The following is a 72,089-nucleotide window of genomic DNA, read 5'->3' as shown; positions in this document are numbered from 1 at the left end:
CCCACCACTCATTCGAGTATAAAAGTAGAAAAAAAAAAAAGAAAACACTAGTTATCATATCACTACTTTGTCTTGAATAATCAATAAATCTGTCAGTGCCAATGTAACTAAGGAAATGCAACTATACATGTACCAAACATGAAATTAAATGAAAAAGAACATGGTATTCATTAAAAATAATCAATACCTTATTAACCCTCTCCCCAATTTCACGGACACTCGACCTACACTGCCTCTGGATGGCTAACAGTAAAACTGGGATCAGCTGAGCCCTGTCCATACAGGTCTAGGGTATTTTAAGAGCGAGATAGAGAAAGAGAAAGCTAATCTAAAGAGATGGACGGAGAAAGATATAGATAGATAGAGACAAGGTTCCTTTTTGGTTACCATGGCTTGGCCTTTTATTAATGACCCTGCAGAGGGCGTAAGCTTAATTCAAAGGGCATTCAGGCCACCAGTACCACAGGTTTTCAGGAGGAGGACCCCATCAGTAGCAGTGGCCTCTGACGTTGTCTTGGTATCTACAGTGCAACATATTTACAGCTCAACATGTTTCAAAGGCTACCTCCACTCTGAAATATGTTCTTGTACTTTATTTCCACCTGCTGCAGGTATGCTTTGACTGTTAAGATTGCTTCTGTTGAGATGTAACAGTGCAGAATTAATGTAAGTCGCACATATGCACACACACACACAAAATAAGATGATGCATACTGATTATTGGGTTATTACTAAACTGAGCAGGGCCAGTACATCTTATACAGCAGTGACGTGCGGTCAGGAGAGGCGGGTGAGGCAGGCAGTACTCTGCCTCACCTCAAGGGGGCATAGTTGCATGCTGTTGGATGAAAAGTGAAATAAGATGCTCTTTTCAGTTCTTACAAGTGTAAATCTGACTCCAGAGGAGTCAGTGCCTCATCAGCTATGAACCTCACTGCACATCACTGATCTCTATCAGCATTTTTTGTTCAGCTTCTGACAAAATGACAGCTCTCGGCTCGCTCTCGTTTTCTGCCAGCTTCTCTCGTCAGGGCTTTCTACATTCCTCAGGAGCTCTCACGTAGCCAGGCTATGTAAACCTCGCTTGAATTAGCTTCAGTCAGATGCAGCTGACGTGTTAGTGGATCGGCTTGAGCCTTAATTCAGAGATGGGGTTAGATCAAGCGAGGCTTTTCCAATACAGCCTGGCTTTCTTTAGCTATGTTCATGGAATACCCCCCTGCTGGTCTACAGTCAGATTGAAAACAATCTGTTCTTAGTTCAAACAGCAGCTTCTCATTTAGTTAGCTACGAATGTTATACAAAAGGCTAATAATTGCTGCCGTTTTATCATTCAGTTCACTTCAGGTTTACTTGTACAGGACCAATTTATAACAAAGTCATCCCAAGGCACCTTTACAGACACAGTCCAATTCTATGCAATTCATTGTACTCCAAATATAATCAAAGTAAAACAAATCCATCATATGAGCCACATAATAATAACTTAGGTCACCAATTAATTCAAATTTAAATAATAGCCTAGCTGAGGAAACCCTAGGAACCACAAGAAAACCTGCAGTCTGAGAACAAAGTGCTCTGCTGGGAAAATATAAAACTATGTGATGGAGCTTGGTCAAGAAGACCTTCACTTGTAAGCAAAACAAAATTAATTCTGAACTGGATTTTACAGAAAGCAAATGAAAAGCTGAAATATGACCTCTTCCTTTAATTCTCATCAGAACCTCAGAGTATTTTTGAGAAAGCTCAATAGTAAATATTCCTGTTCTTAAATCTTATTTTCGGAGACCACAAAGTCAGTGCAGATGCAACAGCAGTTTTATTTCAATAGTCTGTTTCATTTAAACCCCTCTATTGTATACACAATCTACATTTGAGGCAGACTCCAGAAAATTAGTGTCCAAATAGTGTTTGGTAGATGAATTTTTAATATTTGAATCAAACATGCATGGTTTGTGCAAATGCTTTGATTTATTTTTTTATACTCAAGGGCTCAGGTGAAATTAATAAATTGTTTAAGAAGAATTAAACAGGTGTTATACATAACATAAAAGGTTTTATATAAAAGGTTAGATGTATAAACTCATTTGTTTTCTAGCAGTTGTATCACTAACTGCATTGGTTATTTTATTAGCTACAATTAAAGCTTATTAGGCTTGAAATTTTTAGAATGTCAAAGTTATAGCACTGCTACTTGGCTATTTTAGTTCTAAAACTGTGTAACTGAGGAGTGTATTACCATAAGCACCTCTTCTCTTACATCGTCTTACAACAGAAAGAAGAGGCAGATGGAAAGAATTAAAGGACTAGGAGAATCCCCAAGGAGACCCATAGAGTGATCTGAGAACACAGTGGAAGATGAATTCATTTTTTCCTAATTAAAGCAAATGATTCCTTATCATGATCACTAATTGTCACCACTCACAGACCACAAACCTAATGAGCTATTATAACTGCACGTGCCAGTCATTACAGGATGGTAGCAGCTTTATTTGTTTGTTCCATGGTGTGCTCTCCAATGACGATGCATTTTTTTTTAGATCCCACCCCCAAGAGTGAGAGATGCTCTGAGCATAATTGGAAACCAACATGTAAACTGCATTAAAAAAAATTAAAGAGAATGACTAATCAGTTTATAGAGTAGCCAAGAGAAGGAGAGATCTCCAGGCTTTGCTGGTTGTGTTCATTATTAACATCCTGGCACTTCTCTATCCAGACCTTCACATGAAAAACAGACATCAAGGTCTTGAAGACTCTTTTCTATAAATTCCTTTGCCTAGGGATGGCCTGGTTATAGAGAGACTGAACTGTGATATAATGGGGTGTACTCTCCCTTTCTGCTGTTTGATGTTATAAAACTCTAATCATGATACCAAAGCCTAGAAAAATGTCAGTTTTTGAGAAAACAAACAAGGCATGGAGCTTGAACAGACTGGAATAACATAGAACATGAAATAAATAAATAAATAAATAACATGCTTTGCAGTACTTTTAACCATTGACATGTTTCTTTTCTTTGGTGCTTCAAAAAGGCCTGAGTCAAACAGAAATATTTATGCTGAGCAACATAGTGTTGCAGCCAGTTGATGCTCTTTATTTCACCTGTTGTAGAAAAGCATGTCACTGAAAATACAAAGATCTCTTATTAGTTACTGTTAGGTTTGTCTGCTTTGAGTTACCTCAGAAATGCAGTTCAGCAACATGGTAGATTCCACTGAAGAGGACCAACTGCGTCTACTGACTCTGCTCTTTATAAGCCATTAAGACTGAAAAACATATAGAACAAATGTTTTCCAACATATCCCCACAAAACATTTGTTGCGTATTTAAATGTAATTTATTTCTTATGAGAACTGATTTTTATTCTGTCTTTTTTTTTCTCAGAAAAACAAAAAGTAGAAAAATCCTAATAACAACTCTGCTGAGTTTAAACACTTGCATGTAGAAAAATAGAGAAGACAGCTGGTTAAGCTTTGCATGCTGAATGAAATCAGTCTTTTACTGATTTATAATTACATACATCAGTTTTAATAATGTACTCAGAGTTCCTGGAGGGACTTTGATAGAAACATTAATAGACAACAATCTGCCTTGTTTTCTTGAGAAAATGGAGACAGTATATTATAATTTAGTGCTGTTTTGTAAAATAATTGCACTTTTACTAAGGTTTTTGTCTGAAACCCTACTACAACATTAAAATTTCCCTCTGGGATAATTAAATTATTTTTCATTCCTTCTTTCATTCCATAGCACTGTCTACTCTGATGGAGCATGCAGCAGAGCAACACAAATACTGACGCACACACTCGGCAGTGGTGTAATACTAAATAGATTTGCAACTGGTTACTCTTACTCTGTGTTAATAAGCTTCCTTTTGTCCTCTTTAAACTCTATCTGAAAATAATATATGGCATGGTTTTCTTCCCTTCCTGCAGGTGCTCTGTAAAACTGTGTTTTAATGGGCCACCTGCACTGAGGTTTCATCATCACGTTCTGTTCTGCTTCCTCACAAACACAGTGGCATATTAACATGCCACACCACTCCGAAGTAGGACTCACTCTAGCGCTTTTATATCAGACTGCCAGGCAGCAACGATTATGATCTTAGTCATTTTTTTCTCTTCACTCAATGTAACATCTCTCCAGACCTCTCCCACTCTCTTGCTCACTGACCTGACACTGAAGTTGATTTCACAAAACACCTTTTCATCACTGTAGACGGCGTCCACTTGAACCAAAACAGGAGGCATGCTGTCAGTCCAGAAAAAGGACTGGACTGATGGAACTGCTGTTTGCTTGAGCAACTCAAAAGCTCACATTTACTTGTAAAAAATCCGGTTAGTGTTGTATTTAAAGTCAAACCAAATAAATTACAAAAATAACAGACTTGGTTTGTATTCATAGATTTGCATGTTTTAATAAAAAATAAATAAATAAAATATGAAAGCTTATGTGGCAAGCAGGCCTAGAAAACCTAGGCCACTAGAGGCCTTTAATGCCACCTTGAGACTTTCAGCCAAGGAAAACCATTTACCACTACTGGAATAGACACAGGTTTGTTATACTAATGAGAGTAAGAGACCCGTTGCATCCAAATACAAGTACAATTTATTAGTAAATTTAAAATCAGTAAACAAGATTAAACATAGCAGCTGGGTCTTCTTGGTTGAGGCAAGGCGGGTCAGCCGAGGGGGCACTTCAGATCACCGACAGATGCAGTAAAAGAAACAAAATTAACAGAACATAAAACCCTTATAGCTGCTCAATAAAGTTGCATCCAAAAATCACTGGAGATCGAAAGCTTTACTAAAAAGGCCCCCCACCAGTTATAAAACAAACAGCTGAAAATACAATACACCCTGGTGGATGTAAGTCTAAAATAAGAAAAAAAAACAAATAATCTTGCTGCAATTCATGAAGCACAGAAAAGCTTAAAATTATTAAAACTAAAAAGAAATTTATTAATGAAGTAAAAGAAATTTAAACACACACACACTGGACAGAACAGGTTCCAGACTCTGAACAGGAATGTTCCTGTAGCCTACACCAAGGTAGAAGCAGTAGAAGCAGCATTAACTAACCACCTTTTTTTTTTTTTTTTACTTATTAAGTCATTTAACACTGCTGCTTGAATCATTCAGGGATAAAAAAAAGGCACCTAACACAAGGAATAACCCAGTGTTGTGTTTTAAACATAACAGATGACTTAGGAAATCATTTTTATTAAATCTTTGTCACATACAGACATGATGTATTTGCATTTCTTTATTTTGATATTAAAATTAATTTATCGCTCTAAATTCTCTCCATGAGAGAGTGTGAGTGGCTGTCCAGTGACCTGTCCAGGTGTACCCGGCCTCTCACCTGCTAATTGCTGGGATTGGCTCCAGCTTCCCCGGGACCCTGAGTTGGACTAAGCAGTATAGAAAATGAATGAAAGAAAAGAATAAGTGGCCAGAAATAGGGAATTAATTCAGCACAAATAATGCAAGAACTGGACTCAAAATCAGTGGCAACAGGTCTTATCTAGGGATGAGCCTTCCCTAGAGATCAAACCTCAACATTATTGAAGGATTGTGGGATCATCTTCACATAATGTCATGATATGTGGATTTTGATTCAGGTTTTTTGTTGCCCTGTCAGGTTTAGTTCTGTCTTTCTGTTTTAATTTTGTAGTTCCTTTCCTTGTTTATTCTGTTTCACTTTCGGTTTCCTGTTCATTAGTTCACCTGGTTTGATTTGTTCAGTAGGTGATTTGTTGCAAATAATTGCAATTAACCGCATTGTTAGTAATTGTTAGTTAGTATTGCAGTTAATTCTGGTTTACAAACACAAAATCAGGGGTCTGCAACCTGTTGCTTCAAAGCAGCAAGTAGCTCTCTGGACCTCTCACAATGGATCTTAATACATGGCTAAACATGCTAAAGAACTAACTAATGTTTTTAAATATAGATATAATAACAAATGCAGGTTTTTAGCAGTTTTTCAGTTTTTTTCAAGGAATAATTGCATTGAATTTCCACAACATAATGACACTAAAGTACCAGTAAAACAGAGGAGTTCTGCTAAAGACATTCAGCTGATACTTTAAGGGGGATCCCTGAAAATAGTCCACTTTCACATTACATAAAGTTTTTCCATGAGGTTCTGGAGTTAATTTTTTATTTTTATTTTTTTAGAATAGCATTAATTTTTTGGCGTTGTGTGTTTAATCATTTATTAAATTTAATTAATTTAATCCTCCAAACGACAGATTATCCTTTCTGTTTCCTTCAGCACTGGACAGCAGCATTATTTGTTTGTTTTTGTACAGTGAGCATCTATAAAAACACCTCATAAGCTTCTTTTTGTGGTTGTTAAAGAACTTTCTGTCTCTGTGTCTGACTAAAAAAGCATCATGTTGTAGTAGCAGAAGGCTTTTTGACTATATTTTTGACCATGTTACGTGCACTAATATGCACGCATGTGCACATGATTTGTGAACTTCGAACCACGACTTACAGTCATTGTCTGAACTGTGTAAGTTGTTAAATTTTTACCTGCTTGGCAAATAAAACTTTTTGTGTGGGAGATGGCAGATGCACATATGGTTAATCCATTCTCCACTTAGTGGGCTGCCTTTAAACTTGAGGAAACACGTTCATGTATTTGCCCCATTTTCTGTTAATATTCCTGATTTTATATTCATCCGAAAACACTTAAAATTTAGAATTGGAAGAAAATCACTCCACCTTATTTATATGAATTTAAGAAGCATCAGAAAAATGCCTCCTCTTTGAGTTTTGTGGACCCAGTGGTCTTTGTTGCTCACAGAGAAACCTCTTGTAGTTTCATATTCATTATAACTTAAGTTTTATAGTCTCCCCTGGAGCACAATAGAGAAACACACTCATTTTTCATGTTTTTGTTTTTTTGTTTTTTTGTTTTTTTTTTGCCAAAACCAAGTTTGGGCTTCCAGCACTGCTACAAGCCTTCCTCCAGACAGCATTTTGGATCTGACACAGGTAGAGAGAAGGTTTTATGGTGAAGGGATGGATGAGTTGATGGATGGATTCGTATGATGTGATGACTGTTTCTCTTAAACCTCTCTGACAATAGGAGTATGATATCACCCTGAAGCACTAAGGTGAGGCAGATATGACTCCTTCAACTTTTAGCTCTGTCTCACCAAAAATCACCCCACATAAGTCGTCCTTTGTTTTAAAAAAAAAAAGGGCAAATTGATGCACTTTCTTGTGATCAAAAGTCCACTGACAAGAATTCAGCTTTATAGACTCCCTGCTCTGCTGAACTCATGATCCTCTCTATGTTATGTTCGATTTTGACTTTGAAGGGACACCTACATAAGATCCAATGGGCTGATACTTGGTGAAATACAGCTGCAATAAAAACTCGCGATCCACCTCAGACCAACACTGAGCAACAGCTTTGACATGAGGAGGTGTGAGGATAAATGGACACACATTAAAAGTTTAAGAAATCTCTTTTTTATTTTTGATTGAGGGAACTAAATCTTTTTTATTGAATATCAGGATCAGGACTTCACTCATGGGAAATAAAAGAGAAATAACTTCAAGAGATTCTGTTTGAACCCTATGTGTATAAAAGATTATGGGGCAGAGGCAGGGTGCTCATGTGGTGAGTCTGGAGGTGTGACGTTCAGCCGATGGAGACAGAGGCAAACTGGGTCAGAGAACAAAGGGAAAAAAGGAGGTGTTAGGCTTTATGAGAGTTGCACATGTAGCTAATATCCTGAGAGTGTTTTAAGATACTGAAGACCTGGCAATCCCTGCTCTGTTCTAACGCCTCTCATTAAAAAGACTTTCAGGACATAATCTTTGGCTTGCAAAGCTGTAAAGATACTTAACACACTGCCAGAAAACAATTCTGTTCCCATCGCATATTATTTTCCACACTGTGAATCATTTTTTTTACTGTAAAAGATCAAAAGAGATCACACTGTATCCAAGCCTATGCCCTATTTTTCAGTCTTGTGCCTCAAGCTTGATATTCTGCCGCTTTTAGAATAGAGATGAGTAGGGACAACTCAACAAATTTGAGAACTTGAAGGCTTCTAATGATCCATTACAGTCCCTGTTTTCTGTTACTATGTGCTTTGTTTTCAATCAATTCATGTAATATATATTTCACACTGAAAATAAATGAGAGAATGGTAAGAAGAGAAGAATTCAGAAAGAAAAATAGTGAGACCACATAAAAAAGTTCAGGTACAATCAGTTTAGAGTTTGTTCAGCACACTGCTGAGGCTTCTGAATTATTTACTGGATGCCTAAATAGCTGCTTGCTTCAGGTGCAGCTTGGGCTGTGAGGCTTGCTGATTGGGCACCGACAGACAGACAGCTGGGAGTTGGTTTAATTGGCTGAATAAACTCAAATGAGATTCATAAACTTCATTTTGTCTCAGTTTTTCAGTTCTTTTGTTTTTTTTTCCAAATTAAGCCTGTTTTTCTTAATTTCTTAGGTTTCCCTTGTCTTTTTTTTAATTTATGTTTTATTTTGGATTTTATTCATCTCACCTTCTAGATTTGCATTTTTTTCCATTCTGCCTTGTCTACTCTCACTGCCTTCTCTGCTTTCTTACTCTCCTCTTCTTCACCCTACACACTACCACTATCTGGTCTCTGTGCAACCATTAATAATGCAACAAAGCTTGGCTGCTTTTGAGCTCATTTTTAAGTGTTTGTTTTTGCACTGACGTCCAAATTTTGAATCTTCTGCAGAAACAATCCAGTAACAGTGTGCCACTGTTGATAGTATTCAAAAATGTCTTGCATACTACTTACCTTAAGCTTCTTACCTTCCTATTAAAGATCCTTCCTATTAAAACTACCCTTTTCATTTAATTGGTGAAATTCAAAAGTTTTTTTCCCTCCCATTTTCTTTTGGTATAATATTTGCATATGTGTTTTTAAAACAGTAAAGCAGGAAAGCTTTGGGGTCTGCAGCTGCAGGCTCTCACCATACAACCATTATTTACAAGGAGGGGTGGGGAGTCGTGCTTCTAAATTTGAGCATGAGAGTATTTCACTCCATGGCATCATGACATGTTTTTATACAGAGACCTAATTTATCAAGCTGATTATCCTTCTACAGACACTTGAAATACATTGAGGCTTGCAAGGCTTTCTTAATCCTACTTAATTACTGTGGATCTGCATAATTTGACTTCGACCAGTGAGATCACTCAGTCTCTTTGCTCCTAACTTTCCCTAAACACTATTTGATTTGTACATTGCATGTCACATTGACCAACCATATTACTCACAGTAACCTTATAGTCACTGTTTTTGTTCAGTGCAGTGATCAAACTTATGCCAGATGTTCTGTCATGGCTCTATTTAACAAACACCACTCATTTCAAACACTCATAATGGCCTTGATAGTTATTGAAAGACACACTTTTTGTTTAATAATTACTGACATAACTGATATATTCAACAATAAAACCACAAACTGGGGCATCTGGTAATCAGTTTGTGGTTAACTTTACTTTTGGCATGTGGTTAAAATAGTAAATGTCTATGCAACATGAGTGCAGTACACAGTACACACCTTGGCAAGTATCATAGCTTTTGAATACTTTTTAAGCCAGAAAAGAGTCCTGCGACTCTCGTTTGGAGGATTTTTATCTTGTTAAATGCAAAATGTTTCCAGTTGTGTGAGATTGTTGCATATACTTTTACTTACGATGTTAAGGTCAGCAGGGTAAAGGCCATGACAAAACCACCAGCTCGCACCTAATATGGTGCAATGGTGCAGATTTTCAAATTTGCTGAAGAAGATTATTCTTAGTTATTTTCATGTTTTTTCCACCTCATGTTTAACAATCAGAGACTTTTGCTCTTGAAACAGAATTTTGCTCACTGAGGTCAAATGTTTCTGTATAACTTCATCAGTACAAAGGATGTGTTTCTGAAATGCATGAGGATTCTTTTATATGTTCGTTTCAAAACTTCGGGCTCTGAAGTTTGCAAGTGAGATTTCCATCTGACGCTTCTTTCATGACAGTCATATGTGTGCAGTTGTGACTGCACAGTACAAAGATGTACCATCTCAGTGTCTGATCAATCATTTGCAAGGATTTCTGATAGCATGGGGTTTTTATTTGTCTTACTAACAATCTCTGATGAATCTTTTTATTTCTCTTACAGACCTCGGCTTGACCTCTACTGTTACTGTTAGCGAGTTGTGTCACTAACTGAAGTAATAGCAAGCTAAAATATTGTTTAGTAGGAGTGAGGCACCACTGCAGAGCCATGTTAGGGCAGACAATGATCTATACCCATGCCCTGAGCTGAAAAGAGAAGTAGTAAGAGAGGTGAAACGAGCTTACTTCTGTGTTTGCTATCCACATCAAACCAGGCTGCACAGTTACAAGTTTACTGATATAAATGCCAGGCTGATTAATTGGACACCATAATGAAACATTACTCAGAAACAAAACCACTTTATTAGTAATTACTCTTTCTTTTTTACCTCTAAACCAGGTTTAAGTAAATGCTTCACCACAAATGCAAATCTCTCAGCTGCCTAAACTTTTTTTTTTATCCCACTTTTCTTTCAATCTACAACTGTATAAAGTGAAACCATTACACCGATCTTGTATGAAAGTGTTGATTTCTCATGCTTTGGGAACCATTTAATCTATCACTTAACAGTGACAGAAGTTCTGACTGAACCTGTTCATGCCACCCTACAGCTAATTCAATAGACGTTGCCAAGTGATATGGTTGACGATGGAGGATCAAATGCAGGACTCGTAGCAAAGAGAAATGAAAAAGATGTACAAAAATGGATTTTAATCAACTTAGTAACAACTGAACGAAAAGCACTGCTCTAAAAATTAGCCATGACAAATGACTTATGTAGTGACAATAACCACACTCTAGCAGAAAACAAAGGAAACTGGGCAGTTTTAAGAAAAATGAACAAAAGTTAGAGATAATCTGTAACAAAAACCTGGTGTTACAATGACAGGACACTAACTGGAAACTGACTTAATCAGATAAAACAGGAAGTTAAATCATTACAAAAACATGAAAACAGGGCAAAGCGCAATAAAACGCTGGATTAAGCAACACTAATAACAAAACACCAGTAACTGAAGGTGTTCACGAAATATCCACTTTGTCTACCTTCATCATCGAACACAGGGTGACAAGGAGGCTGTAGCTTATCCCAGCTGCTATCAGACAATGAGCAGAGGTTGGACAGGTTGACAGTGCATCACAGGCCAACACAGATGCTTAAAAACATGTAATTAGAAACATCAAGAAAAAGTCAAACAGCCAAAATACTATAACTTATGCACCTCCAACCCCATAGCTACCTCATTTTCAGCCTGTTGGTTCACTACACTCTCACACTTGCTGGTGCTGGAGATTTGAATAAAACAAAAGTTTAGCTCATCTTTTTATTAACTATGACTTAACATGACAAGTAAAAATGTTTGCAGTAAAGAATCACTGTGGCACAAAGGCACACAATGAATTTCAATTTAATTTTACATATATTGTGGGAAACCTTTGCAGGCAAAAGAGCTTCAGCTTCTTCTTCATCACACTGAGGACATTTGCATCTTTGCATTTCTTCCCCCGTCTTTGAAGAACTGTGTTACTTTGCCACATTATTTTTTCCTTTTATTGGGGTTTCGGTAGCAGTTGGGTAACATTGTTGTGGTCATCTGCTCCTCCTCCATCTTTAAATTTGTATAGTATATTCTCAATAACAGTTGCATGTAGAGATGAATTTTAAAGGATATTTTCACATACAATACAAAAAAATCATAAATCACAGTGGCTCCAAAAAAAAAAAAAGACAGTCCGCTGTAACTCTTCCCTAATTCTCACTTGGTCTTTGATGCCTGGCTGCACACACACAGAGTGAGAGACAGAGAGAGCAGAGAGTGTCCTCTTAGATCATCCAGACATCAGTGACCTGTCATACATTAGTCCCTCCTGTCAGTCCACAGTGGATGGGGATAAATCTTTCGAGCAGCAGTCGAAGACAATGATACGCAGCCGCCCTCTAAGAGAGCAAGAACACCAAATACACACAAGCACAGTTACTCACTGTGAAGTTAAAGGAGAACTTTTCCCTTTAAGTTCACATGTCAAACTACTAGATATGCACCACCACATCCAGTTGGGAAAACTGGAATAACACACACCGAAGACAAAATAACAGGCTGAAGAGAAAGGAAGCTAAGGCAGCTACTGTGGCAGGGAGATTTTACAAAACCCTTCTCACTGTTATTTATTGATCAGATTTCTTTCCATTGATGGTTAATTTTATCCAATAAATTTTAAGAGTGGAACATACTTCAGTGTGAGTCTTTGTGAGTGAAGATAATGCAATGATACACACATATTTATGTTTTTTATTCAGCTGAAATTCAACTAGTATAAAATGTACATTCACATTCAGGTTTTCCATTCACTAAGAATATTTCTGATAAAATAAAAAATAAAAAATAGGAATATAAACAGGCTGCTTAAGACAGCATTGTTGAGGTTTGTTTTTTTTTTTTAATGTGTGTGTGTGTGTGTCCTTCCGTCTAGTTTGATTGGTGTAAAGGCTGAATGAATAAGCAAAGCTGTTATGACTATGAGCTGAAGTGGAAGCAGTTACAGAAATTAAGACGTCACAAAGCTGAATGACGTCTGACAGCGTCACAAGGCAAAGATGATTAACAGGTGACCGGTGCAGGCACTGACTGGAGGACACTTCACTCCTGCACAGTAAGCCTTTTTTTTTTATTTGTAGTTGGTTGTGGCAGTGAGTCAATTCTGGATGCTCCTCATTTACACAACTTAGCTTAGAGGAAGTTGTCATGCTGAAGAATGCATTTTAACCGAACATGACTGGGTCAGCAGGAAATGACAGATAGAATGAAAATATTCTACCTTGTCCTTTCAATAAAATCAGACCAATTGAAAACCTGGAACAAAATTTACTGATTTACAAAGTTCACATAATATTTTGCATTTGATGGAGTGTAGTCTTGGAGCATGAAGTAAATGAAATTGAAGTACAGAAACTGTTGGTGGATGAACTGAGTTAAGTGGAGGTGTGGCAGGGACTTGTGGAGAAGCTCCTCAGGAATCAGGAACAGCTGGACATAAGTTGGAGTTTTAAAGAGCAAATATCAGACCAGTCCACATAAATAAAAGTTAATAGGACTAGAGTGGTGGCATCAAAATTACATAAACAGAACGAAGTGAGTGACAGGTGGAAGAAAAGAAAGAGGAGAGAGACGCAGAAAAGGTTCCCAAACACCTAGCTATGAGGGCAGAAATAATGGAGAAGATCTCGCTCATTGAACTTGAGCTAAAATTCAGCTACATGACCGGTGGGTCATTTTAGTACTATGTGCTGCAAACCTGGTATTATGAAGGCTGTCAACTTGTACAACACGCAGTGTCCAAAAATCAGTTATATATTATTAGTGTGATAGCAGTACAAGGTTTAATTATTTTGATTACCTGGATTATTAGCACATGGGAAGCTGTTCTTCTGTCAAGTATCATAGAACCTGTTGTTGTGTTGGCTGCAGCTGCTGTCATACATAATATCAGTCACACTCTGTCAGGCTACAAGGTGTCAAAAAAAATTAACATAAACTGACCTCATGCCGTAGCAGCTGGTGCTGGTATGCGTGTGCATGCAGTCTACTTTCTTATAAACTTAAGGCAGAATCAAATAATGATAATGGACCTAAGTAACGTTCAAAGCAACATTGCTTAATTCTGACCGACAGCTTAGCACAAGTATCATCTGGCCTCAGCAGCTTAAACAGACCATTGTCAATGAAAGCCTGAAGCATCTTACAAACAACACACTGTTCACTAGTGATGTGTAATATCACTGCTTTTCCAGTATGATACCAAGTAAAATTAAAGCCAGTATCGCCGATACCGATACTGATATTTTGTACAAAACTTCAAGTGGAGACGCAGGGAGAAAGGAAATGGCATTTTTAGAGAACACTTTGTGAGTCAAACAGAAGTTGCCGGTAAAATACAAAAATTAATATAGAAATGCCGCAATAACTGCCTATGTTTGTCAACACCTAAATATTAAAACATTCAGTTAACCGTCACTATCTATATTTTTTATTAAATATTTTTCAGACATATTAGGTCTCCAGCATAATAATGTGAGAAAGCTGTTAATACTGACAACCTACTTCTGTTTAACTTTAGTTATTTTAGAAAAAAAATGTATACAAGTTTCAAAGTCTGGTAATATCCTTCAATATTATAATAAAAATATTTAAAAATCATCACAACATCAGCAAGTCACTCAGGTTGTAATATTACTGGTGGGACTATGGACCCATCCAGATTAACAAGTGAACCATTCTTGACAGTAGTTATGTTAATATGGACATAATTCCTTAAATGGGGTTACAGTTCTGATCACACCTGTTTACATGGGCTTGAAAAAGTCATTTTGATCATGTGTGTTTACATGCATCAAGTTTAAATGGAAATAATAATACATGGACAGAGTTGTACAACTGTCTGGGTTTCTGGAAACAGCAGCAGAAGAAGAAGCAGTGATTTTTGGATGTAAATACCTTTGTGTCCACTCTTAATCATTTTAAATTCTTTTAGAATGTCAAGCAATGTATTTGTTCAGTTCTGTTTTGGTTCTACCTTGTCACAAGCTCTGTTTAGTGACAATAAAGTTTATTTTACAAAAATAAAGCAAGCAGTGCAATACAGGCCTCAATGTAAAGTGTGGGATTAACCTAATGTAGGGTGCAGTAAGGATCATTTCCCCTTGACAGTCGGAGTATGTGTTAGTCAGAACAACAATTAAGATAACCCTACCCCTTTCAATGGGAAAAAAAATGTTGATCCCAATGAGTGTGATCGAATAACTTCCGATTGGAATGTTTACAAAAAGCATTTTATTCCACTCAGTTTGTTAACCTGAATACTTGTGTCCATGTAAACATGGACAGTGTGTGTTTTCTCAGAGAAAGATGTGTAAGCTTTTTAGATGAAATTTGGATGTGATCCAAAGGACAGCTCTTTTTTTTGCATTTTTATGCATTCCTGACAGGCAATGATGCAAATAAAAAAACCCAGCCTGCAGTACGATGATCAGGCTCAGTCATAAGAAATAAATAGCGGATTCACATTCTGAGGTTCAAACAGGTGAGTGAGACAAAGAAAAGCAGCTCTGTGGTCTGTTGTGTGATGAATACCTCGGTGAATAAAAAAAGCAGCGACAGGCAGGGTGCGTTAATGCTTTGAGCAACATGTGCGTGTATATATAAAACTGTAGGTAAAATAAGGAATTAGAGCAGAGTAGAGAGGAGAGTGTCTGTGCATTCAGTGTGGGTCAGGGCTCTGTTCGCAGCCTCCTTCCCAGTTTCCCTCCGAGACTGCTATAAAAGAATATCTGATGGTGATGCAGAGCGTAAGGGAGAAGCTGAGAGGACAAAAAGAATGCTATATCACTGTGGCGTTCAGAGCCAGTGGGTGTTATTTAATGCCAACAATCTCCATAAATTCTATTTAAAACATTTGGTTGCATGTAAAACTAAAAGGGGTGAAAGAAGTAGGCAGTGAGTGTGAGCAGGAAAGTTTTTATATATATTAAGCTAGAAATATTGTTGGAATTAATGCAAAATCGGTTGCAGTTTGTGCCGACAAGAAGATCTTTGATTCTGAATAATTCAGGCTCTGCTTACGCAGATGTAGACTTTAGATTTGATGAGTTTCAGCAGCTGACATTACCACAAGTGAGGGTAACACAAAGGTGTTTTCTATTTGAAAAAGATCACAAAAGAACAGAAGGGTGAAAGAGACAGACTAAAGGTTAGAGAACTTAGAAATATATCTTTAAAAGAAAACAGTAGAAATGCTACAATTTTAACAGAAAAGTTTACCTGAAAGCAAGTCTATACAAGCGTGAAGTGATGACTGTTTATTGACAGGCTGTTCCTCATTCTTATTCTAAAGTGTAGCCAGAAGAGGTGCTCAAGAAGCTCAAACTATCTTCTGACTCATAAGTGATTAATATCCCTTTAATGTCTGTAGGCACAAACTTTAAAATCCATCATCTAAATGCTGAAATAAATTTAGGGGCAGGTAATATGCAACACTACAAATTAAACATGAAATCATGATTAGTCACATTAGAAACAATACTGCATCCATCCATTTTCTTCCGCTTATCCGGAGTCGTGTCGCGGGGGCAGCTGCCTAAGCAGGGAAACCCATACTTCCCTCTCTCCGGCCACATTCACCAGCTCATCCGAAGGGATCCCGAGGTGTTCCCAGGCCAGCTGAGAGATGTAGTCTGTCCAGCGTGTCCTGGGTCTGCCCCGGGGCCTCCTTTCGGTGGGAAGTGCCCGGAACACCTCACCACGGAGGCGTCCAGGAGGCATTCTAACATTCTGACCAGATACCCGAGCCACCTCATCTGGCTCCTCTCGATGTGGAGGAGAAGCGGCTCTACTCTGAGCCCCTCCCGGATCACCGAGCTTCTCACCCTATCTCTAAGGGAGAGACCGGCCACCCTGCGGAGGAAACTCATTTCGGCTGCTTGTATTCAAGATCTCGTTCTTTCGGTCATTACCCACAGCTCATGACCATAGGTGAGGGTAGGAACGTAGATCGACCGGTAAATCGAGAGCTTTGCCTTTTGGCTCAGCTCTCTCTTCACCACGACAGACCGATGCAGAGCCCGCATCCCTGCGGACGCCGCACCGATCCGCCTGTCGATCTCCCGCTACATCCTTCCCTCACTCGTGAACAAGACCCCGAGATTTGTAAACTCCTCCACTTGGGGCAGGACCCCATCGCAGACCCGGAGAGAGCACTCCACCCTTTTCCGGCTGAGGACCATGGTCTCGGATTTGGAGGTGCTGATTCTCATCCCAGCCGCTTCACACTCGGCTGCGAATCGCTCCAGTGAGAGCTGAAGATCACGTCCCGATGAAGCCAACAGAACCACGTCATCCGCAAAGAGCAGAGACCCAATCCTGAGGCCACCGAACCGGATCCCCTCCACACCTCGGCTGCACCTAGAAATTCTGTCCATAAAAGTTATGAACAGAATCCGTGACAGAGGACAGCCTTGGCGGAGTCCAACCCACACTGGAAACGATTCTGATTTACTGCCGGCAATGCGGACCAAGCTCTGACACCGGTCGTACAGGGACCGGAGAGCTCTTACAAGCGATTCCGGCACTCCATACTCCCGGAGTACCCCCCACAGGAGTCCCCGGGGAACACGGTCAAATGCCTTCTCCAAATCCACAAAACACATGTAGATTGGTTGGGCAAACTCCCATGCCCCCTCAAAGACCCCAAAGAGGGTGTAGAGCTGGTCCACTGTTCCACAACCGGGACGAAAACCACACTGCTCCTCCTCAATCCGAGGTTCGACTATCCGACGGACCCTCCTCTGCAGCACCCCTGAATAGACCTTACTGGGGAGGCTGAGGAGTGTGATCCCCCTGTAGTTGGAGCACACCCTTTTTGAAGAGGGGGACCACCACCCCAGTCTGCCAGTCCAGGGGGACTGTCCCCGATGTCCACGCGATGCTGCAGAGGCGTGTCAACCAAGACAGCCCTACAGCATCCAGAGCCTTAAGGAACTCCGGGTGGACCTCATCCACCCCCGGGGCCTTGCCACCAAGGAGATTTTTAACCACCTCAGCGACCTCAGCCCCAGAGATAGGCGAGCCAGCACCAGCTACCCCAGACTCTCCTTCCTCATCAGAAGACGTGTTGGTGGGATTGAGGAGGTCTTCGAAGTATTCTCTCCACAGCCTCACAACGTCTCGAGTCGAGGTCAGCAGCCCCCCATCCCCACTGTACACAGTGTTGACGGAGCACTGCTTTCCCCTCCTGAGCTGCCGGATGGTGGACCAGAATCTCCTCGAAGCCATCCGGACGTCATTCTCCATGGCCTCTCCAAACTCCTCCCACGCCCGAGCTTTTGCCTTAGCGACCGCCGAAGCCGCGCTCCGCTTAGCCCGCCGATACCCATCAGCTGCCTCTGGAGTCCCAGAGGCCAAAAAGGCCCGATAGGACTCTTTCTTCAGCTTGACGGCATCCCTTACTGCCGGTGTCCACCAACGAGTTGGGGGATTACCGCCACGACAGGCACCGATGACCTTACAACCACAGCTGCGGCTGGCCGCCTCGACAATAGAGGCACGGAACACAGCCCATTCAGACTCAATGTCCCCCGCCTCACCCAGGACATGGTTGAAGCTCTGCCGGAGATGGGAGTTGAAACTCTTTCTGACAGGGGACTCTGCCAGACGTTCCCAGCAGACCCTCACAACACGCTTGGGCCTGCCAGGCCTGACCGGCATCCTCCCCCACCATCTGAGCCAACTCACCACCAGGTCGTGATCAGTTAACAGCTCCGCCCCTCTCTTCACCCGAGTGTCCAGGACATGCGGCCGCAAGTCCGACGACACGACTACAAAGTCGATCATCGAACTGCGGCCTAGAGTGTCCTGGTGCCAAGTGCACATGTGGACACTCTTATGTCTGAACAAGGTGTTCGTTATGGACAATCCATGACGAGCACAGAAGCATGGTAAATAATTTACTTGATGAAGTTTAGTATGCATTTATGTTTAATGAATGTATGATTTTGATGAGTCAGTTTAAATAATTTTCCTGATCCAAAATGGCATAGTGATATAAAAAATACAGTTTCGAAATCTTGGTTAATATGTTTAGGTTTAACAGATTATTTTTAATCTACTGTTGTATATAACGCTGAAAAATGGCCCAGATTCAAACAGGTTATAAAGAGCAGAGTTTATGAATATCACAAAGCATACACTGGGATATTCTTGGACAAAAAGCAAACTAAAGAAAAATACTTTGCATTGTTAAAACTGCACTGAACAAATTGTGAAAGACTAATTAAATGTGGCACATGGCCATCAGTGTTTAAGTGGACACTGAAAATGGCATGGTTTTTATTCAATTTTAAATGTATTAATAATTTTAAAACGGCAAAGAGCATATGTTGATTTAGTCATTCCTTGAACATGATTTTAAAAGTAGTTGTACTTCAAACAAAATAATTCACTTTTCCAGACAAGGACCTCTTTAAATAACCATCATCATTTAAAAAGGAAAGTTAATGCCACCTCAACACAATGGCTTCCTGGACATCTGACATTTTCATACTGGCTGTAACAATAACTTCACACAGGTTTTGGCTCAAACATACTCAGACAGATTAACAAGTTGATGAGCATCTGTGTCACAGCATTTTTATACGATTTCTGGGATCCATTCCGCTCTAATTGTCTCACAGCTGTCTTAAATCTGGTTGTTGCCAAATCCTCTGCCAGACAGCAAAAACCTTTGTGTATGGGATGAAGAGAGAGAGAGACAGTGTGTGTGTGTGTGTGTGTGTGTGTGTGTGTGTCTAAAGGGAATGGGGGACAGGAAGGGAAGAGCTTGAATTAGCATTGAGGGCAGCAGGTAAGAGGCCTTCAGGGGACAGATGTGTCCTGGACAACATTGAGAGCAGGATGACACTAATGATGGGCACTCAGTAAGATGCAGAGGGACATTCTGGTTATTCTGAGGTTAAATGCCTTAAAAAAGAAAGAAAGAAAAAACACAGCTAATTCAATTGTGTTAAATTTTTTGTGACATCAAACGGGGCTCATGTTGGAGTTTGTATCTATCTGAGGTATCTGAGCTGTCATCTAAGCACTGACAAGTTCAGAATCTGGAACGGCCACAGGGTGACTTGTGTATTTTGAGGGAATGGGAAAGTGTAAAACAGTCAGTGTAAAAAAAAAACGTACAAAAACGCAACTTCTTAGACTATCATAAAGGTTCTTTAATAATGACACCTGTTTGCTGATTTTTCAGTGTGGTACAAAAGTCTTGAGCTATTCCTCATTTCTTCATATATAGCCATTAAAACTGGAAATAGGTGCAGTGATTTACTGAAATGTGCAAACATATGGAAATACAGTATCTAGGGCAAAGTCAGAATGATTCTAAAAACCCTGTTGATAATTGGTATTGCCAACTTTATTCTTTTACACAGCCTGAGCCATGTAGTGGATCTATTAACAATCCATATGTGCAGAGCATATGCCATCTCCCACACAGAAACTTTTACTCATCACGTTGGAAAAATTGGTACAACTTGTACAGACTATGGCTATAAATAGCTTAAAGCTGCAGGCAGCATGACACGGGAGAAATAAAGTTGAAAAGTATACAAAGTTTTTAATTTGATTTTGTAAACTGAAATATTAAAATTTATGTCAGAATTTTTTTGAATTACTTTTTATTTTACCAAAATAATTCATTATCACTCTTTTATTCACCAATTATAATGCGTATATAGTAACGTGCAAACTCTGGAGGCATCCCTCATTTCTTCATGTATGGCAGGAGAACATATGGGTTTTTGCAACAGGCTGCTAGGAGCAAAATGCATCAAGATGCAATTTCAATTTCAAAAGTGGTTCTCTATCAGGTTGTCTGTTGATCACTAGTTTATCAATTAATCTAATTGCCTTTTTGATACTTGAATGATTTACAGTTCTGGTTTCAATAAATTGATCCTTATGATGACTGCAACTATACCTCAGCTTCTGGAATCATAGAGTACCCCAACATTGGAATTAGGGGGCATTTTCAGACTTCCAATGCATAAGAATTAATCTCTGTGCCATCAGAGTCAGAAAAGCTATGGCATTTGACTGTGGAGTTGCAAAATAGTCCCATGAGAATGTTGTTCCAAAGGTAGCAATTACTGGGTTGGGATCAACCCTGACACCCCGTATATGGGATGAAACTTCAAAGATTTTTGTCCAGAAGCTGTTCAGTAACCTGCATAACCAAATCATATGAGCCAGTGTAGCCGGGTTATTGCTGCATCTGGGACAACGATCACAGTAACATCAGGGTATACTTTGGCCAGTTTCCTATTTGAATAGTGCAAACAATGCACAACTTTAAACTGAATGAGACCTTGTTTTATGAAAAGAGATGTTGTATGTATGCATTTTAGATACCTCCGCAGAATTATTAAACTTTTGACAGTTGTTATATTTTCAGTTGCTGGGCAACAGTGGGTTGGAGCACGGTGGTATGGTTAGGTAGGCTGTCTCATTTCACGAACAGTAAGCAAGCAAAGAGACCAGACAGAAAGACAAGGAAAATAAATGGTTTGTGTTGTAGATGAACACTCCTGTGAGCGCAGTGTTATGTTCATATAACAATTCTCTCTCTCTCACTCTCTCTCTCTCTCTCTCTCTCTCTCACTCTCACTCTTTCTCTCTCTCTCTCTCTCTCTCTCTCTCTCTCTCGCTCTCGCTCTCTCTCTCTCTATATATATGTATATACAAATATTCAGCAGTTTTTCATGTCCTTTTAAACTCAAACAGAGCTTGAGGATTTTATAAACACAAACAGAATGAAGAAAACACTAATTTATTACACAAGAATTGAGCCCTATTACGTTTCTTAAGAAAATATACAAGAAAATTAAATGACTTAGTGCGCTCATACTTTGAAAATCTTCAGACTATCCTTGAAGCATGAACAAGTGTACAGTCTTACAACTATTCAGTTTAAACTAAGTTTGTGGACACATTTAGTTTCACATTAAGGAATGCAGTAAACACATCCACAGAAAGTGTGCCATCACCCACAACACCACAGAATAATTAGTAAAGGTAGCTTAATGAAATTCAATCTGTACGTTGCCAAAAACACTTTGTAGTTGTTGCATATGAGTTCATGTCCAAAGTTATATAAAAGAATATTCTGATAATTAATAGTATTTCTGTTGACATTCATCAGTCTGCCGCTTTATTTACATTTATAATCCACACCTATTAACATACTGACACTACAGGTTTGTGGCTTGATTTTTTTTTTTTTTAATAGCATGAAAAGGGGTATATTTATTCCAACATGGTAGACCAGTACCTTAAAGAGCCCATGGCATGATTGTCCATGTTTTCTGGGTTATCTGCTGTTACAGTTTTTCTCCATTGGTTTTCCTCATTTCTTGAAACAGAAATGACTTTCTCAAAATAACATGGACTCCAAAACCACCTTACAATTGTTCACAACTTAATGTAATTTCTCATTGATTTCATCAGATTTCAAATGCCTTAGTACATGTCTCAAGTGTCTCAGTGCATCTTTGCAAATAGTTATGTACAAGTAGCCTACAGTTAGCACAATGAGCGCACATTTAACACATTTTCCTAATAAATTGATCTTGCTGATCTAAACTGATTAGCTGATTCTCAGTCTAATGCTTGTTCTTTCCAAAACATGTAAGCATGATTTCAATGTGTAAAGTCATCATATGCACAATAGTATAGACTGGACTACTGCAACTCCCTTTATTCTGGGATTGATCAATCTCTTCTGCACCGTCTCCAGCTGATTCAGAACTCAGCTGCCCGCTTACTAACGGGTACTAGACGGCGGGAGCACATTACGCCAGTGCTGCGATCCCTTCACTGGCTGCCTGTTGCTTTTAGAATTTCTTTTAAACTCTTACTCTTGACTTTTAAATGTTTACATGGTCTAGCACCTCCTTATCTGTCCGAGTTGCTACACCACCATCGTCCTGGTAGGGCACTGAGGTCAGAAAATCAATTCTGCCTCCTACCTCAGGTTAGTAGTCCCGAGGACTCGGTTAGTCAAGTTCTCCGTGGTGGCTCCAAAACTTTGGAATGGACTCCCTCTCTCTGTGAGGTCTGCCAAAGATTTGAATAATTTTAAATGTCTTTTGAAAACTTATCTCTTTACTTTGGCTTTTAACTCTAGAGAGCAGGATCATTAGGCTAGGTCTTTTAATTTAATTATATTTTTATCTGTCTGTTTTACTGTTTTAAACTGCTTGTTTTATTGTGATTTGATGTTTTATTTGTTGTCATTTTATCTGTACAGCACTTTGGGTACCCTGGGGTATGAGAAGGTGCTAGAGAAATAAAGGTTGATTGATTGAATAGTCTGTTGAATTGTCAAAATTAGTCAAGAACATAATACCATGAACACCATATATGAATGTGATGTGGACGAAAATCTATGGCCAAACAGAGAGCTGCGCGTGGATGGCCAGGAGGATGAGGATGGTGGTCAGGAGAGGGAGGGTGACGACAGCAATCAGTGAAAGTGTTACTTTATGTGAAAGTGAAACTTTATTTACAGCACTGTAGGCTAGATATGATTTTTCCTATTTCTTTTTTTTTTTTTGTTTTTTTTTTGTTTGTGGTATTATTTTGTATTTTGAACAGAATACTGTATACATTTTCTTTTTATATACTCTAATGTATGGAAGTTACTTTATGTGTGAATAAAAATGGTTACAATTTCCTTGGCAATATGAGTGCAGTGTGTGTGATGTCAAACTTTGGAGGCTTCTCTAACTGTAAAATCCTTTTTTTTTTCAGTTTTATACATAATTGTTTTCTGTTAGCTAGACCTCTGCCATAATCACAACACATCTAGCCATTTTTACTTGCTGTAATGTTGCACAGAACTGTAAGACTATTTGGCCAAATGATCTTATAGTTTTAACAATGTCATTTCTGTTTCAAGAAATGAGCCAACCCAACGGAGAAAAACTGTAAAACAATTAATTATAAACTTTAACATCACTCAAAAATGAAAAGAGACCAGGTATAGGCATTTTTTTGTATTTTTATGCAGAAGGAACTTGTTAAACCTAGTAGTTTTGAACTCTTGCAAGATGTCTTTGCCACCAACCCAACCAATATCGTGTCATAGTTCTCAGCCTTGTATAGTCAATTTCTCCAGGCAGTGTGCCCTAGCTAGAGCGTGCACGTTATCCCTCATGGCTGTTCTAAAAGCAGAAGTTTTTGCATTCTAAAGAACAGTTATCCAAAACTATTTATCAGGGCACACTACTTTGTTGTGTTTCAGAGATGTCTCAAAAACAAAAAAAAAAGGATAAGTTGACCCATTTCAGCTTCCATCTTGGATCAGTAGATGCAGTTTGTTGTTGTTTATTTTTCCATGGCCAGCAAAAAGTATGGGTTTGTCCAACACTAAAATGACATCAAAAGCTTAAGCTGTAAGTAAAACTGTTAAGACGGATTTATGCTTGGGATTTATGCTTGGGATTTATGCTTGGGCGGCGTCTGCATGCGGTTGGCCACAGCGTAGCTGACGAAGGTGGGTTTGCTCCCGCACTTGAGCGCAGGGGGTGCACATCGTTTTGGTGTTGTTTTGCAGTTTCTCCCCCTAAACTGAAGGTAGCAGCAGGGGTGGTATCAGCCGGTAAATTCACCACGTCGGAGTTCTTTTGATAGTTAACTTCAGTTCAGTTGTTGCTTAGATAGATAGATAGATAGATAGATAGATAGATAGATAGATAGATAGATAGATAGATAGATAGATAGATAGGTAGGTAGGTAGGTAGGTAGGTAGGTAGGTAGGTAGGTAGGTAGGTAGGTAGGTAGGTAGATAGATAGATAGATAGATAGATAGATAGATAGATAGATAGATAGATAGATAGATAGATAGATAGATAGTACATGTACAATGAAAATTAAATGTTGAACAGTAAAAGTGCACAGTTACCAACCCCCTGATGTGTATATTTCATACAAAGAAAAGCCATTTCCCACTTAGTCTTGTGTAAGAGTGGGGGACTGTGTAAGGCAGTGGTCCCCACATTTTTTCTGCAGGGCCCCCTTTTCATTGACAAAAAGAATGTCAAGACCCCTGATGCCACTATCACATGCTCCCTTTATGCTTACAAAGAAATAAATGAAGAAATGTCCCACAAAAATAGTCTTTAGTTTATTGACATAATTAAAACCATGTCAGTGGCACAGAGAATAATACATTTCTCTACAATTGTCTGAGGCATTTTAAATCAGGAAACTGCAAACCACTTCAGGTGAATTGAGTTTTCAATAAGGCAGATGCTGCTTTAGTACAACAACTCTGCTATTTACGACAATTAAGTCATTTATTTCTAATATAATCAATAGGCTTTTCTCTGTGTTCAGGATGAGACTTCCCAAAATACCATTTTAACTTGTTTGGCTTCATACTTTCAAATGCTAATAACTTAAGACATACAACAGACTGTGGTCTCTCTTCATTACCCATCATTCACCATTACCATTTCATTACCATTACGTGGTCAAGTCTAGGGCAAGATGTGCCTCATCATATTTTGTCTTTTTTTTTTTTTTTTTTTTTTGGTAGTTAAAATCTCTTGTTGATTCATTATCAGTAGCTCATCGGTACTTTCACAAATTTGTCATCATGAATGGTGGTGGAGGTGAGGACCCAAATGCAAGCAGTCAAGGTAGGAGGCAGAACAGTGCAGGTGACAAGGTTTTATTTACAAACCACAGGACAGGGAACCATACACGAGAGGGATAAACCAAATAAGAATCTGACCAGGAGTAACTGAAAACCTAGGACTTAAATACACAGACTGATAATTTAAACACAGGTGACGTGCATGAGTAATCAGACAAGGTGCACCAAGATTACAAACTTGGTCTGTGATTTTAAGAGTCCGAGTCTCCAGGTGTTTACCAATGCTGACCCTTTTCTATTTGCTACCAAATAGAGCGGATGCGTGCTGGTGTGGTGGTTAGCACCACACCACTGTGGTTTGCATGTATGCATGGGTTCACTCTGGATACTCCAGCGTCCTCCCACCATCCAAAGACATGCATGTTAGGTTTTATGGTCACTCTAAATTCTCCCTAGGAGTGAGTGTGAGTGTAAACAGTTGTTTGTCTTCCTGTGTTGGCCCTGCAGTACACTGGCAACTTGTCCAGAGTGTAGCCTTCCCTTGCCTACTAATTGCTGTAAAAGGCTCCAGCATCCCCACAATTTTGAATTGGACAAAAGCGGTATAGAAAATTGATGGATGGATGGTATAGAAAATGGATGGATGGATTGACTGACACAGTCTTTTGGGCTGCAGTGGTCTAGTGACAAAGGCACAGAAAATTGTGTATCATCTGCATAACTGTAATAATTAATGTTAAAGTTCTGTAATATTTGACCCAAATGGAGCATATACAAGTAGAACAAATAGGTCCAAGGACTGACCCCTGGGGGACTCCACAAGTCATGGCCACTCACTCAGATTCATGTAGGCAACATTATTTTTTTTCTAGATCTCAAAAGGAGATGTTTGTTGCCTCAACAGCAATTTACAACACACTACATCTATATAGAAAAATACCCTCCAAAGTACCCAAGATTAACAATTAAATGAGGGGAAACGATAATGGTAGTTTCACTGTAAGGTCTTATTACTGAGAGATCCTGGGATGATATAGTCTAAATTCTCAAGTACAGACAACAGATACTGACAAATTCTGCAAAACATGACAGTACATGAAATTCAAAAAAAAAAAAGAAAAGGAAAAAGAAAATCCTAAAACAAACACACAATCCCACACACACGGCCATAAATCAGAATATACTGACAGCTTGAGAGTAAATATGTCATGTGGAAAATTCAGCCGCCTCATTGTCTGGTACATTGAGATTTTAACTGTGATGTTTCTCAACATTGCATCAAAAACCTGTGACACATACAGCCCAAACTTTTACCACCATTCTCCATCTAGCAAGCACACTGGGGCAGCAAACTGGTGCCCAACACTGAGATATAACTTGTTATCTGGTATGTCTGAGAGTACATCCAACCCTAACCCCTCTAACCTTAACCCTGCAGTGCTCACTGGGATAACAAGGACAGTGAACAACTGATCAAAGGATGTGACTGTTTTTTTTTATTGTTGTTGTTTGTTTGTTTGTTTGTTGTTGTTTTTTTTGTTTGTTTGTTTGTTTGGTTTTTGTATTATTTTTTGTTTGTTTGTTTTGTTTTGTTTTGTTTTTCCTGATACTAAAAAGACCCTTAGGTTTGGCCTGGCTCCCCAGGTTTCAGAGCTCTCTTGGCTAAAGGCTGCAGCAGACATCTGTGAGGACAAACTTTACTCTTGCCTTTGAAGAAATATATTGTATAATCATGAAGAGGTCCTGCACATCAAGGACAAGACAGTACAGACAGCTAACACTAACAAAAAGGGATCTTTTGGATGGATTTAATGACCATGTTTCCTTTTCATGCTGAGAGATCAAATGTTTTGCAGAAATATCACTTAAGACTGTGACATACTGGAGAAAGTTAAAGCAAACTCTAGGGCACATGACATGAACTCACTTGATGTAAAAATGTAAAAAAAAAAAAAAAAAAAAAAAAAAAAGAAGAAGAAGAAATTAACCAACCTCCTACAAATTTGTGTTATCTTCCAGGTAGCCTTGCTGCTTAAATATCTAGCTTCTGGGAAGAGGTTTAAAAAGAACAATCAACAATCAACATGTAAACACATTCCTGTTTAGGTACAGGGACAAATTACCAGCCCAGATGTGAGCATGTTTACTGTATCTTTAATTATAATTGTATTCATGCAGTTTGGGTTTGAGTAGAAAAAAGTGAGTATATTAAAAATACACCCATTGACTAAATTGTTATTGTTCCATCTTTGTTATATCTTGTTCAGTTTGATGGTTTTAGAAATATTCTGTGAAAACATTTCGAACATCGAGGTTGATTAAGAACAGAGACATATTGTTTTACTGCAACTCTCTGCCCTCTTTTGCAATTCTTGAAGAACCCCTTTAAGAAAAACACCTTATATTAATAATTTTCTATTATCAGTGTCTGACATCATTGTGGAGGAAATTTGACCCACTCTTCTTTACAATGTCGCTTCAGTTAATTGAGGTCTGTGGGCATTAATTTATCTGCAGGTCTTTTAAGGCTATTTCACTGCATTTCAATTAAGTTTGGATTTTGACTAGGCCATTGCAGCACATAGATTCTTTCCTAAATCAACCATTCTTTAGTGGATTTGCAGCTATGTTTGGGATCATTGTCGTCTTGCATGACTCAATTTCTGCCATGTTTTAGTACCTCATACAGAGGAGCTCAAAATTATACTTGTTCATTCATTCTCTAATTGCACTGTGATTAACTTAAGTCTCATTTCCACCAATGGGTGCAGGTTGGGACGGGCAGTTAGGGTGAGGATATGGTTTGTAAACTGCAATCTTGTTGCATTCCCACAGCTAACCATAACTTAAGTACCTGAGAGATGGTATACCAGCCGAATAGTGATAGATACCTCAGCTACATAACAGCCTGATGCCATCGCAGCATAATGCACTCCTTAAAGTATGACCAAAGCATGACTCAGAAACGAAGGAGAACAATGGTGGTCATCCAACAGTTTGTGTTCTTTCTTCTTGACGGTGTTTCACAATGCCTTTTTAAACAAACATTTAGAGAAATTTAATTTGAAAATAAATAAATAAATAAAATCTGTTGCTCTAAACAGGGAGCCATTCCTTCTGTGTTTTTATGCCAGGCCACACGAGAAGTGACTTTTTTTTTTAACTAATCAACGAATTGCAGTGTGTGAAGCTCCACCATTTTGGGTCAGATAGGTTAGATCAGTACCCCAACAGAAGGGTCCCATAAAAGTAGGACAGGTGGGGTTGGTTATTAGGGAACTTTTCCCAGTTTTCGTTTGTGGAGACACAAAAAAATGCGTCCTGACCTGCCCCACCCCGACCCGCACACATTGGGCTTTAAACATCTGATGCTAACTGAGGCCTACAAAGTCTGAGACTAGATTGCCCGGGCATTGCACAGTGTGACTTTGGTGTGAACTCCTGAGATTGGCTACTGTCCACTTCACCTGTGAATAACTTTTCTCACTGTAGAATAAGGGAATACAAAATGTTTTAAAATGGTCTTATAACCTTTCCCAGGTTGAAGGGCAGTATCAAATGCTTTTCTAAGATCACTGCTATGTATTTCCTCCTCGACATTGCATCAGTGGTGGATCTACAGGCGAGCAACTGACCCCCTACTTTAGGACTTTGCCACCTCCCATCTGCATAATAACATGTTTTCAGTAAAAAACTACAGGTATATTTAAAGTTCAAATATGTGAAGCTTTACTAATGTACCCATTTCAATTATATTAATTAATCCCTGATCATGATAAAAACTCAATATGATGCAGTACTTATAATAGAGAACCTATTAGATGATTCTAATTGTCACTATATTTGTTGAGATTTACCAAAATACAAAGTTGATCATCTGAGTAATCTAGTTATCAACTATGAGTTACATATAATTATAACTGGCATCTTCAGCTCTCAAGAGATGCTGATTTCCATCCTGTACTTTAGGTTCTTTTTCTGGACTTATTTTAAAGAATCTGTTTTAAATGTAAGCCTAAATATTGTCATTGTATTCTTAGAAAGATAATGACAGAGTTAAGGCTTATTTATGCTCCCTTACGTACTAAAATACAATGTAAATAGTGACATTTATTTCAAACATTGTCATACGAAGCTGTCCTCATACGTCCATGCAACTTTTGCATTGCCACGATTGTTAAGACAATTCCTCCACAAATGGGCAATGCTAGGTTCAGAGTTTACTTCCGTAAGCCAACATCAGTTTCAGGCACCATTTGGCAGCGGCAATGCACTGATATAAAGTTGTTTCCAACCACCCAAAGTGCCCTAAATGCTCACATATAGTCTTTCTTTAAAAGCTTACGCAATATCAACACTTGTTACCCTCGTCTTCAGCTTTTTTTTCTGCTTTTTTGTTCCCTTCCGGATCCTCTTCTTCTTGTCTAGTTTGTTTCTTTTGCTGGTCAGCTATTCTGCTCAACACTGCCCCGGGATTTCTGGTGGTATTGTGCTGTCTTCTGCATCAAGCAACGGACAGCTAAGCTTCCTACAAGCAAACCAAATAACACACGTAACCGACGGAGAAGACGGACAAAACTGTCCGTCTGTCTACATATCTATCTTCTACGTCAAACATAAATGTTTGTGGATCTTGTCTTGACTCCATATAGGAGATTTTTGCATTCTGCAATGAGGACAATCAATAACTATGTTTACATGCACAAACATTTCTTCTATCTGACTGAAATCAGTCTGATCAGAGATCCAAGCTAATTACGCAAATGCTGGATAAAGTGATCATTTGTGTGTTTAAATGATCATGTTGTATCCTCCACAGATCAGCTCTGTGTTGCTGATGCCATTTTTCAAAATCATTCCTAAATCTCATCATGTCACCTACCACCGACCCCCACTCTCTCCCTCCCCCTGTTGAATTGAAAATTCATCTACTAAGGTGTGTACATACATTTTATGCTGATTGAATGTTCAGTCAAATCAAAGAGGCTGCATCTACTATGTAAATGCAGCTGCCACATTGCCTAGACCTCTTGTCCCTCTTTTGCCACCCCATGTAAAAATTTTTAGATTTGCCACTGTACCGAGTTAACATGTGTCTGAATTCTCCACACCAGCGAACAGACAAAACTTCTATTTCTAGAAGTGGTGATTAGTTTATCAATAGCATTAGATTAGCAGCACCTGGCTGCTACTCATACATTTTACCTTGGATTTTGGTAAATAAATGATAACACAATGTTATATGTCATATGTTGTTTTTTATATTTGTTTTTATTAACCTGATTTAAAAGTGATTTAAAAAAAAAAGAAAAAAAAAGAAAACCTGATTTAAAAGTCTGATTTTAAAGACCAGATGGTATCTTTATTCTATCCAGATAACATAACATCTAGCAACTGAAAGAAGGCATAATATTCCTAAGACTATTCCCATATTTTCTCAAACTGGATTTTGTCATGTGATATGTAATAATATTTGTCACTTTTAAAATTAATTGGAAATTACAACCTTGCAGGAAAATGTTAAATCATAACAGCTGATAGTTAGATACCAGTGTTTTAGTTTAACTAAAAAGAATAGGATAGAATAGAACTGTCATTGCACACATGTATTGTACAATGAAATTAAGAACACAACCCAACTCCATGACAAAGACAAGTATATAGAATATTAGAAACCTAACAAGTACTAATAAAACTCATAAATATGAATAAACTGACAAGTGTAAATAAAAGACATTAAAAGTAAAAAAATATTATTATGCATATGTGTACTGTCAAGTTGGGGTCCCTGGAAGAGATTTCTGAAGGCAGCAGGGGCCAGGAGACCTTGTACTTCAAGCTCTCTCACACACACACACATTCACACAAGCTCACTGACCCAGACAGAAAAGCTGGAGGCCGTGCACCAAAATACTCACGCCACAAACACACGCACACATTGCATAGCAAAAGGCATTGCTAGCTGCAATATATATTAGAAATCTATGCATGTTTACTGTATGATATTGGTACTGACCTTGATGGATCAACATTAGACTATGGACGTATAATACATAATCAATTTGATGTTCATCAAAAAGTAAAATTGTTGATTCTATGAATGTATGATAATAACCTTGTGGCTGAGAAGAGGGACACTAGACCAAAACAATGGTACCAAAAGATCAAACAGAGCCCTGGTGGTGACAAAGATCTCACTGTTTATTCCAACTCAGGCTGATTGAGTCAAGACCAAGCCAGTACAAAGGAGAAGTGGGCATGTGTCAGCTTTCCCCACACTGGATGGGGATGGCTGAGTTCCTGAGCAACAGCAGATAAAGGGTGAGAGGACAACAGCAGGTATTGAGGTCAAAGGTGTACTGAGTGTATAAAAGTAATTGGAATGACTAAAATTGATGTCTTTTTCCTGAAGCTCTGGAAGGAGTAAGCAACTCCGTCACGACGGATGAATCAGGGAAGAATCAAGTGCTGGATTTAACACCCAGAGTTAAGGAAATTGAACCACTGCAAAAAAGCTCTGATTTCGAATCCAACTTGTGGGTTTCCCTGGCTTACTAATGTAAATCTTTCTGACCCTAATGGATACGAGGACAGTCTTGGCCAGACTGCCCTTTAAACCCTGACCTGAATCACGGTTATTGTGATTACAATTAGGTCAGTCGAAGTCCAACTGAATTCTGATTTTGATTGTTTTCACCTGTTTTGATAGGATTAAATACGGTTAAAGTAAAGTCATTATTATTTCTCTCATCACTTAAGTATAGTAACATCCTGAGAGTGATATAACAATATAAATGACAGTTTCAAATCAGTTAGCTAAGCCCAAACTTAAAAAAGCCCTTGGAGCTTATTCTTTTCCTAGTTTCTAAATTTCTTCTGGTAAATACCAAGTGCAAAAGATCAGAGCATAGCCACGGTAACTAGCAGGGCCAGTGATCAACCTGAGTCTAGAGCAGTGCTACTCAATTCAGTCCTACAAGGGCTGCAGTCCAGCAGGTTTTCCATGTATCCCTGCTCCAACACACCTGACTCAAATTAATGAGTCGTTACACAGAATTTGATAGGTTGCTAGATCCATTTGATTTGATTCACATGTGTTGAAGCAGGTATAATTTGAAAAACTGCTAGTTTGCAGACCCAGTTGAGAAGCCAGTGGTTGCTTGCTCAGGTCAAGTTGCTTTTTGACATTGTCAGCAGCCAGACGAGTACCATCACTTCCCAACTAGGCTGACCTCATTCAGTCTTGCTATGGTTAATACCCTTAGGTTCTGAGTGATGGGGAGCCAGGCCAGACCACCTGTACAGGTGTGTTTTGATTAAGATCAACAGTACATAAACATACACTACCGTTCAAAAGTTTGGGGTCACTTCCCTATTGAATCCCATGGCAAAGTGACCCCAAACTTTTGAACAGTAGTGTATGTATCCATATGCAATGAGCAGTAAAATAATAATAATAATAATATTAACAATAATAATAATAATAATAATAATAAAAGCAGTAGCTTAACTATTTACTAGCCCTGCTAACTTGCTCTGCATCCATAACAAGCACACTGAAACTATACACTACTATACTATATTATTGGTAGCAAACTCCTTGTTAGACAGCCAGACGTGTTTTCCACCTGCACAGGAGCAGTTTTCCACAGCAAAAATTGATCCTCTATCGTTACTCTTAGTGTTTTGAACATTGACTTCGTTCATTTTGGATTTTATTCTAGCTAAATATTACATTAGTCAACAAGTCAAGTGTAGCCTTGCTGGTGGGTTTTCAAACCACAATGACAAACCATCTTACTTGCAATAATGCATCAACAACAAAGTTATTATATCGACATCAATCCACATTTATTTTCAGGATTTTTAAGGTCATTATCACTGATGTTTTTCAGAGGTTAGATATTTTGCTGCAAATGAGAAATCCAAGGCCTCAGTAAGAGAAGCAATAGCAAAATTCTAGGACTTTTCATATTTTAAGTGGCACATACTCATGCAGAAGAGGTTTAAAGGACTGGTATGGCTTCCTCGTGTGAATGGTTAGTGCACTATTGACAGAGTTGCTTCACTTTATTGGCCTGTATTATGACATTAAAATTAAGCATTTGGACATTTGTGTGGATTCAGTTGCCACTTTGTGGTATGTACCTGCACTGCAAACTCCAGTGAACAAGATCACATGGTGAAATTTTAAATATGATGAAAAGAAAGGTCATAGAGGTCATAGAGAAGTAACAAGAGAAAACATAAAAGACAAACATCAGAGAAAACTAAACATAAGATATATCATCTTTGAATTTACCTTTATATGCATAGTGCCTTTTAAACTATGAATGATTATTGAGTAAGAACAAGAAGAATAATATCTACATCTACTATAAATCTGGACTCTGAACCTCTTCTGACCACTGTAAAATAATGACATTCTTTGTTAAGATTTTGACCTTTTACTTGCAGTGTGAGAACTGTGTTGTAAGATCACAGCCTTGTATCGTGTTTGACATGACGTGGCACTGAGAGCATCCTGAGAATACAAAGCTGTGTGGCAAGAATTGCATCAGCCTTCATCAGGGAAAGTTGAGGATTCTGGCGTACGTGTAACTGTATAAGATATTCATTATGTATAATGCAGGCTCATAAGAGTAAAATTGGCAGTTCTTACTAAGTACATGGCATGACTTGAAACTTCTCTGTAGGTTTGTGCGGTAAACAGACAAATCAATATTGTCAAAAATTATTAATTCCTGACCAAACCCAAAACTCAAACTCTGCAGCTGGTATTTAAGGAAGTGAAGCCTGCTGGAAACCATAGCAAAGCAGCACCTGCTGCCTTTTTCTTGGCTAGTTCCTGCTCAGCCAGGCAGCTTTGCATTCGATCCAGACAACATGTGGCAACTTTCATCCAGAAGGTCCAGTCTCAGTGTCACATGTCCCCTGGGCATGGACACTGCCAGGCTAGTATCCGCTGTTCTCCATCCACCCGCTGCCTCTTCTGCATCCCCTACTAAGCCAGCTGCAGCTGGACCTTGGCACGTTCTGTCCCCTCTGGCCTGTTTCTAATCAAAAGCAGCCACAGTTGGCAGACAGCACCCGCAGTTATGATATTATGAGACAGCAGCAGACCTTTTGAGATCTTTTTGAAGGATCAGCTATTTAGGATGGGTCCCAAATGTTGGCTGAGAATTTTAAATATCTACTTGCACTGACTTCAGTGTCATCATTCATTAAGGCTTATTGCTGTGACTTTTACTCTTATTTTACTTTATTTTAATTATCTTGGAATATTCTTAAGCAATGGTGATGCTATTGTACCGTCTTTACATTTATCTGCAAAGGATTACCTTATTAATAAGTGTGTGACGTAAAACTTAAAAATGATCATCTATCTTAAATATAATGATCCATTTACATTAAATGAAAAACATGCATGAGAAATTATATTACATATAAATATACTATTACAAACTTTGTAATTGCCCTTGTTCAGCTAGAAATAGTGAAATATTTAATAATTGACTATATTAACATGTCTAATTATTTAAAAGCTTAACTTTTGGCATGATGGTGGTATCGTTGTGGAGTTGCTTCTGAGCAGCAGCAACAAGGGTGCAGGTTAGAAGTGAAGGAGAGATGACCAAAGGGACAGTATAGTCATGCCTTTCAGGAAAACCAGTGTGCAGTGAGTTGAGATTCAGATGGCTGTGACAGTTCAGTTTTCAGCACAATGACAAGCTCAGACTTATACCTCAGGGAACACCTGACAAGAGACTTGCAGATGGCACTTGCAATCCAGTCTGACAGAACCTGAGAAGATCTGCTTGAGAGAGGGGGAATAAACTGCCCAAATCCAGGCTTGCACAGCTTGCAGAGACTTACCAAAGAAAACTTGAGGCTGTACAAAGTCCTGAAATAAGGGTCTGTGTGATTTAGCAAGTTTTTAGCCATTTTAAATTCCATCTGTGATACACAGATGTGTACTGAAAAGCAGAGGGATCTAAATAGATTTTGATGTGAATGTGTAGAGAATGCAGAAATTCCGGTATTGAGCCATGTGGCAGTACTATGTGCACAAGTTGAAACTGACAGATAAACTATGAATTAACACTAATAAGGAGCATATTTTTTGGCCTTCATTTCTTCATTTGTCTATTTTTTGTTTGACCCATTTTTGTTTTTGCAAAAGCATTACGGAAGGCGGTAATGGAAAAGAAAGAAGAAACAAGACTGTTTTGGTTCATCAACTATGAGGATGAGCTCAAGTGTCTGTTTTGTCTCATTAGTATGACAACAAATACTCACAATACTTATACATGTATAACACCTTTTTATGTTCTGACAATACTCCATCGTATAAAATTAAACTCTTTTTTTGTCAACATCTACACTTAAAATCATAACTCCAGTTACCTGGAAGAATGTTTTGTCCCTCCTTCTAGAGTGCCTTTCATGTATTAAACTCAGGCTCGTTCTTTTCCAGTTCCTTAAGTCTCCTGGATCCAGTTAATAATTTTTTTAACACCAAAAATAACTCAGTCCACTAAGGATCTCTGCTGCTTTCAAATGTGAAAGACCAAATTCTCTTGCAAAAAATCTTTCTTCAACATTTACAGGCACTTCTGTTTGCTGGCTTTGAATGGTAGCTCAGTTTCTGTAACCTGATTGAAAACTGTTATTTTTCTGAGCCCTAGCATAGAAGACGAGGCCAGACGTTCTCCAGAGGTTGTGAAGAAGACTGCTTGTAAAAGTTTTAAAACACTGGGCAGTTATTCAATCAATAAATGAGTTAAAACTCTTTTTTTGGACTTAATAATGGCTGACACTTTTGTGCAAGGAAAGGTTTAGAATTACTTAATGCATTGAGAGAGGATTTGTTTGAAGACTTTGCTGCATATAAGAGCTATTTAAATGAAGATTTGTCTTGTTTTTGTTTTCGTTGTCAAACCTTTATAGCAGAGCATGCACACATATGAACACGTGTGAAAACACGCAGAAAAGACTGAGTCAGGCACAGTCTTATGGCCAGGCGTTGATATCAGCCCATGTGGCATTTGTGGGTGGCCATTCCCTATGGCAGCATGTGAATTACATAACAGCAACCTGGGAGGTACTCTGTTTGTTTTTACTTACAGATAAGTCATTAAGAGCTGTGTGTAATTACTACAAATTATTTCCTTTCCATATCATGTAATGCCCACAGCTTGGACTGCAAAGATTATATTTCTCAGTGAAAATCTTTTGAATAGTTCTGAAAAATTAAATGCATGGCAATACAGTTTATTGTCTGCAAAACAAAGGCATTTAAACTATGAACGAATTGTGTGGGAGATAAATGAAGAAAGAATGCTCTGAAAAATATTCCAGTCATCACTTTTAGATGGCATTAAAGGACATGTATATATCATGTGGTTCTGCATCAGGTAATGACTACGCCTGAGTTACCATCTCTTTATCAACCTCTCCTCCTAATGTACCTTTGCACTTATACAGTTTGATAGCATTGCCAAGACAGACAGAGATTAAGTTATTTTCAATTTGAACGGGATGATTCTCTTCACCGCCTCTGTTCAATGGCACCCCTTACATCAAAGGGATTGGCAGGCTTTTCAGCAAAGTCAATCAGTCCTTGTTACTTTTTTGGAAGGCGGCTGCCCTACATCCAGCAAAATAGCTGCATAAAAGACCAATAATGATCAACATGTAGAGAAATAATTATCTAATTTTACTTGGATTTGTTATCCAGCATTTAAATTAAAGAGAGCAAAGATTAACATGTCTTTTTTTTCTAGGCCGTATCCTCCTCTGCTTGCTCATTTCAAAAAGGCAGCTCATGAGTTGGGCATATGTCAGTGTTACGAAACCTCACATCAGGAGTCTGATATGAGGCTTTGATCTGATAATAACTGATCTCATCTGATAATAACTTGCCGCATGATAACATTTTATACAGACACTATAATGGTAGGTCAAACCACCATTTAACCATCCATCTTCTAAGTAATTCAAATTATGAGGTGACTAGGCTGTGTTATACCTCTGCTACTATTTATTAGACACTTTTATGTGCATGGTAAGGACTCAAAGAAATAGAACTCATAGGTCAGTATCACTCTATATTTATCAAGGTAACAAAGTTAGCCATAATCCCACAGAAACAGCTTTTACATCAGCACGTGAAGACACAGCGCTGAGTAACATTCCAATGCAAAGTATAGCTCATGGACTTCCTTTGTTCACAATTGGTTTAGATTCAAAAACACAGGTATACAGCAACAGCACGACAAGAGAAAAAATTATGCACAAGATGCCAGGGCATCACAAACCAGCAGATTTGCTGCAGACCAGTAAAGCAGCCAGAAGCATATTGCCAAGAGCACAAACACAAGATGAGCAAAGCCAAGACGTCAGCCCACAATATTCTTCTGTCTCGAAGTGGCATCGGAGGCCGACATTTGAAATGAGAAATGAATATTGTCGCTGAATTACTGCAGCAGCAGCAGCAGGGAGCGCCTTGCAAACATGATTATTCCCCCACAAACTCATCCTCAAGCGACATTACTGTTGTCAGATGGGCTCACTTATGAAAAGCTACATAAACACTGGTACAGTGCTTTAGAGCCCTGAAGCAACTCAAAGAGCTGAAAGGGGTATTTTGAGATTAAACCGAGCACCATATTGCAAGGGCAGCGTTAGACATATATGTATAACAGTGGGGAATGTTGTGTGATGCATAAACACCAGAAGTTAATATGTGAATCCTTTTTAAAGCAAGAATGGTTTCTCCCTACCACTATACATAAAACCTCTTGATATTATTTTCCGTGTTAGCTTAATCCAATATGTACTATCATCTTGTTTCAATTGACACTCTGTGAGACACTCTCAGGCTGTGTGTTCAGGCACGTTGAGCAGATTGTGACAGCCAGTTTTACAAAATCTGCCTGACATAACTATTATGTCTTGTGTTAGTTTTGCTTTCCTTCACATGTATGGGTTCGTGTGTGGCCATGAGGAAAATGGGTTTATGTTGTTCACGTGTCTGTGGGAGCTGTTTGTGCAGCTGTAATGGACTCTGACTCACAAGATGATTGGCCCCAGCCATGTTGCTGCAGGTAGCCAGCAGCAGGTGGCACAGGAACAGGAAAACGATTTATGCAGAAAGGCGTGCACATTGTTTCCAACAGTATGACTAACTGAGCGATCAGCTTTTGGAATGTGTCACGCAGGATTAGTGTGGCTCTGTGTACCCATCACACTCAACAGGTGGATGGCAAAGTGGAGGAATAATACATTGTGAAAGAAAATAAGTATACAGTGTAAGCTAGGGGAGTAAATAATGTTCCTTGAGGTCATTGGTACCCCCAAAAAAGCACTGGTTGCAGAACTAGCTGATGATGAGAGATGCTGCGTTCCTGAGGATGCCACTGAATTAACAAAAACACATGTAGGTATTTGCTTCAAAAAAGAAAATCCCTTAAATTCTGTTCTAAAGTGTGTAGTTTAGACCAAACAATGAAAATTTCACAAAATTGTGTTTGTTTTGTTCCCTACAGTTTTTGAATTAGAAAACAGAAAATAGAAGCATGGAAATGTCTGAGCAATGTTATCTCTGATGAAAGGCAGGGTGATGCTAATTTTTTTTAGATTTATTCATACCTGATACAATATACATGCCTGAACAATCCCTCAGCATGGGCTCCTCTAAGCAGCTGCAAAGCTCTGAAAATAAATAAATGACAACAAACTAGAAAAGGGTTATAAGAAGATAGCAAAGCATTTAAAAACGAGAACCACCATTTGACAGCTAAAAATCTTCAGTGAGATTTTGCAGACTCTGGAGACATGGCGTCAATTTGCAAATCTGCAGGAACATTTGATCTTCACGGAAGCGTCATCAGAAAGTAAAGCAGTGTTTACAAATAATACAGTGGAGGTGCTAAAACCTGACAAGATCTTGGCTTATGGTCTTTTTTGTTGTCTTAGTATAGTTAGCATACATTTTAACCATGTGCTTTCCTTTTTCAAATAACTATCTACAGTAGAAATGAAGATTAATTTACAAGTTACATAATTTACTAACTTAAATGAGTAAAAAAAAAAGACATTAAAACTGAAGTATGCAATAAATTATGAAACACACAGTAGTGTTTGAAACTGCTACTACCATAACTGTTAGTGTTACTGCATGGCGTTACATGCTACATTACAACACAGGTAGATTTATCTTTACATTGTTACTGTGTCTCATATCATTATTGCATGCAACAATCTTTGCATTGTTTTGGACACTCTAGAATTGAACGTCTGTGTTTGGAAGAGCAAAAATCCTGATTGCCTCATGTAAATCAGCAAGAAAAGCAACCCAGATTTGACATGTATTAATTTAGATGGGAAACTTGACGCAGGTTAAGAGCTCAATCCCCGCTGACTTCTTAACCCTCCCTGATGTGCTTAAAAAAGTAAAGTTCCTTTTCCCAAGCGCTCACCAGTTGCAGCATGAAAGGAAATAACTTTATCCCATCAACTTTGAAGTGAAAGTTGTCATCTCTCCTCAGTCTTCAACATGTCTCCCCCCTTCACCTCTACCAGCTGCCTCCTCTCCGAGGAGGGGTGTGTGATGGAGTTTAGGGGCAATCGGGATTGAAGAGGTAAAGTTGCCATGGTAATTTCTTGCCCCTATTTCCAGGGGATCAGTCATATTAGAGTCTGTTTCCTTCGCAGTGACTTCTCCAGCCCTTCACTGTCAGGCCTAGTGCTGTGCGTCTATTGTCCATTGAGTGTGCATTAATGCCAGCTGACATTTGGATGTTAGGCTTTGCGAGCAGATAGGAGATGACGGCTGTGATGAGAGAAAAACAGTGAAGAGAGCTCCCATCATGAACTGTTACAGCCCCACTGTTTCAGATTTCAAGGCAAACGTCTTGAGGAAATAAAGATTGATGACACATTTTTGGAAAAAAATATGTTTCAGTACTGAGAGACAGCTGTGCTGTGCACAATTCTCTAAACAGAGCCACCATCTGACTTTCAAGTTTTTGATATTCAACAATTCTTCCAAGAAATCTGACAGACACCTGCTCCCTTGTTTTAGTTAGACAAAATATGAAGAAAGAACCAAACAAAAGCTGCTGTGATATTCTTCAGCATCTGTCACTGTAAAAGAGGTTAATGGCCTCATCTGTCACTGACAAGCATTCGCCTGCAGATTCTGAAATGTATTAAAAGGATAAGTTAAAATCACGTTGTGCATGCAGCGTGCTGTGAGCTTTGCTGCAGAGAGATTCCTCTTTTGGTTACTTTGAGAGGAGATTCTTCGCTGAAAAGGCCTTAAGAACATAGAGTAGTTTTGAAAGTTTGCCACGCACCCTCACTAAGTAGGATACCAGGGTTAGACCGAGTTGGACTGCAGCTGACACTTTAACATACAGACAGATTGAGGTGTTGAGAGAGAAGAAGAAAATGGCTAAGCTCTCATCCAGGTTGAAGGACAGTTCCCCTCCCTGTTGTCCTACACTTGAACACTGACAGCCCCACAGAGCTCCTTCAGAGACAGACTGCTGCACCCAAAGTGTGAAGGAGCTGTTGTAGGTCCATAGTTCCTGCAGCAGTTAGGCTGGAAACCAGCAGTGCCCCCAATAGCCCACAAACACACTCAATAAAATCCAGCATAACTTTTTAAAGCACATACTTAATATAGCTATATTAATCATTTCTACTGGGGGGGTGCATGTTCTCCCCGTGTATGTGTGGGTTCTCTGCTGCCTTCCACCCACAGTCCAAAGACAAGCATGTTAGGCTGATTTCAGTCTCTATATTAGGAGTGAGTGTGAGTCTGATTGAATGTTCGTCTCTCTGTGTTGGTTCTGTGATGGACCAGGAACAGATCCAGCCCCCTAGCAACTCCGCATTTGAATAATCCATAATCTCGAGAAAACAAACTTAGTTTTCTAGAGGTAATGGATTATTCGTCCCATTATCACGAGAAAGCGGTGTTAAAAACAACATGCGAGTACAGCGGCCCTCAGCTTCTATGCTTGGTCACAAAATAATTACACAAATAATAATCAAGCCAGAATAGAACATGGGATTTCCCACAAATCTTTACTGGTCTTATAGTCTCAACATGACAAAAGGTGTTGATTTCAAATCTAACAATTACAACTGCACTGCTTCCTCACATAAGTAGTCTAATGAGCCCCCATGTCTGCCTGACACCATGAAAGCTGATAGTTGGTGTCAAACAATTGTTTTTTTAAAAGAAGAAACACAGAAAGACAACACAACATTTTGTAAAGAACAAAAAAATAAAACAACATATTTTTGCAGAAAAACATGGGAACAACAGTTCTACCTTCTGATGGGGCAGAGCCCAAGCTGTTGCAAAAGAATAATGCCATTTCTCGTCTCAGGTTTGTTCGATTCTCATAACACTTGTAGTGTTCTTTGAGCTACTTTTGCCCCTTCTCACACACATACACATTACAACACAACAGTGAAAGTTGGCTTCTGATTTGTAAAAAAAAAAGAAAGGACCATTTTGACATCCACACTACCTTAGACAAGATCTAGTTCACAAACCACAGAATTTGGGCCGTGTTCATAATAAGATGTTTTTATTGCAAACAAATGAAGAGTTTTTTTTCTGCATCTTATCCACATGTAAATGAAGTTCTTTGTGCCTGAAAACAAATCCTGAAAACTCCAACCAAGAAGAACATATCAAAAACTTTATTTGAAGTGTTGCTTGGCACATCAAATTGTGCACCACTGTCATTTTTTGACAGCTATATCTGCCAATCACATTTCAAAGTGTTTATTGTCATGTGTTCAATAAGGAAACAGGTAGACAGGTTTCTCTGTGCAATGAAAATCATACTTTGCCATCCACACTGAAAATCACAAGAATTAAAATGACTATAAAAGTTTATGTATACAAAATTTAATCAAATAAAATAATTTAATTAAGCCATATATACTAGCCATATATATATATATATATATATATATATATATATATATACATATATACAGTATCTTACAGAAGTTAGTACACCCCTTCCATTTTATATATTATGTATGTGTTATATCTTTTCATGGGACAGCACTATAGAAACTTTGATATACAAGACACCAAACTATAAAAACTAAACTTTGATATTCTGTGTGTAGGATGGTGAGTTGTGAGTAAGGAGGGCAGAGTTGAGGAAAGGGGGCAAGGTCTATGAAAGGGGGGCAGAGAATTCACTCAGGTCTTTCTCCCTGATGCACCACACCTAATAGCAGCATGCAGCAGAGGCCTTTGTGTGGTAGAATCTAACATTCAAGACAAAAACCCTGCATAGTGGCTTCAACAAAGCAATCAGGGCGCAAGGAATGCCTAAGCAGCAGCAGTATATGTCCTTTATGAATTGGCATGTTGCTTTTCATTGAGTTCTTATAATAAATTGTTTTAAACAGTTTCAGTCACCTCCATCCACCTGCACAGGTGAGAGAAAGGAGTGAGTGCCTGTGCTATTTCCCTTTCCTTTAACATGTCTGGACAATTTAAGTTTTATTTTATGTTAACTGTTATTTTCTTGCAGCTCTTTTATTAGGATCAGCATCAGGATGCTAACCACTGTTTTTCCCACTTATTCGCTGTATTTATTCAATTGATCCATTGGATGGACCACTTTTGGTTTTTGTTTCGACATTGAACTGAAGTAAAGGGAGGGGTTCCAAAGGGAGAGTGGTCTCTTTATGTGTTTAGTTGTGTTTTAAGGATTATCATTTGGTTGTTTTAATTCCATGCATGCATTGTAACCCTGCCCTGACCGAGCCTCCCCAAACATAGTATTGTCTTATTTTGGTTTTTTGTTTGGTCCATTTCTTTGGTCTAGAATTTGTCAGTACAGAAATCCTGTTCACCCTTTTGTTTAAAATATATCTCCACCATCCACACCATTACAGTTTTGTAAAGGATTTTATTTTGTCTATAAATAAATTATTCTTTTGAATCTAGTAGTCTCTTTTTCAAGTTTATTCTGGTGTTTTCCTGGAAAAATAGCACTTGGTCACATGTGTGTCAAAGTTTAATTTCTATAGTGCTGTCCCATGAAAAGATATAATGAAATTTTATCAAAAATGTGAAGGGTTAGTACTCATTTCTATGAGATACTGTATATATATATATATATATATATATATATATATATATTTCATTCGTTCATTATCTGTACCGCTTTATCCATTATGGGCTGTGGGTAAGCTGGAGCCTATCCCAGCATTTTAGCAGGTGAGAAGCAGGGTACACCCTGGACAGGTCACTGGTCCATCATAGGGCCAACACAGAACAATAAAAACAACCATTCACACTAACACTCACTCTTAGGGAGAATTTAGAGTCACCAATTAACCTAAAATGCATGGGAGTGGGAGGAAGCCGGAGTACCCGGAGAAAGCCCATCCATACATGGGGAGAACATGCAAACCACACAGAAAGGCCACTGCTCCCCAGTTTCAAACCAGTTCTCTTCTGGATCTAGAGCCATGGATCTGATCAGCTGGTCTCTCAATGCAATTGACCAAATTTATTCTAACCGCAAAACGGGCATAGGGGAGCCCACTTGTCCTGGCGGAACATTCGTGGCTGGATACGTGATGGACCCCTGGGGGGTGTGGAAGGTCATGTGTCTGTCGATTCTTTCCATTGTGGATGCAGGGGACATCTACACATCTGGATTCATGATAACTGGGTTTCTGTTGTTTGGAGCGGGCGGTTTCCTGGTGTATCACAACATTCGGACACTGTCTGCAGCCACTGGCAAGCAATTGTGTCGAGCTGTGAACAATCAGACTTTGGCGTTGCAGGAGCTTAAACCTAAACTGGATGCTATTCTAGCTCAGAATGGCAAGCTGGTTGCGGTTCCGGAGCTCGTATGCAGGGAGGACACCAACTTGGAAAAGTTGTCGGCTCAACTGGGTGGAAACTGACCCCAAATTTGGATGAATTGGAGTCGCCAGTGAGGCCAGTGAGAGACTCAACTGAACCAAAACAAATGCTGTTATCTTAAACTACATCCCTGTACTGGCTTTGGATGGCTGGTTATCAAGTTCTCCTGGAATGTTTTGTAGATGGATGATCTGCACCCAACCCCCCCCCCCCCCCCCCCCCCCCCCTTGTCGGGTTATAGACCTTTTCTGGATCAGCTCCCAAGGTCACCCCACTATCATCTGGTAGCAGTGACAGGATAAAGGAACTGGGAGAGACGTCACAGGCTTGCTTACTGTTACTTACTTACGCACAGGCACGCACACAAGCAAACACACTCATGCACACTGTTACAGACACACCCACCCTACATGATTTCACTGCCTTGGTTGGTCCCTTCCCCTCCTCCCTACACTCACGGCTGGGAGGTTGATTGGATGCGCTCCGGCTGTGTCCACACTTGGCTGAGATGCCCCTCCAGGCCCAGAGTGGAGATGCTTTTTTTTCCCCACTCTATTCCTAATGTAATGTTCCATCTGTGAAATAGGTGTGCCACCCCTGCGGCTGCTGCCTCAGTCTGCCTGATCCTGTTTGTGTTTACATGTCGTTGCTGTCTACTCTTGGATGGGTTGTACTGGAAGACATTTTGTTGTACTTGAGTACCGCACTTGTATAATGACAATAAAGTTAAGTTTAAGTCTAAGCCTACCGGTGGTGATTGGAGCACTGGGGGCCATGTCCCCCACACTGGAGAAGATACCTGGAGAAACATCCTACATCTCCATCCAGAAGAGTGCAGGGAACACCTAAGCTAGGACTCTATATACAACATCACCCCTGTGTTGATCTAGCAACAGGAGACACCAGCAAGATAGTGCTGGTCTTAAAAGTTATTAATAGGACTTTTTCCATGTGTGCACATAATGTGCAGTCACTCCACAACTACATTAAATAACTGAGGCATCATAAAGAGTTATGGACTAAACTGCTATATAATTCAACACATGACTAGTCACCAATGACACAGGTCTTGGATAAGACCCAATCAAACTTCAGATTATGGGATAACCTTGAGAATATAGTGGCTGTTGCTGCAGAATAATGAGAGTTTTCTCTGTTGTCTTTGAGGGAGCTGATCACCCACATCCTGGGATGAAGCCAACTGCAAGGAGATCACCTGTCAGTGCTGTCAGAAAAATTGCAGCACCGAGTACTATTTAGGAGGTGAGGGGACAACACACATGACCGAGAGCGTCTTTGGAGTGTTAGTACAAACTGTTTGGACAATTGTGAAGCAAAGAATGCACCACTTGTCCTCTATGTACTGTTGGCCTTCTCCATGGAATTTGTATTGTTCTTTGTTGTGTGTTTCTATTGATGGAGGGTTTTTATTGTTATTATTGTTATATTAAATGTTTCAGTAGTTCATATTCCTGTATGCTTGTGACCTTTGCATTACCACTAACACTTTGCTCAGACCCACTGTGTTGTTTGCGTTATTCCGACGGGACTCTGAGATCACATTCAGCTGAAACCGAATGTTTTACATGCAGCAGAAGGCTGACAAAAGTCTTGATGTCATCAATATCACAAAAATATTGCAGAGCATTTTTCTCCTTTATGGCCTTGATAACATAAGCAATCGGACCCTTGTTTTAAAATTCAAGGACATATTTTTTTTTCTTAAATAAATATAACAAAATATTTGTTTTCAGTGAGGTCTTGGACTGATTATTTCTCAAACACATTATCCTACACATAGCTATGATTATCCCAATGAAACTAAACTTTGTAAACTCACTTTTTGTTGTTGTTGTTCTTCTTCTTCTTCTTCTTCTTCTTCAAAAATCAAAAACAATTTTAAAGAATCTACCTGTGGGTTAATTTAGTCCAGTTTAGACCAATGTGGATATTCTTCTTATATTGGTTTACACTGATTGCAATTAGACTAGATCCACTTGGACTTTTAGTTGGTGAGACAACTTTGAGAAAGAGAATATTTTCATTGAAGAACAGCAACAGAACTTCAGTATATTCAGGATATTACTGTTTTATGTTCTTGACATAAAACCTACTGAGACAGGAAGCAACCAGAGGATGGAAAACCTGCTACACATCTTCATGTGAACTTAGTTTAATGGAAAAGGCACACAGCAGAAACAATAAATTGAGTAAAATATCTTCTTTCTCTCTCTATATATATATATATATCTCTTTCTCCTTTTTCTTTCTGTTTTTCGGGGGTATTTTTATGCTTTGTAAAATGTTGGAGTATTCTAAAAGTTTTTTTTTTAATAGTAACATATTAAATAATCTTTTTTGTTTATGCATTTTGCACTTCTAGACCACTTGAGACAAGAGCTGGGAGTTGGGTATGTACGCTCTGAGCATCATATTATCCCAATACATGGCTCGAAATAACTTTTTTTTGTTTGTTTGTTTGCTGTTTGTTTTTCTGTTCTTTATAAAGAACAGAAAAACAAACAACAAACAAACATATATATAATTTACTCGTTAAACTACTTCGTTAAAAAAAAAACTAAGGAAATGTCACCTTGTCTGAGTAAACTGATGTGCAAAGCAACATTTTCCACAGTGCACCTTTCACGCAGTTGTTAAGGAGTCAATAAGAGACAAAACCTAAAAATACTCTGGAGTCTTCCTCCTCTTTTACATTTTCAGCTTCAGCACATCTAAACAGGTCACATAAAGTCAATAAAATGTACTAACAGCATGTCACAGCTTGACTTGAATCCACTGGGATTCAGTGATGACGTAGGCTGAAGCTAAATAACCGGAGCGCGCACTTGATGAACGGAAGCGCGGGTGCGCACCTCCCCATAATAATCTGGCTGAGCAGACGTCGCTGTCTCTTCAGCACCACTCACTGACAATCCAACCAACCGGAGAGGTAAGACAGGCACAACTGAGTTCTCTGCTGCCTTTTGAGGATTTTATCTCTAACGATAACAAACCTGTAGGCTTCAACTTTTTTCTTTAGCCGACGTGTTATCCAATTCCAATTTAGACGAGTTTCACCTGCTGAAAGAACTGCAATTTCTTTGGCTCTCTCTGTCCTTTTTTATGAAGAGGATAGACCATGTGGTTGGTGGACGAATGATAGCCCATTGTGATTTTACACTGCGGATTTTGATTTGGTTATTTGCATCGTGGCTCCATAAACAAAGTTTTGGGGGATTTTTGTGACACTTTAAAAGTGTAGAAATGTACCCAACCACTTAATTTAATCAGTTGTGGTTGACAGAAGTTTATTATCTTACAGGTGACTTTAAGTAGATATTTTGTGAGCTTTTGTTTTCCTTTTTATCGACGGATTTGTTTGGTATATCTAGACGGAATGCTGGCTTTAGTTGTTGGACTGTGGTATCTGAGCAGCGGATGCACGGTGCGGAGCCAGGGTGCTACAGGTAGCCGTTTTGTCTGTAACGCAATTCCTCCGGGCGCAGAACCAGGCTGCGTGTATGCTCCCACGGGGAACCGTGTCCAGAGTAGCAGTCCTGCGGAGGACGAGCTGCGTAACACGATCATCCAGCTCCGGGAAACTATCCTGCAGCAGAAGGAGACAATCGTGAGCCAACAGGGGACCATTAAAGAGCTCAACTCCAAGCTGGCGCGCTGCGAGGCTGCATCCGACGATATGGCGCAGGGCAAGTCCCGGGGTCAGGGCTCCAGACGGAAAGAGTATGGGAAGAACACCATGGGGGACTTGCCTCGCGACCCCGGTGAGACAATAGACCAACTGGACAAAACCATGCAGAGTCTCAAAGGTCGGCTGGAGAACTTAGAGGTACGATTTCACAAACACGCAGCCAACGCGTAAACGCAAGACAAAAATCTCTTTCTTTAATTTCCTCCCGTATCCTACAAAGATTTTCCTACAGCTCATCAACCAAAATAAGCTCATTCGATTTTTAACTGTATATTGCCTTACATTAAGCACTGCACATATCTTACTCTGCTGTTCAAAATGTCTCAGAGGAACAGAGGAATTGGGGAGATCAAAGGGTCACATTTTAGGCATGTCACGTCATTTCTTCTTCTAAATCATTAAAAGACAACTCTGATCATGAGCTGCTGGATAAGAATCATCAATAAGATATGAACAGTACAAAAAAAAATCTCGTCAAAGGTGTAATCATGCATGTGGTGCAGGGATTTGCAAAGCAATCTTGAATAATTTATGAGTATAGTGTGTGTGTGTGTGTGTGCTCCAAGGACTCGCTTATTTGCTGTCATATGACTAATTATTCATAGCAGATGATTAAATTCTTCCAGATTTCATCTGCATCAGAGCACTGAACTTTCAAATGAAATCAAATATTAAATGCTTCAGTAGTTCATATTCCCATACACCTGAGACCTTTCTCCACCAACACTTTGTTCAGACCCACTTTTGTTGTTTGCCTTATTTCTATGAGACTCCGAGATCACATTCAGCTGATACTGAGGTCACCTGTAGTGTAGTGTTTTACATGCAGCAGAAGGCTGATATAAATCCTGGTGTTGTGTCAGAAATATAGTACAGCTCATTTTTCACCTGAAAACATAACCAATCACATGATTGTTTTTAAATTCAAGGATATCTTATAGACAGTATGCTGCATAGCATATCCATCCATCTCTTTATCCCCCCCACCCGCCCTCCTCCTTCCTCTCTCTTTATTGGAAACTCTAATACCCTGATCAAATCAAGGATACACTGCAGCAGCTACGATGCACATTATATTGCGTTTTAATCACATATCTATTGATCAACATCGGCTTAACCTAATGATTATTGCCAGACCGGAGCTGGTGACATATGGCTACAAGGAGAATGATCTCTTCCACCAATCAAAGCTATCTGCATACATCCACCGATTGCTCTCCTTGGACCTCACTGCCACATCATTTGAGAACTTCTTATTCACATATTCAGATGGTACCATTTTGTCAGGAAAAATAAATCAAACTTGGACGTCACCCAGAGTGTCTGAAAGCTCTAACAGTGAACTTGCCAACAGGGTAAGATTAGAAATGAATATTTGAGGGCAATTTGCAATGCAACTATGTGGGCCTGTGCAGATCAAAATCCATCTGTGATCATGCCTGGTCTTAACTCTGGGTGACGTCTACCTTTAATACCCAGCACAGCCATGGGTGTATGGGTGTTTGGCAGGTCACCCATCAAAGTCTGCTACAGCGACACAGTGACTTCTTTTGGATATTGTTTTTTTTTTTTGTTCCCCCCCCCCCCCAAAACAGTGTGGCTAAAATGATACCAGACCTCTTTGTTTATCAATCTGAGGACTATATCAATCTATCTGCCTTTGTATGCTTCCATCCATCTTTTGTCTGCTTCCCAGCAACAGAGTTTGCATCTCCCTATCACAAACACATCAGCTGGAGGAGTCTCGGCCTTGACTCCCCTGCCACCAGAGCTCCGCGAGCTGCTGCGGCAACGTCTGGGGGCGCTGGAGACCCAGCTACTCCGGAAGGTGGCGGAGCTGGAGGAGGAGAAGAGCCAGCTTTACAACGAAACTGCGGCCCACCGCCAACGCACTGAGAACGCTCTCAATTCCCTCCTGGACAGGATCACAGAGCTTGAGAAAAGTAAGTGATTCATTGGGTGCTGTGAAATATTGACCAGATTTAATGCCAACTTTGCTTTTTCTTTTTTATTTCATTTTTTTCATTTTCAGATGTAGAATTAATTAGCCAATTCCTTTCAAAGTTCTGGTGTTGCAAGTAAATATCTCTCACGTGTTCATTTTTCCACAAGCAATTCTCAGAAAAAGCCCCTAGTGTCAAAAGTTAGACTTGGAAAGCATTGCTGAATGCTTAATTAGTTCAAGAAATATTCAACAGACATTTTCACTCCAGGGTTTCTCTTTGATGGTGGACGTCAAAAATAACATAAAATATCTATATTTGAAGGAAACATATTTTACGATTCTATTTCAACATTCACTGAACATTTCCTGTCAGCCTATGTCCCTAAAGGCTCAGCAGATTCATATATATTAACTGCTGACACACAATGAAGCTAGACACCAATCAGACATGTAGAACATCATCCGTCACTGCAAGAGCCACTAAATAAATATTATGTTTGACCTTTTTTAGTCCAATTTATATCAAAACTGTGCCAGAGGTGTTGATTTGCTGTTAGAGTGAGTTTTAAGGCTGGTGTTTTGGTGTTTTGTCAGGTTCAAACGTGAGAATTTTTTCACAAATAAAGGTGTTGCAGTAACTTTTTAACCCCTTAGGCACCAAAGTTGCAAAGGCATAGTTCTTAGTAAGTTATAGAATCTAATATGACTGCCAACCTGTGACGCCACAATATGAAATTCATAATCAACATTTTTTCTAATTTACAGTATGCCTTAAAAACTTTAAAAACTCTGGTGGCTAAAGGATTATCTCAGTTCTATCTTTGGCCTAGATTTAGTAGGAAATGTAGAGCTAGAGTACATGCAAGTTTGATTTTGAGCATCTCAGTCACAGAAAGGCCAGTGTATTAGTTGCTGATCACCTACCTTTCTCACTGTGCTGTTGTAAGGCTTTTGTGAGTAACATAACTTGGCTTTTTTTTTTTTTTTTTTTTTTACTCTTTCTTATCCTCTTAAGGTACAGTGAGGCTCTCTGTAACTACACTAATTTGCTTCAGTCATTCATGTTATGTTCAGAATGTAATGAAAGAGGTTCTGCTATCCTGAACTCAAAGAAATACATGACTAACTCAAATGCTGTATCATTTTGTGGTGACATCCATTGCAATGCATGCAAATGCAACTTTATTTATAACACACTTTAAAAACAACAAAGTTAAACAAAGTGCTACAATGTGCACAAAACACTAAAATCTATTAAAATAAATAGCATATGAAAGACATTAAAACATTTTAAATACATTTAAATAAATCCAGCCACGTGGTTACAAAGGCATAGTTTACTCTTTCAAAGTGCTGTGGTGCTAGGAGTGCTTAATTTTGGTCAGCTACCTTAGGTGAAAGAAGATGGACCTCAATTTTGAAATCATTAAAATAAAGAAAGTTCAGTGCCATCCCAAATTTAATGTCCTTCAAACATGTTTGCAAAGAGTTCACAAAAAGCCTGTTCTTCTTTTTAAGTGCAACAAAAGGAGATACCATGTCTCCTTGAGCCCAGCTGGAGCAAAGAAAAACGGAATTGGGACTCCATATGACAGTGGAGCACAGAAGGACTTGGAATCCCCTAGATTAACCAAGAAGGTTCGATCTTTTAAACAGGACCTGAATCATTCCAGAGCCACATCTTTTTTGCTGACACAACGTTCAAACGCGAGATTACAACATCTTGGTCGACATTATCAAATGCAGCAGTGATATCCAGTAGAATAAGAACCACACAGTCACCAGAATCACATGATAGAAGAAAATCATTAAAAACTCTTAAAAGTACTGATTCAGCACTGTGCATGGCTTTAAAATTAGATTGAAAAATCTCAAGAACATTGTGCTCATTTAGGTGTGGAATTATCTGATTATAAACAATTATTTCCAAGGCTTGGGATAACAAAGACAACTTGGAAATTGGGCTAAAGTTTGCAAGAACATTTGCATTTATCCAAGGCTTTTTAAGAAGTGGCTGCACAACCACATTTATAAAATGAGGTGAGAATCCCATAAATAATAGTGAAAATTGATGAGTCCACAGTAGAAAAAAACTCTTTCAACAGACATGGGGAAGAGCATTATGACGTGACCCACCACTCCCTGTAGCTGAGCAAGAGTGACATGCTCAAACTGGTGGAAAACAGCAGAGCACATAGGAGTAGATGAGGGGTCAGATGTGGGCAACACAATCTGTGCCCTTACTGAGGCTACATAATCAATCAAAAACTGTTCATACATTTCAAAACAGGGCTCAAAACAGGGCGCTCGGGGGGTGTAAGATAAGTCTCAATTGACTTAAACAATACATGAGGTTTGTGACAGTTAGAAAGGATATTAGCAAAATATTTTCTTTTTACTTTTTGAACAGTGGACTAATATAAACGCCAAGAATCTCAAAATTTGAGAAACCCCTAGGTTATCTTTCTGTCTATTTACGCTCGGCCCTGTGGTACTCACACCTTGCAACATGGATCTCATCATTTAGCCAGGGTTCAGACCTGGCTTTGGCCTTTCTGGTCTTGACTGGAGCCATGGTGTCCAGGACAGTCTGGCTTGGGTCATGAAACCAAGAACTAAGTTCATCTGTGTTGTCCAGGGCTCTACGGATGTTGTATTGTTTAAAACAGAGAACTGAGCAGCTTTGGAGGGGTTAAAAACACGAGAGCGCTGAGAAGGAACGTCCGCTCTGACAGCATTACTGGGCAAAGGAAAATCAAACACCACAGGCATTTGGTCAGAAAAAACAGCGCCACAAACTTCCAAGTTAAGAACAGGCAGGGCGTGTTAACACCAAGTTAAGTGTATGGCAATGTGTTTAAATAACATGCTGCCACCATGGAAACAATCCAAGTGGAGAATCAGTTTGCAGTTTTATAGTAGTGGACACATGACTTTCATCAAGTGATCAACAGTTAGATATTTTGTTTGTTTAGATGCCTTTTTTTGCTCATTGGTGTCCCCCTTCTATTGTTGGAAAAAATTAAAGCGACTATAAAATCATATGCTAGAGCCCATGGAAAGCCATTCATGAGAATGTGTTGGCATAATGAAAATGTGGAGTGACAAGTTATGGTAAGACAGCATACTTTCTAACATGACTGCACTGAATAAACACAAAATATAAACATATTAAAATGTTCCAGCTTCTCTTAATGCTATTTGATTTTTTTTCTTATTTACATTATTTAAGCTAGTATGGCAAATGTGTAAAATCAATACATGCTAATTTAGTTTGAAATCAATATACATGTGGAACAGAATTCATATTACTTTTATTACATTACTGCAATTGGGGAGAAAACCTTTGAAATGGTGCAGATTCCCAAGATTTTGATCTGATATTTGTACAAACTGACCAAAGTTTTTTAGATGAGAGTAACTCACTAATATGTTAACCGTAATGATGAGGTTATATCTTACATTTCATTCTCTGATAAATAACATAACAGGATGAATATGCTGCTGCTGAAATGTTGTCTTCACTTTAGCCATTAAACAGAGCAGTAAAGTAAATGTTGGGAAATGTTGTAATACAATAGTTTTAATAAAGGAATTGGCCACAGCTTTAATCCCCTCTGATGTACAACCAACACAGAGCAGAGGGAGAAATTATCATGATTATGTTGTCTTCATGATTAAAAACATGCACATCAGCTGTCTTACTGAAGAGGCCAAGCAAAGTAAACATGACACAGAATAAAGGACCAGATCAGTTATTAGTTATTGACAGCAACAACAAAACTAACTCAGCATCTGTGTGTCCTTTTTAGCTCTCTCCATCAGTAAAATCCAGTCTCATGTCTGTTGTTTATTTCATTTAATCATTTCGTCTGTGATCTTGGATCTCTTTGTTCCATCTGCCATGGTGTTTATGGGTTGCTTTTCTTTAAAAACTTTATTTGTGATGACAAAAGTGTCGTTGTTTTTATTTTTATTCACAATGAAAAAACTCTGTTGTTCTCTAGTCGTTGCTGTGAGACATGCTACCGTAAAATGGTGTGTCATGCCAGGCAGTGGTACCTCTGCTCCTGGGTGCCAGAGGGTAGCTTAAGGCCATGAAATGTGCATAACAAAGGTTGGTGTACTTTAAAACAAGTCACCAACATGTTGTTTTGAGGTTAAAAAAATATTTAAAATTGCTTTAACTGTAAGAAAGATAAACACCCAAAAATGATGCTCTTGGAAGAGCGGGGGATGGGGGGTAATTCTGTTACATCATACTTCAGTTTGATTTTTCCCTCATATTTTAAGTCTGTGTGTGGTTAGATTGAAAGAACCATATTGGCTGCATTTCTATTGCAAAGAATTTCGTCAGTGGAATAGGATCTTCAAGATGTCCTGACCTATTTTATGGACTTCAAGAAATTACAAACTAAACCAGGTACTCAAGAGATATTTCTTCACCTCTGAACAGTTCTGGCTGGAAAGCACGATTACCTGGTTCTTTCAGAGAGGGCTTAAGGTGATGAACATTTCTAATTGGTCAAGAAGCAGTTATCTCATGACCAATTTCTGCAATAGCTCCTGAAATTTGTTAAGTTTAAGATGTACCTCAGGAAAAGCTGTTTTTGACATTTAACATTTAAACCCACTCATTTATGAGTTCAGCAAGCAGGGAAGAGACAATGCCGAGCAAGCTGTGCTGGATGAACAACTTTAAGAAAAGCGGTAGCAACAAAGTAGTAAAGCATTTAAATAACACATTATTTTCTGTTTGCTTTATATCAGTTATATTTTTAAGCCCAAAATAAAACAACCTTATACTCAGGGAAACCTTTGGGGATTTACACACTTCCTTCTTCCTGACACAGCTCTGTGTACTACAGCTCTAAACTGCATTTGCTGTAGCCTACAAAAAATATACAGTTAGGTTTAGGAAAATGGGGTTTGGACAGGCTGAATTGTCTGAAAATTGCATTAGATCTTACTTTTAGCTGTACTACAAATGAACAAATCTAAAACAGCTTTAACACCAAAATGCACTGCTTTTGAGCTGCTGTACCATCAACAGCGGGAGCAAGCAGACATGTCATTGTCTGCGCATGCGCTACATCTTAATCTATCTCTGGAGTGTTACTTAAATTGTCTTCTACTAGTTTTCCCCACCGTTGCCACACCTGAACTTGCTTTTGTGCCGTGTGGACAGTAAGCCTCAGTCAGGCTTACTGTGTTGGGCCAGCCTGACTCGTATACATTCATCTCTTATCTCATGCCATAATAGGTAGAAAGTATAAATAAATAAAGTTTTTTCAGTTTTTTTGTGTTTGTTTTTTTTTTTTTTTAAGTTCTTGCATATACTTATATATTAACATTAACCTTTGCTACATGTTAATGGAGCAAAGATGAAGAGAACAATAAACAATTTACTATTTAAGTGTTAGCATGCTGGTATAATCACAGTTAACATGTTTACTTGGATAATTCCAGCCTCTATAATGTTGGTCTTTGCTGTTTGGAACAAGATGGTGGTGGATGTTGTGGAGAAATGTGGCAGCTCAATGTGTTATCATCCCTAAACCATCAGCTTGTGGCTGAATTGTGGTGCAGATGTTCTGGGATTTCTCCATGAGATGATTAAAAATATTCAGCAAGTAATTATGTAGCAGCAGTACATGCAACTATTGTCTGAAATGTATCAACAGCTGTCTGAACTCATCCTCTTACGAATCCTCCAAACACTTCATAGTGGGTGAGGAGGTGAGACAAGTGGACAGTCTGCACACAGATGTTGTCTCATTTTGTCCTGGGATTACTTTTAACTGCTCACATAGGCTTACCAACTCACCTAAACATAAATTATTCATGGTGTTTTAGAAACTTGCCAAACACATTTACCATCCGTTTGTGCTCATGTTTACCTCCTACTCTCTATCATTTTTTTTGTGAAGACTCGTCTTTTATATTTAACAATATTCGTGAAGATGAGAGGAAATACAGGGGTTCCAGATAAAAATATCTCTGTGATAATTATTAATAATAAAAATGCTAATAATAAGGTGGTATTATCATAACTTGAGGCTGTTTTGCTGAATTATACCAGCAAAGTCCAAAAGGAAAGCATCAAGATACATCATTTGACACAATGTCAAGTCAAAAATGGGTCATTCAGCAATGCAACTTAGATAGACAAGTTGTTCTACCAAAACACAGTTAAAAAAAAAATAAATAAAAAAAAAAATCACCTTTTGAAATCCTGACCTGAATCCAACAGAAATGTTTGTGGAAAAACATACAGTAAAGCTAGCTGTTCAGCTGAGAAAACCCAACATTAACACAGAGTTTAAGCTGTTCTGTACAGAGGAATGGGAAAATATTCCTCCAAGCTGATGTGAAGAACTGATAAGCAGTTATTAAAATCATATATTTGCTCTTTTTTACCATGCAGAGGGGTCACACAAGAACCTGCGAGCAAAGGTTCGCATGCTGAAGCCAATAAAATTTGATAATGTTGATTGATTTCCTTTAACAAAGTACCGTGTTTTGTCCTATTTATTTACTTAAGCAATATTTATGTATTTTTAGGAGATTTGTTTATATTTTGTGGGCTCTCATCTCTTTATGGGCGACTTCAGTCAGCAACATAAAGTATGAGACAAATGATAATAATCCTAATCATGTGTACTTTTTATCTATACACAGGTAATAATGCCTTTAAGTCGCCTGAGGACTTTAAGGTGTCCCTCCCTCTCCGTACTAACTATCTGTATGGACGCATCAAGAAGAGTCTTCCTGAGATGTATGCCTTCACCGTTTGCATGTGGCTCAAGTCCAGCGCCAGTCCTGGCATCGGCACCCCATTCTCCTATGGTGTGCCAGGCCAGGCCAATGAGATAGTCCTCATTGAATGGGGGAACAACCCCATTGAGCTTCTAGTTAATGATAAGGTAGGTCTATTATTAAAAGTGTCATTTCACTAATAGAGTGAAGCAATACCTTCACTGTGCCCTGATTTTTGAAAGAGATCAGAATATTTTATTATTTGCCTGGTAGCAAAATTCGCTCTGACGATGGAAGTATGCAGATCAGCCACAATGCTAATTGAATACAAAGTATGAATGGTAATGCTTTGTGATGTGTAACAAGTAGGTAGTTTATGTGTGCACATTAATGAAACAGTGGAGAAGAGATTCACTGACCATTAGCTCTGAATATTTAATTTTGCACCATATAAACATTTAATATGGCTGACCCACATTCCACACAGACCCACAGATAACAGTATTCATTAGGGGACTTAGGCTGCCATGTGTGCTCATTTGATGGCCTTATCCTGCTGCTGCTGTAGAGACAGTCTCATACGCTGAGCTTTCAGTCAACACAGATGTCCAAACATACATGAATATTTTACATCATTTACGGCATAGAGCTGTTATCGTTCCATTAATGAAGGCTGTAATAATAGATTTCATTTATTCGTGATGGTGCAGTTGCTTTTGCAGCAGTGGAATGTAATATTTGGGCAATTCTTGGGTGTACCCCCTTCCCCCACTGTCTTGTTTACATTGGGTGTTATTGGCACAGACAGGTCTTCCCACAGTTTCCCCCTCACAATGCATTATACATATGTTCAAGTCAGACAAATCAGAGAGAGATGGTGGGAGAAAGGAATAAGAGTGTGAATGGAAACGGAGCACTGTAGGGCAGGGGGGAAAGTTCGGCACTGAGAAAGAGCGAAAGACAGTCAGATGGTAGGAAGTGAGACAAGTTTGGTGAATATGATGACCATATGTTAAGCAACACATCCATGTGCTGAACTTGCTTAGAGTGGTAACAGGGTCCACTGGGACACATTGTTTATGCTGTTCATTTGGCTGCATAGCAAGAATGAAGCAGAAAGCTGCCTCAACAGTATGAAAAAGTGCAGTGTTGTCTCCTTTGTTTGTATGCTGTTATGCAGGGAGGGGATCCCTGTTAATACAGCAACATCTTTTATGTTTTTATCTTTGCAGAGCAAAGTTCTTCATACCTCCTGATTTTTTATTTTTTTATTTCTCCAATGTCCAAAATATGATCGTGGCATCTCAGTTTTCCACTGAATTGGCACTGCAAGAGTTTTATCAATGATGGATCCTGCCTGCCTTCTGCAGGCAACATTGAATTTTCTCTGCAAGGTTACACATATAAACTGATCTGAAACTGATAAATCTTTAATAATCGTGGTGTTTCCAAAGTTCGGAAAAGCTTTAAGTAGTTCTGAAGAGATTAATGCAGATTTTTGAAACTCGTGTGGTTGAAGTATTTTTGCTGACATCATAACAGAAATAGCTTCCTCCTGCCTTTACCCACCAGAAACGTTTTGCATTGACTTGCAGAGATTGCACGCTTCTTTTGAGATGCAGCAAAGAATAGAACATGCAAAACATATCACTTGGATTTTCTCAGGCAACCTTTTGGCATTTCATTGCGTGAAAAGAATTTAATTTAGCTGCAAACAGTTGCATAACTTTTTAGTATAAGTTAATGTTGATTTTTTTTTTTTCCTCATTCTGACTTTACTCTGAAATGCAACAAGTGTATTTGTTTTTTTCCTGCTGGGACAAACTTTTATTTAAAAGAAAGCCTGGGAATAAGCAGCTTTATTTTGTCATAACTGTGAAATTACTTCTGTAATCTTTTGAGGATGTGATCATTTGTTGTCATTTAGCTGGAGATGAGTAAGTTGTAGTATGCCCTGATTAAATTATGTTCTAATATTAAACTCTTTCTTTAGAAAACACCACTGCTTTTCTAAACCTGTTGTTACTGAGTTTTCCTTAATTCCCAAAGCTTTGGTGTGACTCATTCCAATCCGACAGACTCTATAATACCTCCAGTGCTGCTGAAGACACACCACCTGGTGTATTTAATGAGTTCAATTGCCTCCACAACTGTGAGTGACTTGAATTATAGTTTCAGTGACTTCCATCATCTTTGGTCTATTTGCATCTGGAGCTACATCTGCAGCAAGATGTGAGTGTAAAGTAATCCTTTAGGCTCATAATGAAAAGGCTAATGAGCTACAGTGCATGCTCGTAATCTCATGTGCTGCGCTGAATACTCAGAGGACTGTGATGTCATTGGTTGGTAAAATAACCGGTTGTTTTTCTTTGATCTATGAACAAAGCAGGAAAGCATGAGAGGACAGAATTTTGCTGCTAGCAATCGGAATGCTTTGAAGGATGTTTTATTCCTTGATGTCACCTGGGTAATCTAAATGTTAAATTCTCTGCAGGACGCTGTCCCTTTGAAGCTGCAACCCCTCTAATTGCTGTCCTTGTTTCTAATATGCCACAATTACACTCAACACTCCTATTACGCCCTTTTGGTTTCTTCCCCGTTTTGTCTGTACTCTCCTCTGCCCTCATTTCAATCGCCCTCTACAATTATCTTAAACCAGGTGGCCCAGCTCCCTCTGTCAGTGAGTGATGGGCGTTGGCACCACATCTGCATCACCTGGACAACCAGAGATGGTTTCTGGGAGGCTTATCAGGATGGCGAGCGTCTAGGCACTGGAGACAACCTGGCCCCCTGGCACCCAATTAAACCTGGAGGAGTAATCATCCTGGGCCAGGAGCAGGTGAGAATTAAAGTATAGTGAGTAAAAGAAAAAGTGCAAGTGATTGCATGCATGTGTGTGTGTGTGTTTTCCCCACATGTCAGTAGGTTTCATGTGTGTATTCTCCCCCAAGCTCAGTGCCAGAGGCACAGAGCAGGGAGTCAGGGAGAGGAGGCAGCAAAGCTCTTCTCACGCTACTGGGGCCTTTTCAGTATGACCTCATTCATATACTTACAAACTACTGATCTTGGGAGCCGAGTTGGCAAGATATTCTACTGATTAGCTCAATGACACCATTTGTGGACTCAAAAAATTGCACAGTGATGTAAATTACCTCTACTGAGAGCCTTTGACTCATAAAGCATTAGTTTGAAGCCTACAGGGATGATATTCCTTATGTTTCAGTCATAAGATGAAGGTGAGATTGCAGTAGATTGCACAATATTGGAGACAGAATAACACTTAATAAAAAAAACATACGCTGTTGCTTGTCAGTTTGTTGAAATTGAAAGAAAATTGATTCATTTGAATTTAAGCCTGTTCCATATCCCTCACAAAATAAACCTCTTTCATAAACTCTGTTCTGTTTCTCTATCAAGGACATTGTCGGAGGCCGTTTCGATGCGACCCAAGCCTTTGTAGGCGAGCTGAGCCAGTTCAACATGTGGGACAGAGTACTGCGGCCCGTGGACATCATGGGTTTAGCCAACTGCTCAGCTTACATGCCCGGCAATGTGGTTCCTTGGATTGATGCCAATGTGGAAGTGTTTGGCGGTGCAAGCAAAGCTGCTTTGGAAATCTGTGAAGACCGTGCTTTTGACTCCTAAAGGATGCAATATGAGGAATCTAGTATGGCTGCAGGGATCTAGAAGCTGTATTTGTTGACTGTTGCCTCTTTCAAATCCCAAAGGCAAGAATAGCAGCGCACCATTTTTACATATTTATATGGTGTGACTGCATGGTCTCAAATACTCTGTTTATTGGATTTACAAGTTATTGTGTCCATTCAGTGTGAACCCTGAAGACATTCAAGGAGAAGTCATCTGAGAAAGATACTATATGCTGTTGCATCAGACTGCTGCAGTGATATGATCTGCTGTCATTTTGTGCTTTTTTCCCCTTCTTTAACTCAGCTGTCATTTGACTGCTCTTTGAAAACAGCTCTTCTTGGTTGCATTCCTTATGATGACAACATTGCAGTGTATTCCTTGTTAATGTGAGCTCAAAACAGGCTTTGATGTGCTGTAGAAAAACTGTGGTCGAGCACTACACGCTGCAAGCTTTTTTTCACTGTTTGAAGAGAAGCGAGACACAGAAGAAGACGGGCAGTGGAATGAGGTGGATGCTCATAAGTTTAAAATGGACAACAGCATGCCTTCTTTTCAGGCATCCAAACCTGGCAGGTTGTTTAAATATTATGCATGAGCTTGGGCAGTGAAGTTAGGATCACCAGTGGCGTTGCATGCTTCCTGTCAATCCTCAGAGTGAGTGTGGTGCGCCAAAACCAACCAATGCAGCGTGCTGACATTACATAAGATTGTGTGTGTATGTTCCTGTGAGCATGGCTTGTCTTGCGTGTAAAAAGACCAGAGATTATGAAAGAGGCAGGACATTTTCATTCTTGTAAATCTATGCTTAATACCTCACTGCCCCTTGAGCAGCTGCCATGTCCCAAACAGCTTTGTGGATGGGCTGGCTCTGCTCAGGTTAATAGCAATGTCGGACCGTTGCCTAGGACTGGCAAATTGAAAATAGCTGTGAGCGCCAGCTTGAGTGCTCAATGAGGGCAGGGCCTAGGTCTGACCCTCAAGGACAATCCTTAATTCCTCATGTGGGTAGTAATTATCCATGTTTATGAATGAGAGAGGCGGCGAGCAGCTCTGATCCTCTCGTATTTCTATAAGTTAAGTTTGTCATAACTGATAAAATATTGAGCTGGAGAAGTGAAGTCAGATCAGAGCAGTACTTTGTGGACATTATAAATGTTGCTATCAGATGTAATTCGTCTTAATTGCTTCACACTGGACAAGAATAAAGGTTTTGATCCATGGATGTGATATATTTTTTAAAACGTACGAGCTTGGTGCACTCTGGCACCAAATGCTGAAAAAACTGTTCTTTGCAGCTTAGCTAAAGTTTGTTGTTAATGTTGCAACTGACATTTGTTTAAATGTTGGCTTTTGATTTTTTTTTCCCCTAAAAGAAAAACATGTAATGGAAGCAACAGAGATTAAATTTGGTATCACATCCAGATATTTTTTTTTCTCTCTTCTTGGAATTTCCGAATAACCAGTATAAAATAAATCTTCTGTTCACACTTTTAAAGCTAATATGCAGTAAGCTACTTGACAGCACAGAATGTTGCAAAAGTGAATACAATAAGGGAAGTGCACCCTTGACAGCTTAAGGTTTGTTAACATGTTGTGATTGTTCTTTGGAGTGTCTTTGTTAACAATGTTTTAATGTGAAATCCAATAATTTTTTTCCTGTAAAAATAGTTTTTTTCCCTTTTATGCTCCTGATTCTTGTCCATTAGCAGGACATTATTTAAAGAAAAATAAAGTCAGGAGTACTAAAATGCATTGTTTAAATGGTGAATGGCCTTTGTGAGAACCATATGTGCTTTTTGCTTGTGGACTACTAAAATGTTTTGTCAGCTTCTGCAGCACACCTCCCTAGCAGCACAGATAATTAGGGGATCAAGACCAAGCTAAATGTGTTTTCAAGTTTTCTTCATGTGCAGTACCAGCTTAAGTTTGTTTGCCCCTTTTTTGCCATAAAACAAATGTCCTTTTGCACCCAATAAAAGTCAACATGATGTGACTTTTAACACAGCAACTTAATGATGTGACAGAATAACTGAACAGCTGTTTGAACAGTTGAAGCATGTTTTATTGAATTTTCATTGCGTTGCATTAGTGATGAACTCAGAGTGGAGTCTAACTCTGCCAAGGTCATCCGCAGCTCTTCTTAATAAAGAAACTGTGCTTTAACCTCAGATTAAGCTGTTTCACCCCATAATGTCATGTTTGTGCTGACATTAATTAAAATGCAGGTATTTGTCCAGTTCGTAGCCACATCATTTGTCAACCTACTCATAACACACATGGGAGTAGATGTCCTCATCTGGACAATGAAATGTTGTCAGCTGAGGAGAAATCCTCTGGATTGGCTAATGTCCAGGGGGAAATAAAAAAATCTGCCCAATGGATTATGAGAGCTGCTACAATGTAGGACACTGTGAGTATTCTTTTCTCTCCTTGATGCTGTGTGCCGATACTTTTGCAAGTGTGATGGTGGAGATGCACCATGGGGGGCCCTGTTTTTAACAGGACAACAATCGGAGGTATCCTAATGATAACTTCACGTCATGTGAATTATGTGTTATGACCTATTTATTTATTCATTTTTAGGAGGTGGAGACATAATTTGTGTCTAATTTTATTGCATTGCTGCTGTGATGCTGCACACCCTGGTGTTTTGCAATGTTAAGTACAAATTAATTATGAAAGTGAACAATCCAACTTGCTTTTAAATAAATGATAAATACACTAGTTTGTAAAGTGCACATTGCATTTTTTTTTCCTTTTTTATCAGAAGGCTTAACAGAAGTGCAGAAGTTAGCAACAGAATTAATGTCAACTACCAGTACTTGTGTGGTTTCTCATCAGATCTTTTGTACACTCAGCTGTGGAAAAAGTAATAAAATTCTGGGCCTACATCTGAATAGTATCTTTCATTTATACCTTCAGTCATACTCTATGACCATTTTATCATATTTAGTGACTGTGGCAGTTCTTAAAGAGAGCTTTCACAAGTTATTCACACACTGTGTCTTGTTTCCAATGTGCAAAAGGTTCTTTAAAACCTCCTGTGATGACTAGTATAACACCTCAGCCAAAATGTAGGTGGATAAATGACATTTTGGCTAATGTAGATAGTGCACATTAACATGGAAGAAAAATGTGTGAAACAAATGTGCATCAGAGCAGTTTCTCTGGTTATACTGCATGCTTCTGTGCGTAGGACTTAGTGTGGATTTAATGGCAACAATGCAAGTTCCTATTTGTAACTTTAGGCATTTCAAAAAGCATGAAATCACATAAATACAGTAATTGTGTTTTCATTATTAAAACAAACAATTACTTGACAGGTACACTTCTGCAGAGTGTGTTGTTTCCTTAGTAGCCCAAAATGGACAGTCTTGCATTTTAAGCAGCCCTTGTAGTTTCCTGCCCATTCATACTTAATGCTGCTTTGTCAGAAATGTTTCACGTCACAAAACAATAGAGAAGGAAGCCTTTAGCATCTGTTTTTTATGTGACAGGTAAACATAGTGAGGCTGTGTATTTACATCTAACCACGACCTTTTCCTAAACATTTACAGTATTTTTTTTTTTTTTTTTTTTTTGTGCCTGAAAATAATAATAATAAAAAAAAATCATAACATTCAAGGCACCAAATACTAAAGGAGGTTATGAGTAAGCAGCAGTATTTTAATAAACTGTGATGAGAGAGTTGTAGTCTCTTACTCTTGCGAGTAATAATTTGGCCAAAATATGCAGCTAATGTCACACATTGTTCTCTTAATGCATGCAATGCATTTCTACACTGTCATATAAAAACAAACATAGCCTGACTACTAGTCAGGCAATGTTTGCAAAATGCAAAGTCTTTTGTTGTGATTTCTCCCATTATTTTGGTTAATGTGGTGCAAGCTATGAAACACTTGGAAACCATACCAATTTCACACCAGAATAAAAGGAGATGCATGTAGTACAAAAAATGTTGCATTTCAGCTCATGACAAACTGATTTCTGCTCTTGCATCATGAGTTATGCTTTAATTGCAACCATTGGCTCTCTGGTCTCTTGACTGCATTATACTGTACTAATGAAATCTAATAGAGGGGAATTGAACAAAAAGATTTGTGTCTGTAAATTTTACAGATATCTGTCTCTCTGACAGTGATGTAATTCAGCGGGATAAACAGCGTGTGTTTGTACATCAGTGTACAGGCTTGTGGCTTAAAGCTTTATTAGTGGACTAGGTCTGAAGAGTGGATTTGTTCCAGTTATTGAATTTTTTTTATTTATTTATTTTTTTCCACTAGAGAAGAGTTTGTAAGAGAGATTTCTAGCCAGCTTAGTCCTGGAGGGTTTGTGAAGAAATTAGATCAGCAGTAGCTGCAAATGTAATGATAATGGTACATCACCACAAACAAATTCCGAGTTTAGTGGTGTTGCTGCCTTGTCCATTTATTTATTGCATCTGACTGAGTAGTGACAGTGAATAATGATTTTTATTTTAACTCTCCTTCAAATCAATGCATCTCAGTGTTTGGAATTATCTGGCTTTTTCAGTGTTGCCCAAGGTTGTGCTAAAGTGTGTGAAAACACATGACTAAAAATCAAATCATAGTTAGTGTTTTTGACTGTCAGTGGATACATATCAGGGCTTGGGGAGATGGGTGTGTAAATGAGAGTAGAATTAAAGTATCAGAGTGCTCCAATCACCCTGTTTTTTACACGCGGTGTCCCCGATGGAGCCCCAAAGAGTGAGTGCTCCAAAGACTGTGAGAAAAACAAGTTTTAAATGTAAGTAGAGAGAAGAACTTTGGCTTTGTAATTAAAGCCTGCACAGAAAGCAAGACTCTCTAAGGATTTTGAGAACTGCTGTTTTCTTGGATGTCACTGACTATTAGTGAGACCCACAAACCCCCCTCAGCCTTTATAAAATTATGCATTAAAACAGCTACATTCTGTTCCTTCCCCTGGTTCTGTTTGGCAGATAAGTATAACAATGTGTTGCCTCTTTAAAGATCACTTGAAGAATGTGACAAAAAGATCTTTTCATTGTTCAGTTGTGAATAAAATATTAGTTAATGAGATTTGAAAATCATTGCATTCTGTTTTATAATTTTATTTAATCTTTATTTTGCCACCCTACATAAGCATGTGCTGTATAACGTAACACAATCCTAATTTCACAAAAGTTGGGTACTATGCAAAATAAATATATATATACACTACCGTTCAAAAGTTTGGGGTCACTTTGTCATGGGATTCAATAGGGAAGTGACCCCAAACTTTTGAACGGTAGTGTATCTATAAAAAAAGAAATGCAATGATGTGTAAATCTCATGAACCAATATTTTATTCACAATTAAAAATAAAAAAATGTCTCCGATGGATAAATGTCACATTCTTGTATGATACAGGATTCTGGCTGGTCCTCAGTTCTGGGTCAATAATATGTTTTGTTTTTCTTGATGCACCAAATGTTTTCAGCTGGCTAAAGGTCTGGACTGCAGGCAGGCCAGTCCAGTACCTGGACTCTTCCATTATAAAGCCATGCTGTTGGAATAGTTTCAATATTTTGTTTAACATTGTCTTGCTGAACTATGCCAGACCTTTCCTGTAAAAGACATCATCTGAATGGGAGCTTCTGTTGCTATAAAACCTTTATTTAACTTTAAGGGTTTAAACTATCTTTCCAGATATACAGGTTTCCAGTTCCATAGGCACTAATTCATCTCAAACCAAAACACGATACAGTCTTTGGGTCAATATTAAGGTGGATGGTTTCTTTCCTCTTTAGTTTGGAGGATTGGGTTTGTCTGACCAGAGAACAGTTGTCCACTTTTTCTGTGATTTTAAGTAAGGTTTTGCTCAGAGAGGATATCGGCACATCTGAATTAGAAGTCATTTTTTTTGGCACTGCCCACCAGCTCTGCTCGTCCACCATCAACAGCATCACCTTCTCTGGCCAAAACATCCCCCTTTCCACATCTGCCTCCACCTTGTGTGTTAAAATGGACCCTCACCTTACTATTGACACCCGCATCAAACACCTCTGTAAGACCTCATTCGTCCACCTTCAGAACATCGCCAAACTCCGTCCTGCACTCACCCTGGCAGATGCAGAGAAGCTCCATGCCTTTGTCTCCTCCAGGCTAGATTACTGTAATGCACTCCTCATCGGGATCCCTGGTAAGAGCATTCAGAGACTGTAATACATCCAGAACAGTGCTGCCAGGATCCTGATGAGGGTGCACAAGCAAGACCATATCACCCCCATCCTGAAAATTCTTCACTGGCTCCCTGTCCCACTCAGGCTATAATACAATGTTTCCCTCCTCACCCACCAGTGCATTCATACACATGCCCTTCCTTACCTGCAGGAAGTCCTCACCCCTCACACCTCCTCATGCACCCTCCGTTTTACAACCACAAACACCCTCCAAGTTCCCAGAAACAAGCTCCTCAGCATGGGCGACTGGGCCTTTTCATTTGCTGCCTTTCTGTAGCACTTTGAGTCCCTGTAATATAGAGTGCAATACAAATAAAATGTATTATTATTATTATTATTATTATTATTATTATTATTATTATTATTATTATCAAGTTCACATATGGCTTTGTGATGGACCAGTACCCTGCATTTGTGATTGGCATTGGGAACTGTGTTTAAACAGTGATTTCTGGAGCTGTTTTTTAAGTCCATTCAATTGTCTCCATGACAGAATCATGTCTGTTTTTGTCAAGAATCCATTAAAGTTTTCCCTCGTTGTTACAGGAATGTGGTTGATTCGTGTGATTATCTTTGTGCTGACTCTCTAGGTGCTCCTCTTCTTGTTAGGTGGTGTCTCCACCAGCCAATCATGGCCTGACAGTGGCTTATAAAAAGACTGAGGATCTGCACCTCATGGCCTTTTGATCACTTGCCATTGCACCTTGTGTGTGTTGTGTAAGCCTAGGTTTCTTTGGTTATGTCTGGTTGTTGGGTTATTTTTGATCATCTTTAGTTTTCCAGATTAGCCTTGTAGGGGAGGGCTGCCATTTTGTTTTCCTGTGGGTCGTTCTCTCCTGTTTATGTTGAAGTTAGAGTAGGTCCCTGACGCTATTGGTCTTTTTGTATTTTAGCTACTACTCAAACATTAAATGAACTGTAAACTTAAGATAACAATGTCTCCTCATTGGCATCTTCTGGAGTTGTGTTACTCCCTTCTTCCCTAGACCTGCCTTAGGGACGTAACACTCACACACAGACTTCAGACTCTGTGAATCTTTTGCTATTATGCAGCACTGTTGATAGCCATTTTGGTGCCACCAGCACATCTGCCTCTCCTATATATACTTCTGAGAGACTCTGCCTCTGGCCTGTTGCCAATTAACCAGATCGGTTGCAATATGCTCCTGCAACTAATTCTTCTAAGTAGTAATTATTTTTTCATCCTTGGTTGCCCCTGTCTGAATTTTTTAAGGCATGTGACCAGTATCAAACTCAAGATAAGTAGTTATTTTATATTGAAAAATGTCTTGAAATGTTTTTTATGTTCTATGGTGGGCAGAATATTTGTTTATAAGATAAGCAAATCTTGCCATTTATTTTATTTAATTGGTGTTGTAAAAAATATGTTATCATTATTATTATTGTTGTTGTCAGAGTAAAGAAACTTAAATGCTGTTTTAGGGAAATGGGAGCAAAACAGTATTGAAGACATAATGCGAAGGAGGGATGAAGAACTTTATTGACACAGGAGAGGAAACAGCTGCTGTATAACAGTTTGCAAGAAGATCAAAGAGCCTGCAGATACTCAACAGAGATATTAATTTATCTTTATTCTATTAAGCAACACATGCTATTTTTAAGTATCGTGGAAAATCATAAAACTGTTAGTTCCTAATGTTCAGATTTCAAGGCTTGAGGCGAGCTCAAGTCAAAACCAGAATAAAATGTTTAACTTAACACAACCGTAGCAAGTTTTAAATTCTTGCCTAATTCTCCATTTCTAAAAATGATATATTCCCTCAGTGACTATTAATATTTATGGCAATATTTATTGAAATTGCTTGACACTTTGATAAAGAAATATGTGCAAGACGCACTGATATTTTTTCCTTCTCAAATAAATCTCTCCAACAATCTCTTTTTATTCAAACTCTCGCGTGTCTGCATGGACGGCAAATCTGCCCATATGTGTTTTTGTACAGGCAGTTATGTGTTAGAGCTACAAATTTCTAATTGTGAATAAAATTGCCTTTTTATTTTTATTTTTATTTATTTATTTATTTATTTTCCAGAATAGCCATGTTCCCCTTCCACATTAAATACACTAACTTTAGAATGATCTGCTATTTTACAATAGAAATAATTAAAAATCTTGGGTCATGTGAAAGTTTGTCATGTTAAAATGCTTTAAATAAAGTTTCAAAACTGAGCTTGTCACAATGTCTGTGGGAGATGAGGACCCAGATGCGGGTAGAAAGGATACAGATGGGTACAGAACCCAGTGAATCTTTAATTAAAGAAAACTAAAGATGCTGCAGTGGCAGGAAGAAAAACACAGAGTTGCAAAATCTAAATACTACGGAAGCCAAGCAGAACCAAGAGAGGACAAAAAAAGCCTATGACCATGATTTTCCTGAATGAGTTGAGCTTTCTTTCTTAGGGTGAAATGTACATAATACTGAACTAAGTTCACTTCATTCAAAGGTATGCTTTTGAATTTTGGGAAAGAGGCTTGTTGATAAATCAATTCTACTGTCATGTCTAGGCGATAAACCTAAATCCACTACTAAGCACAAAGAATTTAATAGAGGAAGGAGCAATGACTTGTTTGCTATTGTTAGTGTGTTTTTTTATTCTCAAGCCACCTAACCTTGACCTCTGAAGCATTCAAGTATAAAAACAAGACACTTAACTGAGGGGATGAACAAGAGATTTGTCAACAAATAGAAACTTGATGAAAAACTTAGTTTAAATTGCAGTTTAAGGCACTTTTCTACTTGCAACCTGCTGCAAGTACACAATTTCTTTCCATTTCATTGGGTGCATCTATGACAAATGCTAGCGATAACACAATCTGACAAACATAAAGTTGTAGGTTTGGACCAATAAAGTGATTCTCAAAGAACTGCTAGCTGAAAATTTAGCAGTGTCCTCAAAAATGTTGAGTAAGCTGGGCAAGTGAAGAACAAAATAAGAAGTGGTAGGTCTGGGTGAACGGTGTCTGAAAGTGATGCCCTTAACAAATTGGACATTTAAAAAGAAAAGAAAAAAAGGAAAAGAAAAAGACAGGCTGACACAGAATCAGAGAGATGCATCTCAGTTAAGCCGACTACTGTTCATTGAAACCTCATCAGAGATGGGCTTCATGGAAGGATGGATGTCAAGAAGCCATTTTTATGGAGGAGAAAAGGGGAAAAATTGCTGAGGGGTGCCACATTACATTAAAGCTGGACTGAAAAATCAACCTGGAAACAGGTTTTATGGATTATTTAACCACCCCAGAGTTAGGACCTCAACATTACTGAAGACGTGCGGGAACATTTTGACAAAGAACAGAACAACAGACTATGAACTCGGGAAAATTCTTTCAAAAAGCCTGGAAAATTACTCCTGCAGACAAAAACGTCCAAGCAAGCTTGACTAAGAGGGTTCAGATTGTGTTGAAGAATAAATGTACTTTTCTTTTGTCTGTATTTTCATGTGTTTGTATAAGTTACAATAACTTTCCCTGATTATCTGCAATATATGAAGAAATGACATGAATCTGCAGAGTACAGTGGATGTAGAGGAAAACATAATTCTGAGTGGATAATTTTGTTAATGAAATAAGGACAATAAAGTGTTTTTAAGTGATATTTTCGAACAGCAATTTGAGTTTAACCCAAACTACAGATTTTGTAAAGCAGAAAAATCAGAATGCAACCTTTTTTGTGTGAGATAGTATGTTATAAACAAGTCATCCAATGACCTTGTCTCTGGTGCAGAAAAAAAATATGGTGCATCATCCAAAAGGAAAAAAGCAAAACAAAAAAAGTCAGTTTATTTGATCCTGTGTCCAGATGTCTCCTAGTCTGACCTAATGACTGGCCTAGTCTTTTAAGCTATACACAAAACATAACCATTTTAAGAGAAGACTTAAATAAATAAATTAAATATTCCCCCCTAAACTTCTCCCAGCCTTGTTTCCATCAACATCATAGAAGAAAATAAAAAAAAAGTAATCCAAATAAACGTTTTTTTTGTTATTGTTGGAACAAAGTCTAATCCAAGTCAAGCAGCTAAGACAATATAAGTCAGAACATTGTCAGAACACTCACTCAAGATAGAAACACAATTGCAATAAATCAATTAAAAATTCTAGAGATTCATCACCTTATTATTTGTTGTTGATTTCTGGGATAAATTCCCAAAGTCACTCAGTAATAAACTAGACATGTGACTCTTCATGATCCTTTTATCTTTGTGAAATCTAATCAGATGTCAGTGGCTTGCCTTCCCCCAAATGGACCGTGGATAAGTGTATTATCTAGATCATTCCACTGCTGCTAACAAAATCACCACCAGCCAGCATTTCCCTCCCCAAGAGATGAACCCATCCCCTCTGTAAGCGTCAGAGCATGTGCGCACACATGCATGCAACCTTGCTTGCGTGATTAAGCCCTGCGCTGTGCTGACATTAGCAGATCATGTGGCTTTCATCAGGAAAGGGATTTGGGGACAAATAAATAAATAAATAAAATAAAACCTTTTTTTTTTTTTTTTCCTTGCAAGAGTAATAATCCACACAGGTTCTAAATATAGAGCTTTAATGTTTGTTACTATCTTTGAAAGTGAACTTCCTGTCCTGTCCCCACTGGATGGATATAAGCCCTTCCTGTTTCTGCACCAGACGTAAGTTTATTACTTCACTCAGGACAAACGACAGACAAGAGGCTGCAGGTTGATGAGACAGATGGGGAACATGGTTGAGTATGTTTCACTGAAGAGCTAGAGTTAAACAATTGCATGAGCCAGAAGTATGAGCTTTTGGCACAGAGGAAGCAGATGGGATCTGCAGAGTAACTGTTAGCGTGGAAAATAAGCACCTATGTGTCAGAGAGCCGTGTGAGGAGAATGGTTATGATACAGTATGTGAGTCAGCCTTGCTGCCAAGGTCCATCTTTTCATCCATGTTTCTCCTGAGGACTTCATGTAGCTGTGATATTTGCAAGGTTGGAGTGCTGTCCTCACAGGGAAAGGTGGACAGTTGATCACAAGTTTGTGTTCATTCTTTTAAAAACTTTCCTTCACAGTGTTAAAGACTGGATGGATTGGATTAGTTATTGAATTGTGTGCTCACTCATTTAGTATGAAATTACAAGCTTGTACAATGTTTTCCACACTTTTAGCCATGTACCGCTATGAATTTTCTGCAAACATGCATGAATCCCAAAATGAGAAAGAAATACATTAAAATCCAGAGAAGATTTCAAGGTCTGAATATTTATCACCCAACTGTTTCTTGTTGCACAAGGAAATTCTTTTTGAGAGAATACATTAGGAATAGTAGTTGGCATCATTAAGTAATCAATATGTTATATATTCTGTGAGCAGGACAGCAAAATGTAATTGATATGCACAGCAGAAAGATGTTTAGGGGCTGGCAGGCATTTGATGCAGGCTTAGTTTGTGCTAAGGAGCCGATTGTTCACCTGAGTTACATGACTGATTGCAAACTCACAAGACGCATTGTGCCAATGTCCCAAAAGTTCCAAGGTTGTGCACATCAACAGCAGTAAATTTTGCATAATCGAGGAGGATAGGTCTCTACAAGTCATTTGTCACAT

General features: G+C 38.8%; 1 protein-coding gene across 3 annotated transcripts; it reads left to right on the top strand.

The window, feature by feature from the left end:
- The first annotated feature begins 47,101 nt into the window (after positions 1-47,101).
- Positions 47,102-63,023, top strand: nptx2a (neuronal pentraxin 2a). 3 transcript variants are annotated; one of them, XM_041996207.1, is made up of 6 exons: positions 47,102-47,188; positions 47,561-48,085; positions 49,644-49,890; positions 56,574-56,818; positions 59,311-59,490; positions 60,069-63,023. In XM_041996207.1, exons 2-6 carry the CDS (start codon positions 47,636-47,638, stop codon positions 60,294-60,296), a joined length of 1,350 nt encoding a protein of 449 aa, XP_041852141.1. In that variant the 5' UTR covers positions 47,102-47,188; positions 47,561-47,635; the 3' UTR covers positions 60,297-63,023. The 3 variants fall into 3 exon arrangements, with proteins under 3 accessions (XP_041852141.1, XP_041852148.1, XP_041852132.1); XM_041996214.1 differs by having other exon boundaries at positions 47,149-48,085; positions 49,650-49,890; XM_041996198.1 differs by having other exon boundaries at positions 47,149-48,085.
- The last annotated feature ends 9,066 nt before the right edge of the window (positions 63,024-72,089 follow it).

The sequence above is a fragment of the Melanotaenia boesemani genome, chromosome 2, assembly GCF_017639745.1.
Source record: "Melanotaenia boesemani isolate fMelBoe1 chromosome 2, fMelBoe1.pri, whole genome shotgun sequence".
Taxonomy (NCBI): domain Eukaryota; kingdom Metazoa; phylum Chordata; class Actinopteri; order Atheriniformes; family Melanotaeniidae; genus Melanotaenia; species Melanotaenia boesemani.
Note: the sequence above shows the minus strand (reverse complement) of the source record. Positions and strands in the feature narration are given on the sequence as shown.

Bases quoted from the DNA above. Each gene is read 5' to 3' on its own strand.
- nptx2a (XM_041996207.1), top strand. From the start codon at position 47,636: ATGCTGGCTTTAGTTGTTGGACTGTGGTATCTGAGCAGCGGATGCACG. The intron at 49,891-56,573 runs GTAAGTGATTCA...ATCTATACACAG, and splicing joins GATCACAGAGCTTGAGAAAA to GTAATAATGCCTTTAAGTCG. The intron at 56,819-59,310 runs GTAGGTCTATTA...ATCTTAAACCAG, and splicing joins AGCTTCTAGTTAATGATAAG to GTGGCCCAGCTCCCTCTGTC.